The sequence below is a fragment of the Leuciscus leuciscus genome, assembly GCF_965113295.1.
Source record: "Leuciscus leuciscus genome assembly, contig: HAP1_SCAFFOLD_155, whole genome shotgun sequence".
Lineage (NCBI taxonomy): Eukaryota > Metazoa > Chordata > Actinopteri > Cypriniformes > Leuciscidae > Leuciscus > Leuciscus leuciscus.
The window spans coordinates 111,493-183,581 of record NW_028118513.1 but is presented as its reverse complement, the minus strand read 5'-3'; positions in this window follow the sequence as shown (position 1 = coordinate 183,581).

Here is a 72,089-nt window from a genome sequence, read left to right as displayed (position 1 = left end):
ATCTATCCATCTATCCATCTATCCATCTATCCATCTATCTATCCATCCATCCATCCATCACTCCATCACTCCATCACTCCATCCATCCATGTATAACACAGGCCTAAAAACATTCACTTTTTCAAACAAAAACTTTTTTTTTTTTAACAAAAAGTTGTTTAAACTCATGTATCTATATATTCATCTATTCATCTATCTATCTATTTATCTATCTATCCATCCATCCATCCATCCATCCATCACTCCATCCATCCATGTATAACACAGGCCTAAAAACATTCACTTTTTCAAACAAAAACATATTTTTTTTAACAAAAAGTGGTTTAAACTCATGTATCTATATATTCATCTATTCATCTATCTATCCATCCATCCATCCATCCATCCATCACTCCATCACTCCATCCATCAATGTAACACAGGCCTAAAAAACATTCACTTTTTCAAACAAAAACATTTTTTTTAACAAAAACATTTTTTTTAACAAAAAGTTGTTTCAACTCATGTACCTATCTATCCATCCATCCATCCATCCATCCATCCATCCATCCATCCATCCATCCATCCATCCATCACTCCATCCATCAATCTATCTATAGAAATAGACACTTACCTGTCAGCATTGGTGCTGTTTCAGCACTCGTGCTGATATGCACGGCAAATGCAACCATTTTGCATTGACAGGTGAACAGCTGGGGGAAAACTCAAGTTCAGTTTGCGTCAGGGCGTCTGCATGGATGCAGGGTCAAAGGCCAAAGGCCTGGCACGCTACCTCACCTAACCAGCTAAACCTACCCACCACCTGCACAAAAAAACAGAAAACAAAACCAAAAAACACTGACCACTGGCGGGACCTACACAGACCCTACCCAAAATATACCAGGATAGACCACCCCTATATAAAATAACCCTAGATACAACAGCAATTTATAAAATAGACCCCTGTTAAAAAAAAACAAATCTAAAAAATAAAGTGCAGTACCGTGTCTACACACCTGGTGGCGCTAGAGGCGCACCAAACCACCACCAGTCGACTAGCCATACATCAATTACTATATAAACCAAGTTTCGTACAGATAAAACACACCGTTGCAGATATATGGACAGTTAAGATTCGGCCAATCAGATGCCCTTTATGCAAATGAGGGTGGTTACTAATGAGGGTGAAAGTCGTTTTTACCTCCCTACCTATATGCCATTTTAACCCTAACCTAACCATAGCCTCAAACTAACCCTAAACCCAAACTAACCATTAGTCCAAAGACTACTTTCAATATTTAACACAAAACAATAAAAAAATATGAACAAACAGTCGATCAAACTCATCTATCCATCTATCCATCTATCCATCTATCCATCTATCTATCCATCCATCCATCCATCACTCCATCACTCCATCACTCCATCCATCCATGTATAACACAGGCCTAAAAACATTCACTTTTTCAAACAAAAACTTTTTTTTTTTAACAAAAAGTTGTTTAAACTCATGTATCTATATATTCATCTATTCATCTATCTATCTATTTATCTATCTATCCATCCATCCATCCATCCATCCATCACTCCATCCATCCATGTATAACACAGGCCTAAAAACATTCACTTTTTCAAACAAAAACATATTTTTTTTAACAAAAAGTGGTTTAAACTCATGTATCTATATATTCATCTATTCATCTATCTATCCATCCATCCATCCATCCATCCATCACTCCATCACTCCATCCATCAATGTAACACAGGCCTAAAAAACATTCACTTTTTCAAACAAAAACATTTTTTTTAACAAAAACATTTTTTTTAACAAAAAGTTGTTTCAACTCATGTACCTATCTATCCATCCATCCATCCATCCATCCATCCATCCATCCATCCATCCATCCATCCATCCATCACTCCATCCATCAATCTATCTATAGAAATAGACACTTACCTGTCAGCATTGGTGCTGTTTCAGCACTCGTGCTGATATGCACGGCAAATGCAACCATTTTGCATTGACAGGTGAACAGCTGGGGGAAAACTCAAGTTCAGTTTGCGTCAGGGCGTCTGCATGGATGCAGGGTCAAAGGCCAAAGGCCTGGCACGCTACCTCACCTAACCAGCTAAACCTACCCACCACCTGCACAAAAAAACAGAAAACAAAACCAAAAAACACTGACCACTGGCGGGACCTACACAGACCCTACCCAAAATATACCAGGATAGACCACCCCTATATAAAATAACCCTAGATACAACAGCAATTTATAAAATAGACCCCTGTTAAAAAAAAACAAATCTAAAAAATAAAGTGCAGTACCGTGTCTACACACCTGGTGGCGCTAGAGGCGCACCAAACCACCACCAGTCGACTAGCCATACATCAATTACTATATAAACCAAGTTTCGTACAGATAAAACACACCGTTGCAGATATATGGACAGTTAAGATTCGGCCAATCAGATGCCCTTTATGCAAATGAGGGTGGTTACTAATGAGGGTGAAAGTCGTTTTTACCTCCCTACCTATATGCCATTTTAACCCTAACCTAACCATAGCCTCAAACTAACCCTAAACCCAAACTAACCATTAGTCCAAAGACTACTTTCAATATTTAACACAAAACAATAAAAAAATATGAACAAACAGTCGATCAAACTCATCTATCCATCTATCCATCTATCCATCTATCCATCTATCTATCCATCCATCCATCCATCACTCCATCACTCCATCACTCCATCCATCCATGTATAACACAGGCCTAAAAACATTCACTTTTTCAAACAAAAACTTTTTTTTTTTAACAAAAAGTTGTTTAAACTCATGTATCTATATATTCATCTATTCATCTATCTATCTATTTATCTATCTATCCATCCATCCATCCATCCATCCATCACTCCATCCATCCATGTATAACACAGGCCTAAAAACATTCACTTTTTCAAACAAAAACATATTTTTTTTAACAAAAAGTGGTTTAAACTCATGTATCTATATATTCATCTATTCATCTATCTATCCATCCATCCATCCATCCATCCATCACTCCATCACTCCATCCATCAATGTAACACAGGCCTAAAAAACATTCACTTTTTCAAACAAAAACATTTTTTTTAACAAAAACATTTTTTTTAACAAAAAGTTGTTTCAACTCATGTACCTATCTATCCATCCATCCATCCATCCATCCATCCATCCATCCATCCATCCATCCATCACTCCATCCATCAATCTATCTATAGAAATAGACACTTACCTGTCAGCATTGGTGCTGTTTCAGCACTCGTGCTGATATGCACGGCAAATGCAACCATTTTGCATTGACAGGTGAACAGCTGGGGGAAAACTCAAGTTCAGTTTGCGTCAGGGCGTCTGCATGGATGCAGGGTCAAAGGCCAAAGGCCTGGCACGCTACCTCACCTAACCAGCTAAACCTACCCACCACCTGCACAAAAAAACAGAAAACAAAACCAAAAAACACTGACCACTGGCGGGACCTACACAGACCCTACCCAAAATATACCAGGATAGACCACCCCTATATAAAATAACCCTAGATACAACAGCAATTTATAAAATAGACCCCTGTTAAAAAAAAACAAATCTAAAAAATAAAGTGCAGTACCGTGTCTACACACCTGGTGGCGCTAGAGGCGCACCAAACCACCACCAGTCGACTAGCCATACATCAATTACTATATAAACCAAGTTTCGTACAGATAAAACACACCGTTGCAGATATATGGACAGTTAAGATTCGGCCAATCAGATGCCCTTTATGCAAATGAGGGTGGTTACTAATGAGGGTGAAAGTCGTTTTTACCTCCCTACCTATATGCCATTTTAACCCTAACCTAACCATAGCCTCAAACTAACCCTAAACCCAAACTAACCATTAGTCCAAAGACTACTTTCAATATTTAACACAAAACAATAAAAAAATATGAACAAACAGTCGATCAAACTCATCTATCCATCTATCCATCTATCCATCTATCCATCTATCTATCCATCCATCCATCCATCACTCCATCACTCCATCACTCCATCCATCCATGTATAACACAGGCCTAAAAACATTCACTTTTTCAAACAAAAACTTTTTTTTTTTAACAAAAAGTTGTTTAAACTCATGTATCTATATATTCATCTATTCATCTATCTATCTATTTATCTATCTATCCATCCATCCATCCATCCATCCATCACTCCATCCATCCATGTATAACACAGGCCTAAAAACATTCACTTTTTCAAACAAAAACATATTTTTTTTAACAAAAAGTGGTTTAAACTCATGTATCTATATATTCATCTATTCATCTATCTATCCATCCATCCATCCATCCATCCATCACTCCATCACTCCATCCATCAATGTAACACAGGCCTAAAAAACATTCACTTTTTCAAACAAAAACATTTTTTTTAACAAAAACATTTTTTTTAACAAAAAGTTGTTTCAACTCATGTACCTATCTATCCATCCATCCATCCATCCATCCATCCATCCATCCATCCATCCATCCATCCATCCATCACTCCATCCATCAATCTATCTATAGAAATAGACACTTACCTGTCAGCATTGGTGCTGTTTCAGCACTCGTGCTGATATGCACGGCAAATGCAACCATTTTGCATTGACAGGTGAACAGCTGGGGGAAAACTCAAGTTCAGTTTGCGTCAGGGCGTCTGCATGGATGCAGGGTCAAAGGCCAAAGGCCTGGCACGCTACCTCACCTAACCAGCTAAACCTACCCACCACCTGCACAAAAAAACAGAAAACAAAACCAAAAAACACTGACCACTGGCGGGACCTACACAGACCCTACCCAAAATATACCAGGATAGACCACCCCTATATAAAATAACCCTAGATACAACAGCAATTTATAAAATAGACCCCTGTTAAAAAAAAACAAATCTAAAAAATAAAGTGCAGTACCGTGTCTACACACCTGGTGGCGCTAGAGGCGCACCAAACCACCACCAGTCGACTAGCCATACATCAATTACTATATAAACCAAGTTTCGTACAGATAAAACACACCGTTGCAGATATATGGACAGTTAAGATTCGGCCAATCAGATGCCCTTTATGCAAATGAGGGTGGTTACTAATGAGGGTGAAAGTCGTTTTTACCTCCCTACCTAACCCTAACCCTAACCCTAACCCTAACCCTAACCCTAACCCTAACCCTAACCCTAACCCTATCTATCCATCCATCCATCCATCCATCCATCCATCCATCCATCCATCCATCCATCCATCCATCACTCCATCCATCAATCTATCTATAGAAATAGACACTTACCTGTCAGCATTGGTGCTGTTTCAGCACTCGTGCTGATATGCACGGCAAATGCAACCATTTTGCATTGACAGGTGAACAGCTGGGGGAAAACTCAAGTTCAGTTTGCGTCAGGGCGTCTGCATGGATGCAGGGTCAAAGGCCAAAGGCCTGGCACGCTACCTCACCTAACCAGCTAAACCTACCCACCACCTGCACAAAAAAACAGAAAACAAAACCAAAAAACACTGACCACTGGCGGGACCTACACAGACCCTACCCAAAATATACCAGGATAGACCACCCCTATATAAAATAACCCTAGATACAACAGCAATTTATAAAATAGACCCCTGTTAAAAAAAAACAAATCTAAAAAATAAAGTGCAGTACCGTGTCTACACACCTGGTGGCGCTAGAGGCGCACCAAACCACCACCAGTCGACTAGCCATACATCAATTACTATATAAACCAAGTTTCGTACAGATAAAACACACCGTTGCAGATATATGGACAGTTAAGATTCGGCCAATCAGATGCCCTTTATGCAAATGAGGGTGGTTACTAATGAGGGTGAAAGTCGTTTTTACCTCCCTACCTATATGCCATTTTAACCCTAACCTAACCATAGCCTCAAACTAACCCTAAACCCAAACTAACCATTAGTCCAAAGACTACTTTCAATATTTAACACAAAACAATAAAAAAATATGAACAAACAGTCGATCAAACTCATCTATCCATCTATCCATCTATCCATCTATCCATCTATCTATCCATCCATCCATCCATCACTCCATCACTCCATCACTCCATCCATCCATGTATAACACAGGCCTAAAAACATTCACTTTTTCAAACAAAAACTTTTTTTTTTTTAACAAAAAGTTGTTTAAACTCATGTATCTATATATTCATCTATTCATCTATCTATCTATTTATCTATCTATCCATCCATCCATCCATCCATCCATCACTCCATCCATCCATGTATAACACAGGCCTAAAAACATTCACTTTTTCAAACAAAAACATATTTTTTTTAACAAAAAGTGGTTTAAACTCATGTATCTATATATTCATCTATTCATCTATCTATCCATCCATCCATCCATCCATCCATCACTCCATCACTCCATCCATCAATGTAACACAGGCCTAAAAAACATTCACTTTTTCAAACAAAAACATTTTTTTTAACAAAAACATTTTTTTTAACAAAAAGTTGTTTCAACTCATGTACCTATCTATCCATCCATCCATCCATCCATCCATCCATCCATCCATCCATCCATCCATCCATCCATCCATCACTCCATCCATCAATCTATCTATAGAAATAGACACTTACCTGTCAGCATTGGTGCTGTTTCAGCACTCGTGCTGATATGCACGGCAAATGCAACCATTTTGCATTGACAGGTGAACAGCTGGGGGAAAACTCAAGTTCAGTTTGCGTCAGGGCGTCTGCATGGATGCAGGGTCAAAGGCCAAAGGCCTGGCACGCTACCTCACCTAACCAGCTAAACCTACCCACCACCTGCACAAAAAAACAGAAAACAAAACCAAAAAACACTGACCACTGGCGGGACCTACACAGACCCTACCCAAAATATACCAGGATAGACCACCCCTATATAAAATAACCCTAGATACAACAGCAATTTATAAAATAGACCCCTGTTAAAAAAAAACAAATCTAAAAAATAAAGTGCAGTACCGTGTCTACACACCTGGTGGCGCTAGAGGCGCACCAAACCACCACCAGTCGACTAGCCATACATCAATTACTATATAAACCAAGTTTCGTACAGATAAAACACACCGTTGCAGATATATGGACAGTTAAGATTCGGCCAATCAGATGCCCTTTATGCAAATGAGGGTGGTTACTAATGAGGGTGAAAGTCGTTTTTACCTCCCTACCTATATGCCATTTTAACCCTAACCTAACCATAGCCTCAAACTAACCCTAAACCCAAACTAACCATTAGTCCAAAGACTACTTTCAATATTTAACACAAAACAATAAAAAAATATGAACAAACAGTCGATCAAACTCATCTATCCATCTATCCATCTATCCATCTATCCATCTATCTATCCATCCATCCATCCATCACTCCATCACTCCATCACTCCATCCATCCATGTATAACACAGGCCTAAAAACATTCACTTTTTCAAACAAAAACTTTTTTTTTTTTAACAAAAAGTTGTTTAAACTCATGTATCTATATATTCATCTATTCATCTATCTATCTATTTATCTATCTATCCATCCATCCATCCATCCATCCATCACTCCATCCATCCATGTATAACACAGGCCTAAAAACATTCACTTTTTCAAACAAAAACATATTTTTTTTAACAAAAAGTGGTTTAAACTCATGTATCTATATATTCATCTATTCATCTATCTATCCATCCATCCATCCATCCATCCATCACTCCATCACTCCATCCATCAATGTAACACAGGCCTAAAAAACATTCACTTTTTCAAACAAAAACATTTTTTTTAACAAAAACATTTTTTTTAACAAAAAGTTGTTTCAACTCATGTACCTATCTATCCATCCATCCATCCATCCATCCATCCATCCATCCATCCATCCATCCATCCATCCATCCATCCTCATCACTCATCCATCAATCTATCTATAGAAATAGACACTTACCTGTCAGCATTGGTGCTGTTTCAGCACTCGTGCTGATATGCACGGCAAATGCAACCATTTTGCATTGACAGGTGAACAGCTGGGGGAAAACTCAAGTTCAGTTTGCGTCAGGGCGTCTGCATGGATGCAGGGTCAAAGGCCAAAGGCCTGGCACGCTACCTCACCTAACCAGCTAAACCTACCCACCACCTGCACAAAAAAACAGAAAACAAAACCAAAAAACACTGACCACTGGCGGGACCTACACAGACCCTACCCAAAATATACCAGGATAGACCACCCCTATATAAAATAACCCTAGATACGCAATTTATAAAATAGACCCCTGTTAAAAAAAAACAAATCTAAAAAATAAAGTGCAGTACCGTGTCTACACACCTGGTGGCGCTAGAGGCGCACCAAACCACCACCAGTCGACTAGCCATACATCAATTACTATATAAACCAAGTTTCGTACAGATAAAACACACCGTTGCAGATATATGGACAGTTAAGATTCGGCCAATCAGATGCCCTTTATGCAAATGAGGGTGGTTACTAATGAGGGTGAAAGTCGTTTTTACCTCCCTACCTATATGCCATTTTAACCCTAACCTAACCATAGCCTCAAACTAACCCTAAACCCAAACTAACCATTAGTCCAAAGACTACTTTCAATATTTAACACAAAACAATAAAAAAATATGAACAAACAGTCGATCAAACTCATCTATCCATCTATCCATCTATCCATCTATCCATCTATCTATCCATCCATCCATCCATCACTCCATCACTCCATCACTCCATCCATCCATGTATAACACAGGCCTAAAAACATTCACTTTTTCAAACAAAAACTTTTTTTTTTTTAACAAAAAGTTGTTTAAACTCATGTATCTATATATTCATCTATTCATCTATCTATCTATTTATCTATCTATCCATCCATCCATCCATCCATCCATCACTCCATCCATCCATGTATAACACAGGCCTAAAAACATTCACTTTTTCAAACAAAAACATATTTTTTTTAACAAAAAGTGGTTTAAACTCATGTATCTATATATTCATCTATTCATCTATCTATCCATCCATCCATCCATCCATCCATCACTCCATCACTCCATCCATCAATGTAACACAGGCCTAAAAAACATTCACTTTTTCAAACAAAAACATTTTTTTTAACAAAAACATTTTTTTTAACAAAAAAAAGTTGTTTCAACTCATGTACCTATCTATCCATCCATCCATCCATCCATCCATCCATCCATCCATCCATCCATCCATCCATCCATCCATCCATCACTCCATCCATCAATCTATCTATAGAAATAGACACTTACCTGTCAGCATTGGTGCTGTTTCAGCACTCGTGCTGATATGCACGGCAAATGCAACCATTTTGCATTGACAGGTGAACAGCTGGGGGAAAACTCAAGTTCAGTTTGCGTCAGGGCGTCTGCATGGATGCAGGGTCAAAGGCCAAAGGCCTGGCACGCTACCTCACCTAACCAGCTAAACCTACCCACCACCTGCACAAAAAAACAGAAAACAAAACCAAAAAACACTGACCACTGGCGGGACCTACACAGACCCTACCCAAAATATACCAGGATAGACCACCCCTATATAAAATAACCCTAGATACAACAGCAATTTATAAAATAGACCCCTGTTAAAAAAAAACAAATCTAAAAAATAAAGTGCAGTACCGTGTCTACACACCTGGTGGCGCTAGAGGCGCACCAAACCACCACCAGTCGACTAGCCATACATCAATTACTATATAAACCAAGTTTCGTACAGATAAAACACACCGTTGCAGATATATGGACAGTTAAGATTCGGCCAATCAGATGCCCTTTATGCAAATGAGGGTGGTTACTAATGAGGGTGAAAGTCGTTTTTACCTCCCTACCTATATGCCATTTTAACCCTAACCTAACCATAGCCTCAAACTAACCCTAAACCCAAACTAACCATTAGTCCAAAGACTACTTTCAATATTTAACACAAAACAATAAAAAAATATGAACAAACAGTCGATCAAACTCATCTATCCATCTATCCATCTATCCATCTATCCATCTATCTATCCATCCATCCATCCATCACTCCATCACTCCATCACTCCATCCATCCATGTATAACACAGGCCTAAAAACATTCACTTTTTCAAACAAAAACTTTTTTTTTTTTAACAAAAAGTTGTTTAAACTCATGTATCTATATATTCATCTATTCATCTATCTATCTATTTATCTATCTATCCATCCATCCATCCATCCATCCATCACTCCATCCATCCATGTATAACACAGGCCTAAAAACATTCACTTTTTCAAACAAAAACATATTTTTTTTAACAAAAAGTGGTTTAAACTCATGTATCTATATATTCATCTATTCATCTATCTATCCATCCATCCATCCATCCATCCATCACTCCATCACTCCATCCATCAATGTAACACAGGCCTAAAAAACATTCACTTTTTCAAACAAAAACATTTTTTTTAACAAAAACATTTTTTTTAACAAAAAGTTGTTTCAACTCATGTACCTATCTCCATCCATCCATCCATCCATCCATCCATCCATCCATCCATCCATCCATCCATCCATCCATCCATCCATCACTCCATCCATCAATCTATCTATAGAAATAGACACTTACCTGTCAGCATTGGTGCTGTTTCAGCACTCGTGCTGATATGCACGGCAAATGCAACCATTTTGCATTGACAGGTGAACAGCTGGGGGAAAACTCAAGTTCAGTTTGCGTCAGGGCGTCTGCATGGATGCAGGGTCAAAGGCCAAAGGCCTGGCACGCTACCTCACCTAACCAGCTAAACCTACCCACCACCTGCACAAAAAAACAGAAAACAAAACCAAAAAACACTGACCACTGGCGGGACCTACACAGACCCTACCCAAAATATACCAGGATAGACCACCCCTATATAAAATAACCCTAGATACAACAGCAATTTATAAAATAGACCCCTGTTAAAAAAAAACAAATCTAAAAAATAAAGTGCAGTACCGTGTCTACACACCTGGTGGCGCTAGAGGCGCACCAAACCACCACCAGTCGACTAGCCATACATCAATTACTATATAAACCAAGTTTCGTACAGATAAAACACACCGTTGCAGATATATGGACAGTTAAGATTCGGCCAATCAGATGCCCTTTATGCAAATGAGGGTGGTTACTAATGAGGGTGAAAGTCGTTTTTACCTCCCTACCTATATGCCATTTTAACCCTAACCTAACCATAGCCTCAAACTAACCCTAAACCCAAACTAACCATTAGTCCAAAGACTACTTTCAATATTTAACACAAAACAATAAAAAAATATGAACAAACAGTCGATCAAACTCATCTATCCATCTATCCATCTATCCATCTATCCATCTATCTATCCATCCATCCATCCATCACTCCATCACTCCATCACTCCATCCATCCATGTATAACACAGGCCTAAAAACATTCACTTTTTCAAACAAAAACTTTTTTTTTTTTAACAAAAAGTTGTTTAAACTCATGTATCTATATATTCATCTATTCATCTATCTATCTATTTATCTATCTATCCATCCATCCATCCATCCATCCATCACTCCATCCATCCATGTATAACACAGGCCTAAAAACATTCACTTTTTCAAACAAAAACATATTTTTTTTAACAAAAAGTGGTTTAAACTCATGTATCTATATATTCATCTATTCATCTATCTATCCATCCATCCATCCATCCATCCATCACTCCATCACTCCATCCATCAATGTAACACAGGCCTAAAAAACATTCACTTTTTCAAACAAAAACATTTTTTTTAACAAAAACATTTTTTTTAACAAAAAGTTGTTTCAACTCATGTACCTATCTATCCATCCATCCATCCATCCATCCATCCATCCATCCATCCATCCATCCATCCATCCATCCATCCATCCATCACTCCATCCATCAATCTATCTATAGAAATAGACACTTACCTGTCAGCATTGGTGCTGTTTCAGCACTCGTGCTGATATGCACGGCAAATGCAACCATTTTGCATTGACAGGTGAACAGCTGGGGGAAAACTCAAGTTCAGTTTGCGTCAGGGCGTCTGCATGGATGCAGGGTCAAAGGCCAAAGGCCTGGCACGCTACCTCACCTAACCAGCTAAACCTACCCACCACCTGCACAAAAAAACAGAAAACAAAACCAAAAAACACTGACCACTGGCGGGACCTACACAGACCCTACCCAAAATATACCAGGATAGACCACCCCTATATAAAATAACCCTAGATACAACAGCAATTTATAAAATAGACCCCTGTTAAAAAAAAACAAATCTAAAAAATAAAGTGCAGTACCGTGTCTACACACCTGGTGGCGCTAGAGGCGCACCAAACCACCACCAGTCGACTAGCCATACATCAATTACTATATAAACCAAGTTTCGTACAGATAAAACACACCGTTGCAGATATATGGACAGTTAAGATTCGGCCAATCAGATGCCCTTTATGCAAATGAGGGTGGTTACTAATGAGGGTGAAAGTCGTTTTTACCTCCCTACCTATATGCCATTTTAACCCTAACCTAACCATAGCCTCAAACTAACCCTAAACCCAAACTAACCATTAGTCCAAAGACTACTTTCAATATTTAACACAAAACAATAAAAAAATATGAACAAACAGTCGATCAAACTCATCTATCCATCTATCCATCTATCCATCTATCCATCTATCTATCCATCCATCCATCCATCACTCCATCACTCCATCACTCCATCCATCCATGTATAACACAGGCCTAAAAACATTCACTTTTTCAAACAAAAACTTTTTTTTTTTTAACAAAAAGTTGTTTAAACTCATGTATCTATATATTCATCTATTCATCTATCTATCTATTTATCTATCTATCCATCCATCCATCCATCCATCCATCACTCCATCCATCCATGTATAACACAGGCCTAAAAACATTCACTTTTTCAAACAAAAACATATTTTTTTTAACAAAAAGTGGTTTAAACTCATGTATCTATATATTCATCTATTCATCTATCTATCCATCCATCCATCCATCCATCCATCACTCCATCACTCCATCCATCAATGTAACACAGGCCTAAAAAACATTCACTTTTTCAAACAAAAACATTTTTTTTAACAAAAACATTTTTTTTAACAAAAAGTTGTTTCAACTCATGTACCTATCTATCCATCCATCCATCCATCCATCCATCCATCCATCCATCCATCCATCCATCCATCCATCCATCCATCACTCCATCCATCAATCTATCTATAGAAATAGACACTTACCTGTCAGCATTGGTGCTGTTTCAGCACTCGTGCTGATATGCACGGCAAATGCAACCATTTTGCATTGACAGGTGAACAGCTGGGGGAAAACTCAAGTTCAGTTTGCGTCAGGGCGTCTGCATGGATGCAGGGTCAAAGGCCAAAGGCCTGGCACGCTACCTCACCTAACCAGCTAAACCTACCCACCACCTGCACAAAAAAACAGAAAACAAAACCAAAAAACACTGACCACTGGCGGGACCTACACAGACCCTACCCAAAATATACCAGGATAGACCACCCCTATATAAAATAACCCTAGATACAACAGCAATTTATAAAATAGACCCCTGTTAAAAAAAAACAAATCTAAAAAATAAAGTGCAGTACCGTGTCTACACACCTGGTGGCGCTAGAGGCGCACCAAACCACCACCAGTCGACTAGCCATACATCAATTACTATATAAACCAAGTTTCGTACAGATAAAACACACCGTTGCAGATATATGGACAGTTAAGATTCGGCCAATCAGATGCCCTTTATGCAAATGAGGGTGGTTACTAATGAGGGTGAAAGTCGTTTTTACCTCCCTACCTATATGCCATTTTAACCCTAACCTAACCATAGCCTCAAACTAACCCTAAACCCAAACTAACCATTAGTCCAAAGACTACTTTCAATATTTAACACAAAACAATAAAAAAATATGAACAAACAGTCGATCAAACTCATCTATCCATCTATCCATCTATCCATCTATCCATCTATCTATCCATCCATCCATCCATCACTCCATCACTCCATCACTCCATCCATCCATGTATAACACAGGCCTAAAAACATTCACTTTTTCAAACAAAAACTTTTTTTTTTTTAACAAAAAGTTGTTTAAACTCATGTATCTATATATTCATCTATTCATCTATCTATCTATTTATCTATCTATCCATCCATCCATCCATCCATCCATCACTCCATCCATCCATGTATAACACAGGCCTAAAAACATTCACTTTTTCAAACAAAAACATATTTTTTTTAACAAAAAGTGGTTTAAACTCATGTATCTATATATTCATCTATTCATCTATCTATCCATCCATCCATCCATCCATCCATCACTCCATCACTCCATCCATCAATGTAACACAGGCCTAAAAAACATTCACTTTTTCAAACAAAAACATTTTTTTTAACAAAAACATTTTTTTTAACAAAAAGTTGTTTCAACTCATGTACCTATCTATCCATCCATCCATCCATCCATCCATCCATCCATCCATCCATCCATCCATCCATCCATCCATCCATCACTCCATCCATCAATCTATCTATAGAAATAGACACTTACCTGTCAGCATTGGTGCTGTTTCAGCACTCGTGCTGATATGCACGGCAAATGCAACCATTTTGCATTGACAGGTGAACAGCTGGGGGAAAACTCAAGTTCAGTTTGCGTCAGGGCGTCTGCATGGATGCAGGGTCAAAGGCCAAAGGCCTGGCACGCTACCTCACCTAACCAGCTAAACCTACCCACCACCTGCACAAAAAAACAGAAAACAAAACCAAAAAACACTGACCACTGGCGGGACCTACACAGACCCTACCCAAAATATACCAGGATAGACCACCCCTATATAAAATAACCCTAGATACAACAGCAATTTATAAAATAGACCCCTGTTAAAAAAAAACAAATCTAAAAAATAAAGTGCAGTACCGTGTCTACACACCTGGTGGCGCTAGAGGCGCACCAAACCACCACCAGTCGACTAGCCATACATCAATTACTATATAAACCAAGTTTCGTACAGATAAAACACACCGTTGCAGATATATGGACAGTTAAGATTCGGCCAATCAGATGCCCTTTATGCAAATGAGGGTGGTTACTAATGAGGGTGAAAGTCGTTTTTACCTCCCTACCTATATGCCATTTTAACCCTAACCTAACCATAGCCTCAAACTAACCCTAAACCCAAACTAACCATTAGTCCAAAGACTACTTTCAATATTTAACACAAAACAATAAAAAAATATGAACAAACAGTCGATCAAACTCATCTATCCATCTATCCATCTATCCATCTATCCATCTATCTATCCATCCATCCATCCATCACTCCATCACTCCATCACTCCATCCATCCATGTATAACACAGGCCTAAAAACATTCACTTTTTCAAACAAAAACTTTTTTTTTTTTAACAAAAAGTTGTTTAAACTCATGTATCTATATATTCATCTATTCATCTATCTATCTATTTATCTATCTATCCATCCATCCATCCATCCATCCATCACTCCATCCATCCATGTATAACACAGGCCTAAAAACATTCACTTTTTCAAACAAAAACATTTTTTTTTAAGCAAAAAGTGGTTTAAACTCATGTATCTATATATTCATCTATTCATCTATCTATCCATCCATCCATCCATCCATCCATCACTCCATCACTCCATCCATCAATGTAACACAGGCCTAAAAAACATTCACTTTTTCAAACAAAAACATTTTTTTTAACAAAAACATTTTTTTTAACAAAAAGTTGTTTCAACTCATGTACCTATCTATCCATCCATCCATCCATCCATCCATCCATCCATCCATCCATCCATCCATCCATCCATCACTCCATCCATCAATCTATCTATAGAAATAGACACTTACCTGTCAGCATTGGTGCTGTTTCAGCACTCGTGCTGATATGCACGGCAAATGCAACCATTTTGCATTGACAGGTGAACAGCTGGGGGAAAACTCAAGTTCAGTTTGCGTCAGGGCGTCTGCATGGATGCAGGGTCAAAGGCCAAAGGCCTGGCACGCTACCTCACCTAACCAGCTAAACCTACCCACCACCTGCACAAAAAAACAGAAAACAAAACCAAAAAACACTGACCACTGGCGGGACCTACACAGACCCTACCCAAAATATACCAGGATAGACCACCCCTATATAAAATAACCCTAGATACAACAGCAATTTATAAAATAGACCCCTGTTAAAAAAAAACAAATCTAAAAAATAAAGTGCAGTACCGTGTCTACACACCTGGTGGCGCTAGAGGCGCACCAAACCACCACCAGTCGACTAGCCATACATCAATTACTATATAAACCAAGTTTCGTACAGATAAAACACACCGTTGCAGATATATGGACAGTTAAGATTCGGCCAATCAGATGCCCTTTATGCAAATGAGGGTGGTTACTAATGAGGGTGAAAGTCGTTTTTACCTCCCTACCTATATGCCATTTTAACCCTAACCTAACCATAGCCTCAAACTAACCCTAAACCCAAACTAACCATTAGTCCAAAGACTACTTTCAATATTTAACACAAAACAATAAAAAAATATGAACAAACAGTCGATCAAACTCATCTATCCATCTATCCATCTATCCATCTATCCATCTATCTATCCATCCATCCATCCATCACTCCATCACTCCATCACTCCATCCATCCATGTATAACACAGGCCTAAAAACATTCACTTTTTCAAACAAAAACTTTTTTTTTTTTAACAAAAAGTTGTTTAAACTCATGTATCTATATATTCATCTATTCATCTATCTATCTATTTATCTATCTATCCATCCATCCATCCATCCATCCATCACTCCATCCATCCATGTATAACACAGGCCTAAAAACATTCACTTTTTCAAACAAAAACATATTTTTTTTAACAAAAAGTGGTTTAAACTCATGTATCTATATATTCATCTATTCATCTATCTATCCATCCATCCATCCATCCATCCATCACTCCATCACTCCATCCATCAATGTAACACAGGCCTAAAAAACATTCACTTTTTCAAACAAAAACATTTTTTTTAACAAAAACATTTTTTTTAACAAAAAGTTGTTTCAACTCATGTACCTATCTATCCATCCATCCATCCATCCATCCATCCATCCATCCATCCATCCATCCATCCATCACTCCATCCATCAATCTATCTATAGAAATAGACACTTACCTGTCAGCATTGGTGCTGTTTCAGCACTCGTGCTGATATGCACGGCAAATGCAACCATTTTGCATTGACAGGTGAACAGCTGGGGGAAAACTCAAGTTCAGTTTGCGTCAGGGCGTCTGCATGGATGCAGGGTCAAAGGCCAAAGGCCTGGCACGCTACCTCACCTAACCAGCTAAACCTACCCACCACCTGCACAAAAAAACAGAAAACAAAACCAAAAAACACTGACCACTGGCGGGACCTACACAGACCCTACCCAAAATATACCAGGATAGACCACCCCTATATAAAATAACCCTAGATACAACAGCAATTTATAAAATAGACCCCTGTTAAAAAAAAACAAATCTAAAAAATAAAGTGCAGTACCGTGTCTACACACCTGGTGGCGCTAGAGGCGCACCAAACCACCACCAGTCGACTAGCCATACATCAATTACTATATAAACCAAGTTTCGTACAGATAAAACACACCGTTGCAGATATATGGACAGTTAAGATTCGGCCAATCAGATGCCCTTTATGCAAATGAGGGTGGTTACTAATGAGGGTGAAAGTCGTTTTTACCTCCCTACCTATATGCCATTTTAACCCTAACCTAACCATAGCCTCAAACTAACCCTAAACCCAAACTAACCATTAGTCCAAAGACTACTTTCAATATTTAACACAAAACAATAAAAAAATATGAACAAACAGTCGATCAAACTCATCTATCCATCTATCCATCTATCCATCTATCCATCTATCTATCCATCCATCCATCCATCACTCCATCACTCCATCACTCCATCCATCCATGTATAACACAGGCCTAAAAACATTCACTTTTTCAAACAAAAACTTTTTTTTTTTTAACAAAAAGTTGTTTAAACTCATGTATCTATATATTCATCTATTCATCTATCTATCTATTTATCTATCTATCCATCCATCCATCCATCCATCCATCACTCCATCCATCCATGTATAACACAGGCCTAAAAACATTCACTTTTTCAAACAAAAACATATTTTTTTTAACAAAAAGTGGTTTAAACTCATGTATCTATATATTCATCTATTCATCTATCTATCCATCCATCCATCCATCCATCCATCACTCCATCACTCCATCCATCAATGTAACACAGGCCTAAAAAACATTCACTTTTTCAAACAAAAACATTTTTTTTAACAAAAACATTTTTTTTAACAAAAAGTTGTTTCAACTCATGTACCTATCTATCCATCCATCCATCCATCCATCCATCCATCCATCCATCCATCCATCCATCCATCCATCCATCCATCACTCCATCCATCAATCTATCTATAGAAATAGACACTTACCTGTCAGCATTGGTGCTGTTTCAGCACTCGTGCTGATATGCACGGCAAATGCAACCATTTTGCATTGACAGGTGAACAGCTGGGGGAAAACTCAAGTTCAGTTTGCGTCAGGGCGTCTGCATGGATGCAGGGTCAAAGGCCAAAGGCCTGGCACGCTACCTCACCTAACCAGCTAAACCTACCCACCACCTGCACAAAAAAACAGAAAACAAAACCAAAAAACACTGACCACTGGCGGGACCTACACAGACCCTACCCAAAATATACCAGGATAGACCACCCCTATATAAAATAACCCTAGATACAACAGCAATTTATAAAATAGACCCCTGTTAAAAAAAAACAAATCTAAAAAATAAAGTGCAGTACCGTGTCTACACACCTGGTGGCGCTAGAGGCGCACCAAACCACCACCAGTCGACTAGCCATACATCAATTACTATATAAACCAAGTTTCGTACAGATAAAACACACCGTTGCAGATATATGGACAGTTAAGATTCGGCCAATCAGATGCCCTTTATGCAAATGAGGGTGGTTACTAATGAGGGTGAAAGTCGTTTTTACCTCCCTACCTATATGCCATTTTAACCCTAACCTAACCATAGCCTCAAACTAACCCTAAACCCAAACTAACCATTAGTCCAAAGACTACTTTCAATATTTAACACAAAACAATAAAAAAATATGAACAAACAGTCGATCAAACTCATCTATCCATCTATCCATCTATCCATCTATCCATCTATCTATCCATCCATCCATCCATCACTCCATCACTCCATCACTCCATCCATCCATGTATAACACAGGCCTAAAAACATTCACTTTTTCAAACAAAAACTTTTTTTTTTTTAACAAAAAGTTGTTTAAACTCATGTATCTATATATTCATCTATTCATCTATCTATCTATTTATCTATCTATCCATCCATCCATCCATCCATCCATCACTCCATCCATCCATGTATAACACAGGCCTAAAAACATTCACTTTTTCAAACAAAAACATATTTTTTTTAACAAAAAGTGGTTTAAACTCATGTATCTATATATTCATCTATTCATCTATCTATCCATCCATCCATCCATCCATCCATCACTCCATCACTCCATCCATCAATGTAACACAGGCCTAAAAAACATTCACTTTTTCAAACAAAAACATTTTTTTTAACAAAAACATTTTTTTTAACAAAAAGTTGTTTCAACTCATGTACCTATCTATCCATCCATCCATCCATCCATCCATCCATCCATCCATCCATCCATCCATCCATCCATCCATCCATCACTCCATCCATCAATCTATCTATAGAAATAGACACTTACCTGTCAGCATTGGTGCTGTTTCAGCACTCGTGCTGATATGCACGGCAAATGCAACCATTTTGCATTGACAGGTGAACAGCTGGGGGAAAACTCAAGTTCAGTTTGCGTCAGGGCGTCTGCATGGATGCAGGGTCAAAGGCCAAAGGCCTGGCACGCTACCTCACCTAACCAGCTAAACCTACCCACCACCTGCACAAAAAAACAGAAAACAAAACCAAAAAACACTGACCACTGGCGGGACCTACACAGACCCTACCCAAAATATACCAGGATAGACCACCCCTATATAAAATAACCCTAGATACAACAGCAATTTATAAAATAGACCCCTGTTAAAAAAAAACAAATCTAAAAAATAAAGTGCAGTACCGTGTCTACACACCTGGTGGCGCTAGAGGCGCACCAAACCACCACCAGTCGACTAGCCATACATCAATTACTATATAAACCAAGTTTCGTACAGATAAAACACACCGTTGCAGATATATGGACAGTTAAGATTCGGCCAATCAGATGCCCTTTATGCAAATGAGGGTGGTTACTAATGAGGGTGAAAGTCGTTTTTACCTCCCTACCTATATGCCATTTTAACCCTAACCTAACCATAGCCTAACCTAACCATAGCCCCAAACTAACCCTAAACCCAAACTAACCATTAGTCCAAAGACTACTTTCAATATTTAACACAAAACAATAAAAAAATATGAACAAACAGTCGATCAAACTCATCTATCCATCTATCCATCTATCCATCTATCCATCTATCTATCCATCCATCCATCCATCCATCCATCACTCCATCACTCCATCCATCCATGTATAACACAGGCCTAAAAACATTCACTTTTTCAAACAAAAACTTTTTTTTTTTTAACAAAAAGTTGTTTAAACTCATGTATCTATATATTCATCTATTCATCTATCTATCTATTTATCTATCTATCCATCCATCCATCCATCCATCCATCACTCCATCCATCCATGTATAACACAGGCCTAAAAACATTCACTTTTTCAAACAAAAACATATTTTTTTTAACAAAAAGTGGTTTAAACTCATGTATCTATATATTCATCTATTCATCTATCTATCCATCCATCCATCCATCCATCCATCACTCCATCACTCCATCCATCAATGTAACACAGGCCTAAAAAACATTCACTTTTTCAAACAAAAACATTTTTTTTAACAAAAACATTTTTTTTAACAAAAAGTTGTTTCAACTCATGTACCTATCTATCCATCCATCCATCCATCCATCCATCCATCCATCCATCCATCCATCCATCCATCACTCCATCCATCAATCTATCTATAGAAATAGACACTTACCTGTCAGCATTGGTGCTGTTTCAGCACTCGTGCTGATATGCACGGCAAATGCAACCATTTTGCATTGACAGGTGAACAGCTGGGGGAAAACTCAAGTTCAGTTTGCGTCAGGGCGTCTGCATGGATGCAGGGTCAAAGGCCAAAGGCCTGGCACGCTACCTCACCTAACCAGCTAAACCTACCCACCACCTGCACAAAAAAACAGAAAACAAAACCAAAAAACACTGACCACTGGCGGGACCTACACAGACCCTACCCAAAATATACCAGGATAGACCACCCCTATATAAAATAACCCTAGATACAACAGCAATTTATAAAATAGACCCCTGTTAAAAAAAAACAAATCTAAAAAATAAAGTGCAGTACCGTGTCTACACACCTGGTGGCGCTAGAGGCGCACCAAACCACCACCAGTCGACTAGCCATACATCAATTACTATATAAACCAAGTTTCGTACAGATAAAACACACCGTTGCAGATATATGGACAGTTAAGATTCGGCCAATCAGATGCCCTTTATGCAAATGAGGGTGGTTACTAATGAGGGTGAAAGTCGTTTTTACCTCCCTACCTATATGCCATTTTAACCCTAACCTAACCATAGCCTCAAACTAACCCTAAACCCAAACTAACCATTAGTCCAAAGACTACTTTCAATATTTAACACAAAACAATAAAAAAATATGAACAAACAGTCGATCAAACTCATCTATCCATCTATCCATCTATCCATCTATCCATCTATCTATCCATCCATCCATCCATCACTCCATCACTCCATCACTCCATCCATCCATGTATAACACAGGCCTAAAAACATTCACTTTTTCAAACAAAAACTTTTTTTTTTTTAACAAAAAGTTGTTTAAACTCATGTATCTATATATTCATCTATTCATCTATCTATCTATTTATCTATCTATCCATCCATCCATCCATCCATCCATCCATCACTCCATCCATCCATGTATAACACAGGCCTAAAAACATTCACTTTTTCAAACAAAAACATATTTTTTTTAACAAAAAGTGGTTTAAACTCATGTATCTATATATTCATCTATTCATCTATCTATCCATCCATCCATCCATCCATCCATCACTCCATCACTCCATCCATCAATGTAACACAGGCCTAAAAAACATTCACTTTTTCAAACAAAAACATTTTTTTTAACAAAAACATTTTTTTTAACAAAAAGTTGTTTCAACTCATGTACCTATCTATCCATCCATCCATCCATCCATCCATCCATCCATCCATCCATCCATCCATCCATCCATCCATCCATCCATCACTCCATCCATCAATCTATCTATAGAAATAGACACTTACCTGTCAGCATTGGTGCTGTTTCAGCACTCGTGCTGATATGCACGGCAAATGCAACCATTTTGCATTGACAGGTGAACAGCTGGGGGAAAACTCAAGTTCAGTTTGCGTCAGGGCGTCTGCATGGATGCAGGGTCAAAGGCCAAAGGCCTGGCACGCTACCTCACCTAACCAGCTAAACCTACCCACCACCTGCACAAAAAAAACAGAAAACAAAACCAAAAAACACTGACCACTGGCGGGACCTACACAGACCCTACCCAAAATATACCAGGATAGACCACCCCTATATAAAATAACCCTAGATACAACAGCAATTTATAAAATAGACCCCTGTTAAAAAAAAACAAATCTAAAAAATAAAGTGCAGTACCGTGTCTACACACCTGGTGGCGCTAGAGGCGCACCAAACCACCACCAGTCGACTAGCCATACATCAATTACTATATAAACCAAGTTTCGTACAGATAAAACACACCGTTGCAGATATATGGACAGTTAAGATTCGGCCAATCAGATGCCCTTTATGCAAATGAGGGTGGTTACTAATGAGGGTGAAAGTCGTTTTTACCTCCCTACCTATATGCCATTTTAACCCTAACCTAACCATAGCCTCAAACTAACCCTAAACCCAAACTAACCATTAGTCCAAAGACTACTTTCAATATTTAACACAAAACAATAAAAAAATATGAACAAACAGTCGATCAAACTCATCTATCCATCTATCCATCTATCCATCTATCCATCTATCTATCCATCCATCCATCCATCACTCCATCACTCCATCACTCCATCCATCCATGTATAACACAGGCCTAAAAACATTCACTTTTTCAAACAAAAACTTTTTTTTTTTTAACAAAAAGTTGTTTAAACTCATGTATCTATATATTCATCTATTCATCTATCTATCTATTTATCTATCTATCCATCCATCCATCCATCCATCCATCACTCCATCCATCCATGTATAACACAGGCCTAAAAACATTCACTTTTTCAAACAAAAACATATTTTTTTTAACAAAAAGTGGTTTAAACTCATGTATCTATATATTCATCTATTCATCTATCTATCCATCCATCCATCCATCCATCCATCACTCCATCACTCCATCCATCAATGTAACACAGGCCTAAAAAACATTCACTTTTTCAAACAAAAACATTTTTTTTAACAAAAACATTTTTTTTAACAAAAAGTTGTTTCAACTCATGTACCTATCTATCCATCCATCCATCCATCCATCCATCCATCCATCCATCCATCCATCCATCCATCCATCCATCCATCACTCCATCCATCAATCTATCTATAGAAATAGACACTTACCTGTCAGCATTGGTGCTGTTTCAGCACTCGTGCTGATATGCACGGCAAATGCAACCATTTTGCATTGACAGGTGAACAGCTGGGGGAAAACTCAAGTTCAGTTTGCGTCAGGGCGTCTGCATGGATGCAGGGTCAAAGGCCAAAGGCCTGGCACGCTACCTCACCTAACCAGCTAAACCTACCCACCACCTGCACAAAAAAACAGAAAACAAAACCAAAAAACACTGACCACTGGCGGGACCTACACAGACCCTACCCAAAATATACCAGGATAGACCACCCCTATATAAAATAACCCTAGATACAACAGCAATTTATAAAATAGACCCCTGTTAAAAAAAAACAAATCTAAAAAATAAAGTGCAGTACCGTGTCTACACACCTGGTGGCGCTAGAGGCGCACCAAACCACCACCAGTCGACTAGCCATACATCAATTACTATATAAACCAAGTTTCGTACAGATAAAACACACCGTTGCAGATATATGGACAGTTAAGATTCGGCCAATCAGATGCCCTTTATGCAAATGAGGGTGGTTACTAATGAGGGTGAAAGTCGTTTTTACCTCCCTACCTATATGCCATTTTAACCCTAACCTAACCATAGCCTAACCTAACCATAGCCCCAAACTAACCCTAAACCCAAACTAACCATTAGTCCAAAGACTACTTTCAATATTTAACACAAAACAATAAAAAAATATGAACAAACAGTCGATCAAACTCATCTATCCATCTATCCATCTATCCATCTATCCATCTATCTATCCATCCATCCATCCATCCATCCATCACTCCATCACTCCATCCATCCATGTATAACACAGGCCTAAAAACATTCACTTTTTCAAACAAAAACTTTTTTTTTTTTAACAAAAAGTTGTTTAAACTCATGTATCTATATATTCATCTATTCATCTATCTATCTATTTATCTATCTATCCATCCATCCATCCATCCATCCATCACTCCATCCATCCATGTATAACACAGGCCTAAAAACATTCACTTTTTCAAACAAAAACATATTTTTTTTAACAAAAAGTGGTTTAAACTCATGTATCTATATATTCATCTATTCATCTATCTATCCATCCATCCATCCATCCATCCATCACTCCATCACTCCATCCATCAATGTAACACAGGCCTAAAAAACATTCACTTTTTCAAACAAAAACATTTTTTTTAACAAAAACATTTTTTTTAACAAAAAGTTGTTTCAACTCATGTACCTATCTATCCATCCATCCATCCATCCATCCATCCATCCATCCATCCATCCATCCATCCATCACTCCATCCATCAATCTATCTATAGAAATAGACACTTACCTGTCAGCATTGGTGCTGTTTCAGCACTCGTGCTGATATGCACGGCAAATGCAACCATTTTGCATTGACAGGTGAACAGCTGGGGGAAAACTCAAGTTCAGTTTGCGTCAGGGCGTCTGCATGGATGCAGGGTCAAAGGCCAAAGGCCTGGCACGCTACCTCACCTAACCAGCTAAACCTACCCACCACCTGCACAAAAAAACAGAAAACAAAACCAAAAAACACTGACCACTGGCGGGACCTACACAGACCCTACCCAAAATATACCAGGATAGACCACCCCTATATAAAATAACCCTAGATACAACAGCAATTTATAAAATAGACCCCTGTTAAAAAAAAACAAATCTAAAAAATAAAGTGCAGTACCGTGTCTACACACCTGGTGGCGCTAGAGGCGCACCAAACCACCACCAGTCGACTAGCCATACATCAATTACTATATAAACCAAGTTTCGTACAGATAAAACACACCGTTGCAGATATATGGACAGTTAAGATTCGGCCAATCAGATGCCCTTTATGCAAATGAGGGTGGTTACTAATGAGGGTGAAAGTCGTTTTTACCTCCCTACCTATATGCCATTTTAACCCTAACCTAACCATAGCCTCAAACTAACCCTAAACCCAAACTAACCATTAGTCCAAAGACTACTTTCAATATTTAACACAAAACAATAAAAAAATATGAACAAACAGTCGATCAAACTCATCTATCCATCTATCCATCTATCCATCTATCCATCTATCTATCCATCCATCCATCCATCACTCCATCACTCCATCACTCCATCCATCCATGTATAACACAGGCCTAAAAACATTCACTTTTTCAAACAAAAACTTTTTTTTTTTTAACAAAAAGTTGTTTAAACTCATGTATCTATATATTCATCTATTCATCTATCTATCTATTTATCTATCTATCCATCCATCCATCCATCCATCCATCCATCACTCCATCCATCCATGTATAACACAGGCCTAAAAACATTCACTTTTTCAAACAAAAACATATTTTTTTTAACAAAAAGTGGTTTAAACTCATGTATCTATATATTCATCTATTCATCTATCTATCCATCCATCCATCCATCCATCCATCACTCCATCACTCCATCCATCAATGTAACACAGGCCTAAAAAACATTCACTTTTTCAAACAAAAACATTTTTTTTAACAAAAACATTTTTTTTAACAAAAAGTTGTTTCAACTCATGTACCTATCTATCCATCCATCCATCCATCCATCCATCCATCCATCCATCCATCCATCCATCCATCCATCCATCCATCCATCACTCCATCCATCAATCTATCTATAGAAATAGACACTTACCTGTCAGCATTGGTGCTGTTTCAGCACTCGTGCTGATATGCACGGCAAATGCAACCATTTTGCATTGACAGGTGAACAGCTGGGGGAAAACTCAAGTTCAGTTTGCGTCAGGGCGTCTGCATGGATGCAGGGTCAAAGGCCAAAGGCCTGGCACGCTACCTCACCTAACCAGCTAAACCTACCCACCACCTGCACAAAAAAAACAGAAAACAAAACCAAAAAACACTGACCACTGGCGGGACCTACACAGACCCTACCCAAAATATACCAGGATAGACCACCCCTATATAAAATAACCCTAGATACAACAGCAATTTATAAAATAGACCCCTGTTAAAAAAAAACAAATCTAAAAAATAAAGTGCAGTACCGTGTCTACACACCTGGTGGCGCTAGAGGCGCACCAAACCACCACCAGTCGACTAGCCATACATCAATTACTATATAAACCAAGTTTCGTACAGATAAAACACACCGTTGCAGATATATGGACAGTTAAGATTCGGCCAATCAGATGCCCTTTATGCAAATGAGGGTGGTTACTAATGAGGGTGAAAGTCGTTTTTACCTCCCTACCTATATGCCATTTTAACCCTAACCTAACCATAGCCTCAAACTAACCCTAAACCCAAACTAACCATTAGTCCAAAGACTACTTTCAATATTTAACACAAAACAATAAAAAAATATGAACAAACAGTCGATCAAACTCATCTATCCATCTATCCATCTATCCATCTATCCATCTATCTATCCATCCATCCATCCATCACTCCATCACTCCATCACTCCATCCATCCATGTATAACACAGGCCTAAAAACATTCACTTTTTCAAACAAAAACTTTTTTTTTTTTAACAAAAAGTTGTTTAAACTCATGTATCTATATATTCATCTATTCATCTATCTATCTATTTATCTATCTATCCATCCATCCATCCATCCATCCATCACTCCATCCATCCATGTATAACACAGGCCTAAAAACATTCACTTTTTCAAACAAAAACATATTTTTTTTAACAAAAAGTGGTTTAAACTCATGTATCTATATATTCATCTATTCATCTATCTATCCATCCATCCATCCATCCATCCATCACTCCATCACTCCATCCATCAATGTAACACAGGCCTAAAAAACATTCACTTTTTCAAACAAAAACATTTTTTTTAACAAAAACATTTTTTTTAACAAAAAGTTGTTTCAACTCATGTACCTATCTATCCATCCATCCATCCATCCATCCATCCATCCATCCATCCATCCATCCATCCATCCATCCATCCATCCATCCATCCATCCATCCATCACTCCATCCATCAATCTATCTATAGAAATAGACACTTACCTGTCAGCATTGGTGCTGTTTCAGCACTCGTGCTGATATGCACGGCAAATGCAACCATTTTGCATTGACAGGTGAACAGCTGGGGGAAAACTCAAGTTCAGTTTGCGTCAGGGCGTCTGCATGGATGCAGGGTCAAAGGCCAAAGGCCTGGCACGCTACCTCACCTAACCAGCTAAACCTACCCACCACCTGCACAAAAAAACAGAAAACAAAACCAAAAAACACTGACCACTGGCGGGACCTACACAGACCCTACCCAAAATATACCAGGATAGACCACCCCTATATAAAATAACCCTAGATACAACAGCAATTTATAAAATAGACCCCTGTTAAAAAAAAACAAATCTAAAAAATAAAGTGCAGTACCGTGTCTACACACCTGGTGGCGCTAGAGGCGCACCAAACCACCACCAGTCGACTAGCCATACATCAATTACTATATAAACCAAGTTTCGTACAGATAAAACACACCGTTGCAGATATATGGACAGTTAAGATTCGGCCAATCAGATGCCCTTTATGCAAATGAGGGTGGTTACTAATGAGGGTGAAAGTCGTTTTTACCTCCCTACCTATATGCCATTTTAACCCTAACCTAACCATAGCCCCAAACTAACCCTAAACCCAAACTAACCATTAGTCCAAAGACTACTTTCAATATTTAACACAAAACAATAAAAAAATATGAACAAACAGTCGATCAAACTCATCTATCCATCTATCCATCTATCCATCTATCCATCTATCTATCCATCCATCCATCCATCACTCCATCACTCCATCACTCCATCCATCCATGTATAACACAGGCCTAAAAACATTCACTTTTTCAAACAAAAACTTTTTTTTTTTTAACAAAAAGTTGTTTAAACTCATGTATCTATATATTCATCTATTCATCTATCTATCTATTTATCTATCTATCCATCCATCCATCCATCCATCCATCACTCCATCCATCCATGTATAACACAGGCCTAAAAACATTCACTTTTTCAAACAAAAACATATTTTTTTTAACAAAAAGTGGTTTAAACTCATGTATCTATATATTCATCTATTCATCTATCTATCCATCCACCCATCCATCCATCCATCACTCCATCACTCCATCCATCAATGTAACACAGGCCTAAAAAACATTCACTTTTTCAAACAAAAACATTTTTTTTAACAAAAACATTTTTTTTAACAAAAAGTTGTTTCAACTCATGTACCTATCTATCCATCCATCCATCCATCCATCCATCCATCCATCCATCCATCCATCCATCCATCCATCACTCCATCCATCAATCTATCTATAGAAATAGACACTTACCTGTCAGCATTGGTGCTGTTTCAGCACTCGTGCTGATATGCACGGCAAATGCAACCATTTTGCATTGACAGGTGAACAGCTGGGGGAAAACTCAAGTTCAGTTTGCGTCAGGGCGTCTGCATGGATGCAGGGTCAAAGGCCAAAGGCCTGGCACGCTACCTCACCTAACCAGCTAAACCTACCCACCACCTGCACAAAAAAACAGAAAACAAAACCAAAAAACACTGACCACTGGCGGGACCTACACAGACCCTACCCAAAATATACCAGGATAGACCACCCCTATATAAAATAACCCTAGATACAACAGCAATTTATAAAATAGACCCCTGTTAAAAAAAAACAAATCTAAAAAATAAAGTGCAGTACCGTGTCTACACACCTGGTGGCGCTAGAGGCGCACCAAACCACCACCAGTCGACTAGCCATACATCAATTACTATATAAACCAAGTTTCGTACAGATAAAACACACCGTTGCAGATATATGGACAGTTAAGATTCGGCCAATCAGATGCCCTTTATGCAAATGAGGGTGGTTACTAATGAGGGTGAAAGTCGTTTTTACCTCCCTACCTAACCCTAACCCTAACCCTACTCTAACCCTAACCCTAACCCCATCCATCCATCCATCCATCACTCCATCACTCCATCCATCAATGTAACACAGGCCTAAAAAACATTCACTTTTTCAAACAAAAACATTTTTTTTAACAAAAACATTTTTTTTAACAAAAAGTTGTTTCAACTCATGTACCTATCTATCCATCCATCCATCCATCCATCCATCCATCCATCCATCCATCCATCCATCCATCACTCCATCCATCAATCTATCTATAGAAATAGACACTTACCTGTCAGCATTGGTGCTGTTTCAGCACTCGTGCTGATATGCACGGCAAATGCAACCATTTTGCATTGACAGGTGAACAGCTGGGGGAAAACTCAAGTTCAGTTTGCGTCAGGGCGTCTGCATGGATGCAGGGTCAAAGGCCAAAGGCCTGGCACGCTACCTCACCTAACCAGCTAAACCTACCCACCACCTGCACAAAAAAACAGAAAACAAAACCAAAAAACACTGACCACTGGCGGGACCTACACAGACCCTACCCAAAATATACCAGGATAGACCACCCCTATATAAAATAACCCTAGATACAACAGCAATTTATAAAATAGACCCCTGTTAAAAAAAAACAAATCTAAAAAATAAAGTGCAGTACCGTGTCTACACACCTGGTGGCGCTAGAGGCGCACCAAACCACCACCAGTCGACTAGCCATACATCAATTACTATATAAACCAAGTTTCGTACAGATAAAACACACCGTTGCAGATATATGGACAGTTAAGATTCGGCCAATCAGATGCCCTTTATGCAAATGAGGGTGGTTACTAATGAGGGTGAAAGTCGTTTTTACCTCCCTACCTATATGCCATTTTAACCCTAACCTAACCATAGCCTAACCTAACCATAGCCCCAAACTAACCCTAAACCCAAACTAACCATTAGTCCAAAGACTACTTTCAATATTTAACACAAAACAATAAAAAAATATGAACAAACAGTCGATCAAACTCATCTATCCATCTATCCATCTATCCATCTATCCATCTATCTATCCATCCATCCATCCATCCATCCATCACTCCATCACTCCATCCATCCATGTATAACACAGGCCTAAAAACATTCACTTTTTCAAACAAAAACTTTTTTTTTTTTAACAAAAAGTTGTTTAAACTCATGTATCTATATATTCATCTATTCATCTATCTATCTATTTATCTATCTATCCATCCATCCATCCATCCATCCATCACTCCATCCATCCATGTATAACACAGGCCTAAAAACATTCACTTTTTCAAACAAAAACATATTTTTTTTAACAAAAAGTGGTTTAAACTCATGTATCTATATATTCATCTATTCATCTATCTATCCATCCATCCATCCATCCATCCATCACTCCATCACTCCATCCATCAATGTAACACAGGCCTAAAAAACATTCACTTTTTCAAACAAAAACATTTTTTTTAACAAAAACATTTTTTTTAACAAAAAGTTGTTTCAACTCATGTACCTATCTATCCATCCATCCATCCATCCATCCATCCATCCATCCATCCATCCATCCATCACTCCATCCATCAATCTATCTATAGAAATAGACACTTACCTGTCAGCATTGGTGCTGTTTCAGCACTCGTGCTGATATGCACGGCAAATGCAACCATTTTGCATTGACAGGTGAACAGCTGGGGGAAAACTCAAGTTCAGTTTGCGTCAGGGCGTCTGCATGGATGCAGGGTCAAAGGCCAAAGGCCTGGCACGCTACCTCACCTAACCAGCTAAACCTACCCACCACCTGCACAAAAAAACAGAAAACAAAACCAAAAAACACTGACCACTGGCGGGACCTACACAGACCCTACCCAAAATATACCAGGATAGACCACCCCTATATAAAATAACCCTAGATACAACAGCAATTTATAAAATAGACCCCTGTTAAAAAAAAACAAATCTAAAAAATAAAGTGCAGTACCGTGTCTACACACCTGGTGGCGCTAGAGGCGCACCAAACCACCACCAGTCGACTAGCCATACATCAATTACTATATAAACCAAGTTTCGTACAGATAAAACACACCGTTGCAGATATATGGACAGTTAAGATTCGGCCAATCAGATGCCCTTTATGCAAATGAGGGTGGTTACTAATGAGGGTGAAAGTCGTTTTTACCTCCCTACCTATATGCCATTTTAACCCTAACCTAACCATAGCCTCAAACTAACCCTAAACCCAAACTAACCATTAGTCCAAAGACTACTTTCAATATTTAACACAAAACAATAAAAAAATATGAACAAACAGTCGATCAAACTCATCTATCCATCTATCCATCTATCCATCTATCCATCTATCTATCCATCCATCCATCCATCACTCCATCACTCCATCACTCCATCCATCCATGTATAACACAGGCCTAAAAACATTCACTTTTTCAAACAAAAACTTTTTTTTTTTTAACAAAAAGTTGTTTAAACTCATGTATCTATATATTCATCTATTCATCTATCTATCTATTTATCTATCTATCCATCCATCCATCCATCCATCCATCACTCCATCCATCCATGTATAACACAGGCCTAAAAACATTCACTTTTTCAAACAAAAACATATTTTTTTTAACAAAAAGTGGTTTAAACTCATGTATCTATATATTCATCTATTCATCTATCTATCCATCCATCCATCCATCCATCCATCACTCCATCACTCCATCCATCAATGTAACACAGGCCTAAAAAACATTCACTTTTTCAAACAAAAACATTTTTTTTAACAAAAACATTTTTTTTAACAAAAAGTTGTTTCAACTCATGTACCTATCCATCCATCCATCCATCCATCCATCCATCCATCCATCCATCCATCCATCCATCCATCCATCCATCCATCCATCCATCCATCCATCACTCCATCCATCAATCTATCTATAGAAATAGACACTTACCTGTCAGCATTGGTGCTGTTTCAGCACTCGTGCTGATATGCACGGCAAATGCAACCATTTTGCATTGACAGGTGAACAGCTGGGGGAAAACTCAAGTTCAGTTTGCGTCAGGGCGTCTGCATGGATGCAGGGTCAAAGGCCAAAGGCCTGGCACGCTACCTCACCTAACCAGCTAAACCTACCCACCACCTGCACAAAAAAACAGAAAACAAAACCAAAAAACACTGACCACTGGCGGGACCTACACAGACCCTACCCAAAATATACCAGGATAGACCACCCCTATATAAAATAACCCTAGATACAACAGCAATTTATAAAATAGACCCCTGTTAAAAAAAAACAAATCTAAAAAATAAAGTGCAGTACCGTGTCTACACACCTGGTGGCGCTAGAGGCGCACCAAACCACCACCAGTCGACTAGCCATACATCAATTACTATATAAACCAAGTTTCGTACAGATAAAACACACCGTTGCAGATATATGGACAGTTAAGATTCGGCCAATCAGATGCCCTTTATGCAAATGAGGGTGGTTACTAATGAGGGTGAAAGTCGTTTTTACCTCCCTACCTATATGCCATTTTAACCCTAACCTAACCATAGCCTCAAACTAACCCTAAACCCAAACTAACCATTAGTCCAAAGACTACTTTCAATATTTAACACAAAACAATAAAAAAATATGAACAAACAGTCGATCAAACTCATCTATCCATCTATCCATCTATCCATCTATCCATCTATCTATCCATCCATCCATCCATCACTCCATCACTCCATCACTCCATCCATCCATGTATAACACAGGCCTAAAAACATTCACTTTTTCAAACAAAAACTTTTTTTTTTTTAACAAAAAGTTGTTTAAACTCATGTATCTATATATTCATCTATTCATCTATCTATCTATTTATCTATCTATCCATCCATCCATCCATCCATCCATCACTCCATCCATCCATGTATAACACAGGCCTAAAAACATTCACTTTTTCAAACAAAAACATATTTTTTTTAACAAAAAGTGGTTTAAACTCATGTATCTATATATTCATCTATTCATCTATCTATCCATCCATCCATCCATCCATCCATCACTCCATCACTCCATCCATCAATGTAACACAGGCCTAAAAAACATTCACTTTTTCAAACAAAAACATTTTTTTTAACAAAAACATTTTTTTTAACAAAAAGTTGTTTCAACTCATGTACCTATCTATCCATCCATCCATCCATCCATCCATCCATCCATCCATCCATCCATCCATCCATCCATCCATCCATCATCACTCCATCCATCAATCTATCTATAGAAATAGACACTTACCTGTCAGCATTGGTGCTGTTTCAGCACTCGTGCTGATATGCACGGCAAATGCAACCATTTTGCATTGACAGGTGAACAGCTGGGGGAAAACTCAAGTTCAGTTTGCGTCAGGGCGTCTGCATGGATGCAGGGTCAAAGGCCAAAGGCCTGGCACGCTACCTCACCTAACCAGCTAAACCTACCCACCACCTGCACAAAAAAACAGAAAACAAAACCAAAAAACACTGACCACTGGCGGGACCTACACAGACCCTACCCAAAATATACCAGGATAGACCACCCCTATATAAAATAACCCTAGATACAACAGCAATTTATAAAATAGACCCCTGTTAAAAAAAAACAAATCTAAAAAATAAAGTGCAGTACCGTGTCTACACACCTGGTGGCGCTAGAGGCGCACCAAACCACCACCAGTCGACTAGCCATACATCAATTACTATATAAACCAAGTTTCGTACAGATAAAACACACCGTTGCAGATATATGGACAGTTAAGATTCGGCCAATCAGATGCCCTTTAATGCAAATGAGGGTGGTTACTAATGAGGGTGAAAGTCGTTTTTACCTCCCTACCTATATGCCATTTTAACCCTAACCTAACCATAGCCTCAAACTAACCCTAAACCCAAACTAACCATTAGTCCAAAGACTACTTTCAATATTTAACACAAAACAATAAAAAAATATGAACAAACAGTCGATCAAACTCATCTATCCATCTATCCATCTATCCATCTATCCATCTATCTATCCATCCATCCATCCATCACTCCATCACTCCATCACTCCATCCATCCATGTATAACACAGGCCTAAAAACATTCACTTTTTCAAACAAAAACTTTTTTTTTTTTAACAAAAAGTTGTTTAAACTCATGTATCTATATATTCATCTATTCATCTATCTATCTATTTATCTATCTATCCATCCATCCATCCATCCATCCATCACTCCATCCATCCATGTATAACACAGGCCTAAAAACATTCACTTTTTCAAACAAAAACATATTTTTTTTAACAAAAAGTGGTTTAAACTCATGTATCTATATATTCATCTATTCATCTATCTATCCATCCATCCATCCATCCATCCATCACTCCATCACTCCATCCATCAATGTAACACAGGCCTAAAAAACATTCACTTTTTCAAACAAAAACATTTTTTTTAACAAAAACATTTTTTTTAACAAAAAGTTGTTTCAACTCATGTACCTATCTATCCATCCATCCATCCATCCATCCATCCATCCATCCATCCATCCATCCATCCATCCATCCATCCATCCATCCACATCCATCAATCTATCTATAGAAATAGACACTTACCTGTCAGCATTGGTGCTGTTTCAGCACTCGTGCTGATATGCACGGCAAATGCAACCATTTTGCATTGACAGGTGAACAGCTGGGGGAAAACTCAAGTTCAGTTTGCGTCAGGGCGTCTGCATGGATGCAGGGTCAAAGGCCAAAGGCCTGGCACGCTACCTCACCTAACCAGCTAAACCTACCCACCACCTGCACAAAAAAACAGAAAACAAAACCAAAAAACACTGACCACTGGCGGGACCTACACAGACCCTACCCAAAATATACCAGGATAGACCACCCCTATATAAAATAACCCTAGATACAACAGCAATTTATAAAATAGACCCCTGTTAAAAAAAAACAAATCTAAAAAATAAAGTGCAGTACCGTGTCTACACACCTGGTGGCGCTAGAGGCGCACCAAACCACCACCAGTCGACTAGCCATACATCAATTACTATATAAACCAAGTTTCGTACAGATAAAACACACCGTTGCAGATATATGGACAGTTAAGATTCGGCCAATCAGATGCCCTTTATGCAAATGAGGGTGGTTACTAATGAGGGTGAAAGTCGTTTTTACCTCCCTACCTATATGCCATTTTAACCCTAACCTAACCATAGAACTAACCCTAAACCCAAACTAACCATTAGTCCAAAGACTACTTTCAATATTTAACACAAAACAATAAAAAAATATGAACAAACAGTCGATCAAACTCATCTATCCATCTATCCATCTATCCATCTATCCATCTATCATCCATCCATCCATCCATCCATCCACTCCATCACTCCATCACTCCATCCATCCATGTATAACACAGGCCTAAAAACATTCACTTTTTCAAACAAAAACTTTTTTTTTTTTAACAAAAAGTTGTTTAAACTCATGTATCTATATATTCATCTATTCATCTATCTATCTATTTATCTATCTATCCATCCATCCATCCATCCATCCATCACTCCATCCATCCATGTATAACACAGGCCTAAAAACATTCACTTTTTCAAACAAAAACATATTTTTTTTAACAAAAAGTGGTTTAAACTCATGTATCTATATATTCATCTATTCATCTATCTATCCATCCATCCATCCATCCATCCATCACTCCATCACTCCATCCATCAATGTAACACAGGCCTAAAAAACATTCACTTTTTCAAACAAAAACATTTTTTTTAACAAAAACATTTTTTTTAACAAAAAGTTGTTTCAACTCATGTACCTATCATCCATCCATCCATCCATCCATCCATCCATCCATCCATCCATCCATCCATCCATCCATCCATCCATCCATCACTCCATCCATCAATCTATCTATAGAAATAGACACTTACCTGTCAGCATTGGTGCTGTTTCAGCACTCGTGCTGATATGCACGGCAAATGCAACCATTTTGCATTGACAGGTGAACAGCTGGGGGAAAACTCAAGTTCAGTTTGCGTCAGGGCGTCTGCATGGATGCAGGGTCAAAGGCCAAAGGCCTGGCACGCTACCTCACCTAACCAGCTAAACCTACCCACCACCTGCACAAAAAAACAGAAAACAAAACCAAAAAACACTGACCACTGGCGGGACCTACACAGACCCTACCCAAAATATACCAGGATAGACCACCCCTATATAAAATAACCCTAGATACAACAGCAATTTATAAAATAGACCCCTGTTAAAAAAAAACAAATCTAAAAAATAAAGTGCAGTACCGTGTCTACACACCTGGTGGCGCTAGAGGCGCACCAAACCACCACCAGTCGACTAGCCATACATCAATTACTATATAAACCAAGTTTCGTACAGATAAAACACACCGTTGCAGATATATGGACAGTTAAGATTCGGCCAATCAGATGCCCTTTATGCAAATGAGGGTGGTTACTAATGAGGGTGAAAGTCGTTTTTACCTCCCTACCTATATGCCATTTTAACCCTAACCTAACCATAGCCTCAAACTAACCCTAAACCCAAACTAACCATTAGTCCAAAGACTACTTTCAATATTTAACACAAAACAATAAAAAAATATGAACAAACAGTCGATCAAACTCATCTATCCATCTATCCATCTATCCATCTATCCATCTATCTATCCATCCATCCATCCATCACTCCATCACTCCATCACTCCATCCATCCATGTATAACACAGGCCTAAAAACATTCACTTTTTCAAACAAAAACTTTTTTTTTTTTAACAAAAAGTTGTTTAAACTCATGTATCTATATATTCATCTATTCATCTATCTATCTATTTATCTATCTATCCATCCATCCATCCATCCATCCATCACTCCATCCATCCATGTATAACACAGGCCTAAAAACATTCACTTTTTCAAACAAAAACATATTTTTTTTAACAAAAAGTGGTTTAAACTCATGTATCTATATATTCATCTATTCATCTATCTATCCATCCATCCATCCATCCATCCATCACTCCATCACTCCATCCATCAATGTAACACAGGCCTAAAAAACATTCACTTTTTCAAACAAAAACATTTTTTTTAACAAAAACATTTTTTTTAACAAAAAGTTGTTTCAACTCATGTACCTATCTATCCATCCATCCATCCATCCATCCATCCATCCATCCATCCATCCATCCATCCATCCATCCATCCATCCATCACTCCATCCATCAATCTATCTATAGAAATAGACACTTACCTGTCAGCATTGGTGCTGTTTCAGCACTCGTGCTGATATGCACGGCAAATGCAACCATTTTGCATTGACAGGTGAACAGCTGGGGGAAAACTCAAGTTCAGTTTGCGTCAGGGCGTCTGCATGGATGCAGGGTCAAAGGCCAAAGGCCTGGCACGCTACCTCACCTAACCAGCTAAACCTACCCACCACCTGCACAAAAAAACAGAAAACAAAACCAAAAAACACTGACCACTGGCGGGACCTACACAGACCCTACCCAAAATATACCAGGATAGACCACCCCTATATAAAATAACCCTAGATACAACAGCAATTTATAAAATAGACCCCTGTTAAAAAAAAACAAATCTAAAAAATAAAGTGCAGTACCGTGTCTACACACCTGGTGGCGCTAGAGGCGCACCAAACCACCACCAGTCGACTAGCCATACATCAATTACTATATAAACCAAGTTTCGTACAGATAAAACACACCGTTGCAGATATATGGACAGTTAAGATTCGGCCAATCAGATGCCCTTTATGCAAATGAGGGTGGTTACTAATGAGGGTGAAAGTCGTTTTTACCTCCCTACCTATATGCCATTTTAACCCTAACCTAACCATAGCCTCAAACTAACCCTAAACCCAAACTAACCATTAGTCCAAAGACTACTTTCAATATTTAACACAAAACAATAAAAAAATATGAACAAACAGTCGATCAAACTCATCTATCCATCTATCCATCTATCCATCTATCCATCTATCTATCCATCCATCCATCCATCACTCCATCACTCCATCACTCCATCCATCCATGTATAACACAGGCCTAAAAACATTCACTTTTTCAAACAAAAACTTTTTTTTTTTTAACAAAAAGTTGTTTAAACTCATGTATCTATATATTCATCTATTCATCTATCTATCTATTTATCTATCTATCCATCCATCCATCCATCCATCCATCACTCCATCCATCCATGTATAACACAGGCCTAAAAACATTCACTTTTTCAAACAAAAACATATTTTTTTTAACAAAAAGTGGTTTAAACTCATGTATCTATATATTCATCTATTCATCTATCTATCCATCCATCCATCCATCCATCCATCACTCCATCACTCCATCCATCAATGTAACACAGGCCTAAAAAACATTCACTTTTTCAAACAAAAACATTTTTTTTAACAAAAACATTTTTTTTAACAAAAAGTTGTTTCAACTCATGTACCTATCTATCCATCCATCCATCCATCCATCCATCCATCCATCCATCCATCCATCCATCCATCCATCCATCCATCACTCCATCCATCAATCTATCTATAGAAATAGACACTTACCTGTCAGCATTGGTGCTGTTTCAGCACTCGTGCTGATATGCACGGCAAATGCAACCATTTTGCATTGACAGGTGAACAGCTGGGGGAAAACTCAAGTTCAGTTTGCGTCAGGGCGTCTGCATGGATGCAGGGTCAAAGGCCAAAGGCCTGGCACGCTACCTCACCTAACCAGCTAAACCTACCCACCACCTGCACAAAAAAACAGAAAACAAAACCAAAAAACACTGACCACTGGCGGGACCTACACAGACCCTACCCAAAATATACCAGGATAGACCACCCCTATATAAAATAACCCTAGATACAACAGCAATTTATAAAATAGACCCCTGTTAAAAAAAAACAAATCTAAAAAATAAAGTGCAGTACCGTGTCTACACACCTGGTGGCGCTAGAGGCGCACCAAACCACCACCAGTCGACTAGCCATACATCAATTACTATATAAACCAAGTTTCGTACAGATAAAACACACCGTTGCAGATATATGGACAGTTAAGATTCGGCCAATCAGATGCCCTTTATGCAAATGAGGGTGGTTACTAATGAGGGTGAAAGTCGTTTTTACCTCCCTACCTATATGCCATTTTAACCCTAACCTAACCATAGCCTCAAACTAACCCTAAACCCAAACTAACCATTAGTCCAAAGACTACTTTCAATATTTAACACAAAACAATAAAAAAATATGAACAAACAGTCGATCAAACTCATCTATCCATCTATCCATCTATCCATCTATCCATCTATCTATCCATCCATCCATCCATCACTCCATCACTCCATCACTCCATCCATCCATGTATAACACAGGCCTAAAAACATTCACTTTTTCAAACAAAAACTTTTTTTTTTTTAACAAAAAGTTGTTTAAACTCATGTATCTATATATTCATCTATTCATCTATCTATCTATTTATCTATCTATCCATCCATCCATCCATCCATCCATCACTCCATCCATCCATGTATAACACAGGCCTAAAAACATTCACTTTTTCAAACAAAAACATATTTTTTTTAACAAAAAGTGGTTTAAACTCATGTATCTATATATTCATCTATTCATCTATCTATCCATCCATCCATCCATCCATCCATCACTCCATCACTCCATCCATCAATGTAACACAGGCCTAAAAAACATTCACTTTTTCAAACAAAAACATTTTTTTTAACAAAAACATTTTTTTTAACAAAAAGTTGTTTCAACTCATGTACCTATCTATCCATCCATCCATCCATCCATCCATCCATCCATCCATCCATCCATCCATCCATCCATCCATCCATCCATCACTCCATCCATCAATCTATCTATAGAAATAGACACTTACCTGTCAGCATTGGTGCTGTTTCAGCACTCGTGCTGATATGCACGGCAAATGCAACCATTTTGCATTGACAGGTGAACAGCTGGGGGAAAACTCAAGTTCAGTTTGCGTCAGGGCGTCTGCATGGATGCAGGGTCAAAGGCCAAAGGCCTGGCACGCTACCTCACCTAACCAGCTAAACCTACCCACCACCTGCACAAAAAAACAGAAAACAAAACCAAAAAACACTGACCACTGGCGGGACCTACACAGACCCTACCCAAAATATACCAGGATAGACCACCCCTATATAAAATAACCCTAGATACAACAGCAATTTATAAAATAGACCCCTGTTAAAAAAAAACAAATCTAAAAAATAAAGTGCAGTACCGTGTCTACACACCTGGTGGCGCTAGAGGCGCACCAAACCACCACCAGTCGACTAGCCATACATCAATTACTATATAAACCAAGTTTCGTACAGATAAAACACACCGTTGCAGATATATGGACAGTTAAGATTCGGCCAATCAGATGCCCTTTATGCAAATGAGGGTGGTTACTAATGAGGGTGAAAGTCGTTTTTACCTCCCTACCTATATGCCATTTTAACCCTAACCTAACCATAGCCTCAAACTAACCCTAAACCCAAACTAACCATTAGTCCAAAGACTACTTTCAATATTTAACACAAAACAATAAAAAAATATGAACAAACAGTCGATCAAACTCATCTATCCATCTATCCATCTATCCATCTATCCATCTATCTATCCATCCATCCATCCATCACTCCATCACTCCATCACTCCATCCATCCATGTATAACACAGGCCTAAAAACATTCACTTTTTCAAACAAAAACTTTTTTTTTTTTAACAAAAAGTTGTTTAAACTCATGTATCTATATATTCATCTATTCATCTATCTATCTATTTATCTATCTATCCATCCATCCATCCATCCATCCATCACTCCATCCATCCATGTATAACACAGGCCTAAAAACATTCACTTTTTCAAACAAAAACATATTTTTTTTAACAAAAAGTGGTTTAAACTCATGTATCTATATATTCATCTATTCATCTATCTATCCATCCATCCATCCATCCATCCATCACTCCATCACTCCATCCATCAATGTAACACAGGCCTAAAAAACATTCACTTTTTCAAACAAAAACATTTTTTTTAACAAAAACATTTTTTTTAACAAAAAGTTGTTTCAACTCATGTACCTATCATCATCCATCCATCCATCCATCCATCCATCCATCCATCCATCCATCCATCCATCCATCCATCCATCCATCATCCATCCATCAATCTATCTATAGAAATAGACACTTACCTGTCAGCATTGGTGCTGTTTCAGCACTCGTGCTGATATGCACGGCAAATGCAACCATTTTGCATTGACAGGTGAACAGCTGGGGGAAAACTCAAGTTCAGTTTGCGTCAGGGCGTCTGCATGGATGCAGGGTCAAAGGCCAAAGGCCTGGCACGCTACCTCACCTAACCAGCTAAACCTACCCACCACCTGCACAAAAAAACAGAAAACAAAACCAAAAAACACTGACCACTGGCGGGACCTACACAGACCCTACCCAAAATATACCAGGATAGACCACCCCTATATAAAATAACCCTAGATACAACAGCAATTTATAAAATAGACCCCTGTTAAAAAAAAACAAATCTAAAAAATAAAGTGCAGTACCGTGTCTACACACCTGGTGGCGCTAGAGGCGCACCAAACCACCACCAGTCGACTAGCCATACATCAATTACTATATAAACCAAGTTTCGTACAGATAAAACACACCGTTGCAGATATATGGACAGTTAAGATTCGGCCAATCAGATGCCCTTTATGCAAATGAGGGTGGTTACTAATGAGGGTGAAAGTCGTTTTTACCTCCCTACCTATATGCCATTTTAACCCTAACCTAACCATAGCCTCAAACTAACCCTAAACCCAAACTAACCATTAGTCCAAAGACTACTTTCAATATTTAACACAAAACAATAAAAAAATATGAACAAACAGTCGATCAAACTCATCTATCCATCTATCCATCTATCCATCTATCCATCTATCTATCCATCCATCCATCCATCACTCCATCACTCCATCACTCCATCCATCCATGTATAACACAGGCCTAAAAACATTCACTTTTTCAAACAAAAACTTTTTTTTTTTTAACAAAAAGTTGTTTAAACTCATGTATCTATATATTCATCTATTCATCTATCTATCTATTTATCTATCTATCCATCCATCCATCCATCCATCCATCACTCCATCCATCCATGTATAACACAGGCCTAAAAACATTCACTTTTTCAAACAAAAACATATTTTTTTTAACAAAAAGTGGTTTAAACTCATGTATCTATATATTCATCTATTCATCTATCTATCCATCCATCCATCCATCCATCCATCACTCCATCACTCCATCCATCAATGTAACACAGGCCTAAAAAACATTCACTTTTTCAAACAAAAACATTTTTTTTAACAAAAACATTTTTTTTAACAAAAAGTTGTTTCAACTCATGTACCTATCTATCCATCCATCCATCCATCCATCCATCCATCCATCCATCCATCCATCCATCCATCCATCCATCCATCACTCCATCCATCAATCTATCTATAGAAATAGACACTTACCTGTCAGCATTGGTGCTGTTTCAGCACTCGTGCTGATATGCACGGCAAATGCAACCATTTTGCATTGACAATTTTGCATTGACAGGTGAACAGCTGGGGGAAAACTCAAGTTCAGTTTGCGTCAGGGCGTCTGCATGGATGCAGGGTCAAAGGCCAAAGGCCTGGCACGCTACCTCACCTAACCAGCTAAACCTACCCACCACCTGCACAAAAAAACAGAAAACAAAACCAAAAAACACTGACCACTGGCGGGACCTACACAGACCCTACCCAAAATATACCAGGATAGACCACCCCTATATAAAATAACCCTAGATACAACAGCAATTTATAAAATAGACCCCTGTTAAAAAAAAACAAATCTAAAAAATAAAGTGCAGTACCGTGTCTACACACCTGGTGGCGCTAGAGGCGCACCAAACCACCACCAGTCGACTAGCCATACATCAATTACTATATAAACCAAGTTTCGTACAGATAAAACACACCGTTGCAGATATATGGACAGTTAAGATTCGGCCAATCAGATGCCCTTTATGCAAATGAGGGTGGTTACTAATGAGGGTGAAAGTCGTTTTTACCTCCCTACCTATATGCCATTTTAACCCTAACCTAACCATAGCCTCAAACTAACCCTAAACCCAAACTAACCATTAGTCCAAAGACTACTTTCAATATTTAACACAAAACAATAAAAAAATATGAACAAACAGTCGATCAAACTCATCTATCCATCTATCCATCTATCCATCTATCCATCTATCTATCCATCCATCCATCCATCACTCCATCACTCCATCACTCCATCCATCCATGTATAACACAGGCCTAAAAACATTCACTTTTTCAAACAAAAACTTTTTTTTTTTTAACAAAAAGTTGTTTAAACTCATGTATCTATATATTCATCTATTCATCTATCTATCTATTTATCTATCTATCCATCCATCCATCCATCCATCCATCACTCCATCCATCCATGTATAACACAGGCCTAAAAACATTCACTTTTTCAAACAAAAACATATTTTTTTTAACAAAAAGTGGTTTAAACTCATGTATCTATATATTCATCTATTCATCTATCTATCCATCCATCCATCCATCCATCCATCACTCCATCACTCCATCCATCAATGTAACACAGGCCTAAAAAACATTCACTTTTTCAAACAAAAACATTTTTTTTAACAAAAACATTTTTTTTAACAAAAAGTTGTTTCAACTCATGTACCTATCTATCCATCCATCCATCCATCCATCCATCCATCCATCCATCCATCCATCCATCCATCCATCCATCCATCACTCCATCCATCAATCTATCTATAGAAATAGACACTTACCTGTCAGCATTGGTGCTGTTTCAGCACTCGTGCTGATATGCACGGCAAATGCAACCATTTTGCATTGACAGGTGAACAGCTGGGGGAAAACTCAAGTTCAGTTTGCGTCAGGGCGTCTGCATGGATGCAGGGTCAAAGGCCAAAGGCCTGGCACGCTACCTCACCTAACCAGCTAAACCTACCCACCACCTGCACAAAAAAACAGAAAACAAAACCAAAAAACACTGACCACTGGCGGGACCTACACAGACCCTACCCAAAATATACCAGGATAGACCACCCCTATATAAAATAACCCTAGATACAACAGCAATTTATAAAATAGACCCCTGTTAAAAAAAAACAAATCTAAAAAATAAAGTGCAGTACCGTGTCTACACACCTGGTGGCGCTAGAGGCGCACCAAACCACCACCAGTCGACTAGCCATACATCAATTACTATATAAACCAAGTTTCGTACAGATAAAACACACACACCGTTGCAGATATATGGACAGTTAAGATTCGGCCAATCAGATGCCCTTTATGCAAATGAGGGTGGTTACTAATGAGGGTGAAAGTCGTTTTTACCTCCCTACCTATATGCCATTTTAACCCTAACCTAACCATAGCCTCAAACTAACCCTAAACCCAAACTAACCATTAGTCCAAAGACTACTTTCAATATTTAACACAAAACAATAAAAAAATATGAACAAACAGTCGATCAAACTCATCTATCCATCTATCCATCTATCCATCTATCCATCTATCTATCCATCCATCCATCCATCACTCCATCACTCCATCACTCCATCCATCCATGTATAACACAGGCCTAAAAACATTCACTTTTTCAAACAAAAACTTTTTTTTTTTTAACAAAAAGTTGTTTAAACTCATGTATCTATATATTCATCTATTCATCTATCTATCTATTTATCTATCTATCCATCCATCCATCCATCCATCCATCACTCCATCCATCCATGTATAACACAGGCCTAAAAACATTCACTTTTTCAAACAAAAACATATTTTTTTTAACAAAAAGTGGTTTAAACTCATGTATCTATATATTCATCTATTCATCTATCTATCCATCCATCCATCCATCCATCCATCACTCCATCACTCCATCCATCAATGTAACACAGGCCTAAAAAACATTCACTTTTTCAAACAAAAACATTTTTTTTAACAAAAACATTTTTTTTAACAAAAAGTTGTTTCAACTCATGTACCTATCTATCCATCCATCCATCCATCCATCCATCCATCCATCCATCCATCCATCCATCCATCCATCACTCCATCCATCAATCTATCTATAGAAATAGACACTTACCTGTCAGCATTGGTGCTGTTTCAGCACTCGTGCTGATATGCACGGCAAATGCAACCATTTTGCATTGACAGGTGAACAGCTGGGGGAAAACTCAAGTTCAGTTTGCGTCAGGGCGTCTGCATGGATGCAGGGTCAAAGGCCAAAGGCCTGGCACGCTACCTCACCTAACCAGCTAAACCTACCCACCACCTGCACAAAAAAACAGAAAACAAAACCAAAAAACACTGACCACTGGCGGGACCTACACAGACCCTACCCAAAATATACCAGGATAGACCACCCCTATATAAAATAACCCTAGATACAACAGCAATTTATAAAATAGACCCCTGTTAAAAAAAAACAAATCTAAAAAATAAAGTGCAGTACCGTGTCTACACACCTGGTGGCGCTAGAGGCGCACCAAACCACCACCAGTCGACTAGCCATACATCAATTACTATATAAACCAAGTTTCGTACAGATAAAACACACCGTTGCAGATATATGGACAGTTAAGATTCGGCCAATCAGATGCCCTTTATGCAAATGAGGGTGGTTACTAATGAGGGTGAAAGTCGTTTTTACCTCCCTACCTATATGCCATTTTAACCCTAACCTAACCATAGCCTCAAACTAACCCTAAACCCAAACTAACCATTAGTCCAAAGACTACTTTCAATATTTAACACAAAACAATAAAAAAATATGAACAAACAGTCGATCAAACTCATCTATCCATCTATCCATCTATCCATCTATCCATCTATCTATCCATCCATCCATCCATCACTCCATCACTCCATCACTCCATCCATCCATGTATAACACAGGCCTAAAAACATTCACTTTTTCAAACAAAAACTTTTTTTTTTTTAACAAAAAGTTGTTTAAACTCATGTATCTATATATTCATCTATTCATCTATCTATCTATTTATCTATCTATCCATCCATCCATCCATCCATCCATCACTCCATCCATCCATGTATAACACAGGCCTAAAAACATTCACTTTTTCAAACAAAAACATATTTTTTTTAACAAAAAGTGGTTTAAACTCATGTATCTATATATTCATCTATTCATCTATCTATCCATCCATCCATCCATCCATCCATCACTCCATCACTCCATCCATCAATGTAACACAGGCCTAAAAAACATTCACTTTTTCAAACAAAAACATTTTTTTTAACAAAAACATTTTTTTTAACAAAAAGTTGTTTCAACTCATGTACCTATCTATCCATCCATCCATCCATCCATCCATCCATCCATCCATCCATCCATCCATCCATCCATCCATCATCACCATCCATCAATCTATCTATAGAAATAGACACTTACCTGTCAGCATTGGTGCTGTTTCAGCACTCGTGCTGATATGCACGGCAAATGCAACCATTTTGCATTGACAGGTGAACAGCTGGGGGAAAACTCAAGTTCAGTTTGCGTCAGGGCGTCTGCATGGATGCAGGGTCAAAGGCCAAAGGCCTGGCACGCTACCTCACCTAACCAGCTAAACCTACCCACCACCTGCACAAAAAAACAGAAAACAAAACCAAAAAACACTGACCACTGGCGGGACCTACACAGACCCTACCCAAAATATACCAGGATAGACCACCCCTATATAAAATAACCCTAGATACAACAGCAATTTATAAAATAGACCCCTGTTAAAAAAAAACAAATCTAAAAAATAAAGTGCAGTACCGTGTCTACACACCTGGTGGCGCTAGAGGCGCACCAAACCACCACCAGTCGACTAGCCATACATCAATTACTATATAAACCAAGTTTCGTACAGATAAAACACACCGTTGCAGATATATGGACAGTTAAGATTCGGCCAATCAGATGCCCTTTATGCAAATGAGGGTGGTTACTAATGAGGGTGAAAGTCGTTTTTACCTCCCTACCTATATGCCATTTTAACCCTAACCTAACCATAGCCTCAAACTAACCCTAAACCCAAACTAACCATTAGTCCAAAGACTACTTTCAATATTTAACACAAAACAATAAAAAAATATGAACAAACAGTCGATCAAACTCATCTATCCATCTATCCATCTATCCATCTATCCATCTATCTATCCATCCATCCATCCATCACTCCATCACTCCATCACTCCATCCATCCATGTATAACACAGGCCTAAAAACATTCACTTTTTCAAACAAAAACTTTTTTTTTTTTAACAAAAAGTTGTTTAAACTCATGTATCTATATATTCATCTATTCATCTATCTATCTATTTATCTATCTATCCATCCATCCATCCATCCATCCATCACTCCATCCATCCATGTATAACACAGGCCTAAAAACATTCACTTTTTCAAACAAAAACATATTTTTTTTAACAAAAAGTGGTTTAAACTCATGTATCTATATATTCATCTATTCATCTATCTATCCATCCATCCATCCATCCATCCATCACTCCATCACTCCATCCATCAATGTAACACAGGCCTAAAAAACATTCACTTTTTCAAACAAAAACATTTTTTTTAACAAAAACATTTTTTTTAACAAAAAGTTGTTTCAACTCATGTACCTATCTATCCATCCATCCATCCATCCATCCATCCATCCATCCATCCATCCATCCATCCATCCATCACTCCATCCATCAATCTATCTATAGAAATAGACACTTACCTGTCAGCATTGGTGCTGTTTCAGCACTCGTGCTGATATGCACGGCAAATGCAACCATTTTGCATTGACAGGTGAACAGCTGGGGGAAAACTCAAGTTCAGTTTGCGTCAGGGCGTCTGCATGGATGCAGGGTCAAAGGCCAAAGGCCTGGCACGCTACCTCACCTAACCAGCTAAACCTACCCACCACCTGCACAAAAAAACAGAAAACAAAACCAAAAAACACTGACCACTGGCGGGACCTACACAGACCCTACCCAAAATATACCAGGATAGACCACCCCTATATAAAATAACCCTAGATACAACAGCAATTTATAAAATAGACCCCTGTTAAAAAAAAACAAATCTAAAAAATAAAGTGCAGTACCGTGTCTACACACCTGGTGGCGCTAGAGGCGCACCAAACCACCACCAGTCGACTAGCCATACATCAATTACTATATAAACCAAGTTTCGTACAGATAAAACACACCGTTGCAGATATATGGACAGTTAAGATTCGGCCAATCAGATGCCCTTTATGCAAATGAGGGTGGTTACTAATGAGGGTGAAAGTCGTTTTTACCTCCCTACCTATATGCCATTTTAACCCTAACCTAACCATAGCCTCAAACTAACCCTAAACCCAAACTAACCATTAGTCCAAAGACTACTTTCAATATTTAACACAAAACAATAAAAAAATATGAACAAACAGTCGATCAAACTCATCTATCCATCTATCCATCTATCCATCTATCCATCTATCTATCCATCCATCCATCCATCACTCCATCACTCCATCACTCCATCCATCCATGTATAACACAGGCCTAAAAACATTCACTTTTTCAAACAAAAACTTTTTTTTTTTTAACAAAAAGTTGTTTAAACTCATGTATCTATATATTCATCTATTCATCTATCTATCTATTTATCTATCTATCCATCCATCCATCCATCCATCCATCACTCCATCCATCCATGTATAACACAGGCCTAAAAACATTCACTTTTTCAAACAAAAACATATTTTTTTTAACAAAAAGTGGTTTAAACTCATGTATCTATATATTCATCTATTCATCTATCTATCCATCCATCCATCCATCCATCCATCACTCCATCACTCCATCCATCAATGTAACACAGGCCTAAAAAACATTCACTTTTTCAAACAAAAACATTTTTTTTAACAAAAACATTTTTTTTAACAAAAAGTTGTTTCAACTCATGTACCTATCTATCCATCCATCCATCCATCCATCCATCCATCCATCCATCCATCCATCCATCCATCCATCACTCCATCCATCAATCTATCTATAGAAATAGACACTTACCTGTCAGCATTGGTGCTGTTTCAGCACTCGTGCTGATATGCACGGCAAATGCAACCATTTTGCATTGACAGGTGAACAGCTGGGGGAAAACTCAAGTTCAGTTTGCGTCAGGGCGTCTGCATGGATGCAGGGTCAAAGGCCAAAGGCCTGGCACGCTACCTCACCTAACCAGCTAAACCTACCCACCACCTGCACAAAAAAACAGAAAACAAAACCAAAAAACACTGACCACTGGCGGGACCTACACAGACCCTACCCAAAATATACCAGGATAGACCACCCCTATATAAAATAACCCTAGATACAACAGCAATTTATAAAATAGACCCCTGTTAAAAAAAAACAAATCTAAAAAATAAAGTGCAGTACCGTGTCTACACACCTGGTGGCGCTAGAGGCGCACCAAACCACCACCAGTCGACTAGCCATACATCAATTACTATATAAACCAAGTTTCGTACAGATAAAACACACCGTTGCAGATATATGGACAGTTAAGATTCGGCCAATCAGATGCCCTTTATGCAAATGAGGGTGGTTACTAATGAGGGTGAAAGTCGTTTTTACCTCCCTACCTATATGCCATTTTAACCCTAACCTAACCATAGCCTCAAACTAACCCTAAACCCAAACTAACCATTAGTCCAAAGACTACTTTCAATATTTAACACAAAACAATAAAAAAATATGAACAAACAGTCGATCAAACTCATCTATCCATCTATCCATCTATCCATCTATCCATCTATCTATCCATCCATCCATCCATCACTCCATCACTCCATCACTCCATCCATCCATGTATAACACAGGCCTAAAAACATTCACTTTTTCAAACAAAAACTTTTTTTTTTTTAACAAAAAGTTGTTTAAACTCATGTATCTATATATTCATCTATTCATCTATCTATCTATTTATCTATCTATCCATCCATCCATCCATCCATCCATCACTCCATCCATCCATGTATAACACAGGCCTAAAAACATTCACTTTTTCAAACAAAAACATATTTTTTTTAACAAAAAGTGGTTTAAACTCATGTATCTATATATTCATCTATTCATCTATCTATCCATCCATCCATCCATCCATCCATCACTCCATCACTCCATCCATCAATGTAACACAGGCCTAAAAAACATTCACTTTTTCAAACAAAAACATTTTTTTTAACAAAAACATTTTTTTTAACAAAAAGTTGTTTCAACTCATGTACCTATCTATCCATCCATCCATCCATCCATCCATCCATCCATCCATCCATCCATCCATCCATCCATCACTCCATCCATCAATCTATCTATAGAAATAGACACTTACCTGTCAGCATTGGTGCTGTTTCAGCACTCGTGCTGATATGCACGGCAAATGCAACCATTTTGCATTGACAGGTGAACAGCTGGGGGAAAACTCAAGTTCAGTTTGCGTCAGGGCGTCTGCATGGATGCAGGGTCAAAGGCCAAAGGCCTGGCACGCTACCTCACCTAACCAGCTAAACCTACCCACCACCTGCACAAAAAAACAGAAAACAAAACCAAAAAACACTGACCACTGGCGGGACCTACACAGACCCTACCCAAAATATACCAGGATAGACCACCCCTATATAAAATAACCCTAGATACAACAGCAATTTATAAAATAGACCCCTGTTAAAAAAAAACAAATCTAAAAAATAAAGTGCAGTACCGTGTCTACACACCTGGTGGCGCTAGAGGCGCACCAAACCACCACCAGTCGACTAGCCATACATCAATTACTATATAAACCAAGTTTCGTACAGATAAAACACACCGTTGCAGATATATGGACAGTTAAGATTCGGCCAATCAGATGCCCTTTATGCAAATGAGGGTGGTTACTAATGAGGGTGAAAGTCGTTTTTACCTCCCTACCTATATGCCATTTTAACCCTAACCTAACCATAGCCTCAAACTAACCCTAAACCCAAACTAACCATTAGTCCAAAGACTACTTTCAATATTTAACACAAAACAATAAAAAAATATGAACAAACAGTCGATCAAACTCATCTATCCATCTATCCATCTATCCATCTATCCATCTATCTATCCATCCATCCATCCATCACTCCATCACTCCATCACTCCATCCATCCATGTATAACACAGGCCTAAAAACATTCACTTTTTCAAACAAAAACTTTTTTTTTTTTAACAAAAAGTTGTTTAAACTCATGTATCTATATATTCATCTATTCATCTATCTATCTATTTATCTATCTATCCATCCATCCATCCATCCATCCATCACTCCATCCATCCATGTATAACACAGGCCTAAAAACATTCACTTTTTCAAACAAAAACATATTTTTTTTAACAAAAAGTGGTTTAAACTCATGTATCTATATATTCATCTATTCATCTATCTATCCATCCATCCATCCATCCATCCATCACTCCATCACTCCATCCATCAATGTAACACAGGCCTAAAAAACATTCACTTTTTCAAACAAAAACATTTTTTTTAACAAAAACATTTTTTTTAACAAAAAGTTGTTTCAACTCATGTACCTATCTATCCATCCATCCATCCATCCATCCATCCATCCATCCATCCATCCATCCATCCATCCATCCATCCATCCATCACTCCATCCATCAATCTATCTATAGAAATAGACACTTACCTGTCAGCATTGGTGCTGTTTCAGCACTCGTGCTGATATGCACGGCAAATGCAACCATTTTGCATTGACAGGTGAACAGCTGGGGGAAAACTCAAGTTCAGTTTGCGTCAGGGCGTCTGCATGGATGCAGGGTCAAAGGCCAAAGGCCTGGCACGCTACCTCACCTAACCAGCTAAACCTACCCACCACCTGCACAAAAAAACAGAAAACAAAACCAAAAAACACTGACCACTGGCGGGACCTACACAGACCCTACCCAAAATATACCAGGATAGACCACCCCTATATAAAATAACCCTAGATACAACAGCAATTTATAAAATAGACCCCTGTTAAAAAAAAACAAATCTAAAAAATAAAGTGCAGTACCGTGTCTACACACCTGGTGGCGCTAGAGGCGCACCAAACCACCACCAGTCGACTAGCCATACATCAATTACTATATAAACCAAGTTTCGTACAGATAAAACACACCGTTGCAGATATATGGACAGTTAAGATTCGGCCAATCAGATGCCCTTTATGCAAATGAGGGTGGTTACTAATGAGGGTGAAAGTCGTTTTTACCTCCCTACCTATATGCCATTTTAACCCTAACCTAACCATAGCCTAACCTAACCATAGCCCCAAACTAACCCTAAACCCAAACTAACCATTAGTCCAAAGACTACTTTCAATATTTAACACAAAACAATAAAAAAATATGAACAAACAGTCGATCAAACTCATCTATCCATCTATCCATCTATCCATCTATCCATCTATCTATCCATCCATCCATCCATCCATCCATCCATCACTCCATCACTCCATCCATCCATGTATAACACAGGCCTAAAAACATTCACTTTTTCAAACAAAAACTTTTTTTTTTTTAACAAAAAGTTGTTTAAACTCATGTATCTATATATTCATCTATTCATCTATCTATCTATTTATCTATCTATCCATCCATCCATCCATCCATCCATCCATCACTCCATCACTCCATCCATCCATGTATAACACAGGCCTAAAAACATTCACTTTTTCAAACAAAAACATATTTTTTTTAACAAAAAGTGGTTTAAACTCATGTATCTATATATTCATCTATTCATCTATCTATCCATCCATCCATCCATCCATCCATCACTCCATCACTCCATCCATCAATGTAACACAGGCCTAAAAAACATTCACTTTTTCAAACAAAAACATTTTTTTTAACAAAAACATTTTTTTTAACAAAAAGTTGTTTCAACTCATGTACCTATCTATCCATCCATCCATCCATCCATCCATCCATCCATCCATCCATCCATCCATCCATCACTCCATCCATCAATCTATCTATAGAAATAGACACTTACCTGTCAGCATTGGTGCTGTTTCAGCACTCGTGCTGATATGCACGGCAAATGCAACCATTTTGCATTGACAGGTGAACAGCTGGGGGAAAACTCAAGTTCAGTTTGCGTCAGGGCGTCTGCATGGATGCAGGGTCAAAGGCCAAAGGCCTGGCACGCTACCTCACCTAACCAGCTAAACCTACCCACCACCTGCACAAAAAAACAGAAAACAAAACCAAAAAACACTGACCACTGGCGGGACCTACACAGACCCTACCCAAAATATACCAGGATAGACCACCCCTATATAAAATAACCCTAGATACAACAGCAATTTATAAAATAGACCCCTGTTAAAAAAAAACAAATCTAAAAAATAAAGTGCAGTACCGTGTCTACACACCTGGTGGCGCTAGAGGCGCACCAAACCACCACCAGTCGACTAGCCATACATCAATTACTATATAAACCAAGTTTCGTACAGATAAAACACACCGTTGCAGATATATGGACAGTTAAGATTCGGCCAATCAGATGCCCTTTATGCAAATGAGGGTGGTTACTAATGAGGGTGAAAGTCGTTTTTACCTCCCTACCTATATGCCATTTTAACCCTAACCTAACCATAGCCTCAAACTAACCCTAAACCCAAACTAACCATTAGTCCAAAGACTACTTTCAATATTTAACACAAAACAATAAAAAAATATGAACAAACAGTCGATCAAACTCATCTATCCATCTATCCATCTATCCATCTATCCATCTATCTATCCATCCATCCATCCATCACTCCATCACTCCATCACTCCATCCATCCATGTATAACACAGGCCTAAAAACATTCACTTTTTCAAACAAAAACTTTTTTTTTTTTAACAAAAAGTTGTTTAAACTCATGTATCTATATATTCATCTATTCATCTATCTATCTATTTATCTATCTATCCATCCATCCATCCATCCATCCATCACTCCATCCATCCATGTATAACACAGGCCTAAAAACATTCACTTTTTCAAACAAAAACATATTTTTTTTAACAAAAAGTGGTTTAAACTCATGTATCTATATATTCATCTATTCATCTATCTATCCATCCATCCATCCATCCATCCATCACTCCATCACTCCATCCATCAATGTAACACAGGCCTAAAAAACATTCACTTTTTCAAACAAAAACATTTTTTTTAACAAAAACATTTTTTTTAACAAAAAGTTGTTTCAACTCATGTACCTATCTATCCATCCATCCATCCATCCATCCATCCATCCATCCATCCATCCATCCATCCATCCATCCATCCATCCATCACTCCATCCATCAATCTATCTATAGAAATAGACACTTACCTGTCAGCATTGGTGCTGTTTCAGCACTCGTGCTGATATGCACGGCAAATGCAACCATTTTGCATTGACAGGTGAACAGCTGGGGGAAAACTCAAGTTCAGTTTGCGTCAGGGCGTCTGCATGGATGCAGGGTCAAAGGCCAAAGGCCTGGCACGCTACCTCACCTAACCAGCTAAACCTACCCACCACCTGCACAAAAAAACAGAAAACAAAACCAAAAAACACTGACCACTGGCGGGACCTACACAGACCCTACCCAAAATATACCAGGATAGACCACCCCTATATAAAATAACCCTAGATACAACAGCAATTTATAAAATAGACCCCTGTTAAAAAAAAACAAATCTAAAAAATAAAGTGCAGTACCGTGTCTACACACCTGGTGGCGCTAGAGGCGCACCAAACCACCACCAGTCGACTAGCCATACATCAATTACTATATAAACCAAGTTTCGTACAGATAAAACACACCGTTGCAGATATATGGACAGTTAAGATTCGGCCAATCAGATGCCCTTTATGCAAATGAGGGTGGTTACTAATGAGGGTGAAAGTCGTTTTTACCTCCCTACCTATATGCCATTTTAACCCTAACCTAACCATAGCCTCAAACTAACCCTAAACCCAAACTAACCATTAGTCCAAAGACTACTTTCAATATTTAACACAAAACAATAAAAAAATATGAACAAACAGTCGATCAAACTCATCTATCCATCTATCCATCTATCCATCTATCCATCTATCTATCCATCCATCCATCCATCACTCCATCACTCCATCACTCCATCCATCCATGTATAACACAGGCCTAAAAACATTCACTTTTTCAAACAAAAACTTTTTTTTTTTTAACAAAAAGTTGTTTAAACTCATGTATCTATATATTCATCTATTCATCTATCTATCTATTTATCTATCTATCCATCCATCCATCCATCCATCCATCACTCCATCCATCCATGTATAACACAGGCCTAAAAACATTCACTTTTTCAAACAAAAACATATTTTTTTTAACAAAAAGTGGTTTAAACTCATGTATCTATATATTCATCTATTCATCTATCTATCCATCCATCCATCCATCCATCCATCACTCCATCACTCCATCCATCAATGTAACACAGGCCTAAAAAACATTCACTTTTTCAAACAAAAACATTTTTTTTAACAAAAACATTTTTTTTAACAAAAAGTTGTTTCAACTCATGTACCTATCTATCCATCCATCCATCCATCCATCCATCCATCCATCCATCCATCCATCCATCCATCCATCCATCCATCCATCCATCACTCCATCCATCAATCTATCTATAGAAATAGACACTTACCTGTCAGCATTGGTGCTGTTTCAGCACTCGTGCTGATATGCACGGCAAATGCAACCATTTTGCATTGACAGGTGAACAGCTGGGGGAAAACTCAAGTTCAGTTTGCGTCAGGGCGTCTGCATGGATGCAGGGTCAAAGGCCAAAGGCCTGGCACGCTACCTCACCTAACCAGCTAAACCTACCCACCACCTGCACAAAAAAACAGAAAACAAAACCAAAAAACACTGACCACTGGCGGGACCTACACAGACCCTACCCAAAATATACCAGGATAGACCACCCCTATATAAAATAACCCTAGATACAACAGCAATTTATAAAATAGACCCCTGTTAAAAAAAAACAAATCTAAAAAATAAAGTGCAGTACCGTGTCTACACACCTGGTGGCGCTAGAGGCGCACCAAACCACCACCAGTCGACTAGCCATACATCAATTACTATATAAACCAAGTTTCGTACAGATAAAACACACCGTTGCAGATATATGGACAGTTAAGATTCGGCCAATCAGATGCCCTTTATGCAAATGAGGGTGGTTACTAATGAGGGTGAAAGTCGTTTTTACCTCCCTACCTAACCCTAACCCTAACCTAACCATAGCCTCAAACTAACCCTAAACCCAAACTAACCATTAGTCCAAAGACTACTTTCAATATTTAACACAAAACAATAAAAAAATATGAACAAACAGTCGATCAAACTCATCTATCCATCTATCCATCTATCCATCTATCCATCTATCTATCCATCCATCCATCCATCACTCCATCACTCCATCACTCCATCCATCCATGTATAACACAGGCCTAAAAACATTCACTTTTTCAAACAAAAACTTTTTTTTTTTTAACAAAAAGTTGTTTAAACTCATGTATCTATATATTCATCTATTCATCTATCTATCTATTTATCTATCTATCCATCCATCCATCCATCCATCCATCACTCCATCCATCCATGTATAACACAGGCCTAAAAACATTCACTTTTTCAAACAAAAACATATTTTTTTTAACAAAAAGTGGTTTAAACTCATGTATCTATATATTCATCTATTCATCTATCTATCCATCCATCCATCCATCCATCCATCACTCCATCACTCCATCCATCAATGTAACACAGGCCTAAAAAACATTCACTTTTTCAAACAAAAACATTTTTTTTAACAAAAACATTTTTTTTAACAAAAAGTTGTTTCAACTCATGTACCTATCTATCCATCCATCCATCCATCCATCCATCCATCCATCCATCCATCCATCCATCCATCCATCACTCCATCCATCAATCTATCTATAGAAATAGACACTTACCTGTCAGCATTGGTGCTGTTTCAGCACTCGTGCTGATATGCACGGCAAATGCAACCATTTTGCATTGACAGGTGAACAGCTGGGGGAAAACTCAAGTTCAGTTTGCGTCAGGGCGTCTGCATGGATGCAGGGTCAAAGGCCAAAGGCCTGGCACGCTACCTCACCTAACCAGCTAAACCTACCCACCACCTGCACAAAAAAACAGAAAACAAAACCAAAAAACACTGACCACTGGCGGGACCTACACAGACCCTACCCAAAATATACCAGGATAGACCACCCCTATATAAAATAACCCTAGATACAACAGCAATTTATAAAATAGACCCCTGTTAAAAAAAAACAAATCTAAAAAATAAAGTGCAGTACCGTGTCTACACACCTGGTGGCGCTAGAGGCGCACCAAACCACCACCAGTCGACTAGCCATACATCAATTACTATATAAACCAAGTTTCGTACAGATAAAACACACCGTTGCAGATATATGGACAGTTAAGATTCGGCCAATCAGATGCCCTTTATGCAAATGAGGGTGGTTACTAATGAGGGTGAAAGTCGTTTTTACCTCCCTACCTATATGCCATTTTAACCCTAACCTAACCATAGCCTCAAACTAACCCTAAACCCAAACTAACCATTAGTCCAAAGACTACTTTCAATATTTAACACAAAACAATAAAAAAATATGAACAAACAGTCGATCAAACTCATCTATCCATCTATCCATCTATCCATCTATCCATCTATCTATCCATCCATCCATCCATCACTCCATCACTCCATCACTCCATCCATCCATGTATAACACAGGCCTAAAAACATTCACTTTTTCAAACAAAAACTTTTTTTTTTTTAACAAAAAGTTGTTTAAACTCATGTATCTATATATTCATCTATTCATCTATCTATCTATTTATCTATCTATCCATCCATCCATCCATCCATCCATCACTCCATCCATCCATGTATAACACAGGCCTAAAAACATTCACTTTTTCAAACAAAAACATATTTTTTTTAACAAAAAGTGGTTTAAACTCATGTATCTATATATTCATCTATTCATCTATCTATCCATCCATCCATCCATCCATCCATCACTCCATCACTCCATCCATCAATGTAACACAGGCCTAAAAAACATTCACTTTTTCAAACAAAAACATTTTTTTTAACAAAAACATTTTTTTTAACAAAAAGTTGTTTCAACTCATGTACCTATCTATCCATCCATCCATCCATCCATCCATCCATCCATCCATCCATCCATCCATCCATCCATCCATCCATCACTCCATCCATCAATCTATCTATAGAAATAGACACTTACCTGTCAGCATTGGTGCTGTTTCAGCACTCGTGCTGATATGCACGGCAAATGCAACCATTTTGCATTGACAGGTGAACAGCTGGGGGAAAACTCAAGTTCAGTTTGCGTCAGGGCGTCTGCATGGATGCAGGGTCAAAGGCCAAAGGCCTGGCACGCTACCTCACCTAACCAGCTAAACCTACCCACCACCTGCACAAAAAAACAGAAAACAAAACCAAAAAACACTGACCACTGGCGGGACCTACACAGACCCTACCCAAAATATACCAGGATAGACCACCCCTATATAAAATAACCCTAGATACAACAGCAATTTATAAAATAGACCCCTGTTAAAAAAAAACAAATCTAAAAAATAAAGTGCAGTACCGTGTCTACACACCTGGTGGCGCTAGAGGCGCACCAAACCACCACCAGTCGACTAGCCATACATCAATTACTATATAAACCAAGTTTCGTACAGATAAAACACACCGTTGCAGATATATGGACAGTTAAGATTCGGCCAATCAGATGCCCTTTATGCAAATGAGGGTGGTTACTAATGAGGGTGAAAGTCGTTTTTACCTCCCTACCTATATGCCATTTTAACCCTAACCTAACCATAGCCTCAAACTAACCCTAAACCCAAACTAACCATTAGTCCAAAGACTACTTTCAATATTTAACACAAAACAATAAAAAAATATGAACAAACAGTCGATCAAACTCATCTATCCATCTATCCATCTATCCATCTATCCATCTATCTATCCATCCATCCATCCATCACTCCATCACTCCATCACTCCATCCATCCATGTATAACACAGGCCTAAAAACATTCACTTTTTCAAACAAAAACTTTTTTTTTTTTAACAAAAAGTTGTTTAAACTCATGTATCTATATATTCATCTATTCATCTATCTATCTATTTATCTATCTATCCATCCATCCATCCATCCATCCATCACTCCATCCATCCATGTATAACACAGGCCTAAAAACATTCACTTTTTCAAACAAAAACATATTTTTTTTAACAAAAAGTGGTTTAAACTCATGTATCTATATATTCATCTATTCATCTATCTATCCATCCATCCATCCATCCATCCATCACTCCATCACTCCATCCATCAATGTAACACAGGCCTAAAAAACATTCACTTTTTCAAACAAAAACATTTTTTTTAACAAAAACATTTTTTTTAACAAAAAGTTGTTTCAACTCATGTACCTATCTATCCATCCATCCATCCATCCATCCATCCATCCATCCATCCATCCATCCATCCATCCATCCATCCATCCATCCATCCATCCATCCATCACTCCATCCATCAATCTATCTATAGAAATAGACACTTACCTGTCAGCATTGGTGCTGTTTCAGCACTCGTGCTGATATGCACGGCAAATGCAACCATTTTGCATTGACAGGTGAACAGCTGGGGGAAAACTCAAGTTCAGTTTGCGTCAGGGCGTCTGCATGGATGCAGGGTCAAAGGCCAAAGGCCTGGCACGCTACCTCACCTAACCAGCTAAACCTACCCACCACCTGCACAAAAAAACAGAAAACAAAACCAAAAAACACTGACCACTGGCGGGACCTACACAGACCCTACCCAAAATATACCAGGATAGACCACCCCTATATAAAATAACCCTAGATACAACAGCAATTTATAAAATAGACCCCTGTTAAAAAAAAACAAATCTAAAAAATAAAGTGCAGTACCGTGTCTACACACCTGGTGGCGCTAGAGGCGCACCAAACCACCACCAGTCGACTAGCCATACATCAATTACTATATAAACCAAGTTTCGTACAGATAAAACACACCGTTGCAGATATATGGACAGTTAAGATTCGGCCAATCAGATGCCCTTTATGCAAATGAGGGTGGTTACTAATGAGGGTGAAAGTCGTTTTTACCTCCCTACCTATATGCCATTTTAACCCTAACCTAACCATAGCCTCAAACTAACCCTAAACCCAAACTAACCATTAGTCCAAAGACTACTTTCAATATTTAACACAAAACAATAAAAAAATATGAACAAACAGTCGATCAAACTCATCTATCCATCTATCCATCTATCCATCTATCCATCTATCTATCCATCCATCCATCCATCACTCCATCACTCCATCACTCCATCCATCCATGTATAACACAGGCCTAAAAACATTCACTTTTTCAAACAAAAACTTTTTTTTTTTTAACAAAAAGTTGTTTAAACTCATGTATCTATATATTCATCTATTCATCTATCTATCTATTTATCTATCTATCCATCCATCCATCCATCCATCCATCACTCCATCCATCCATGTATAACACAGGCCTAAAAACATTCACTTTTTCAAACAAAAACATATTTTTTTTAACAAAAAGTGGTTTAAACTCATGTATCTATATATTCATCTATCTATCCATCCATCCATCCATCCATCCATCACTCCATCACTCCATCCATCAATGTAACACAGGCCTAAAAAACATTCACTTTTTCAAACAAAAACATTTTTTTTAACAAAAACATTTTTTTTAACAAAAAGTTGTTTCAACTCATGTACCTATCTATCCATCCATCCATCCATCCATCCATCCATCCATCCATCCATCCATCCATCCATCCATCACTCCATCCATCAATCTATCTATAGAAATAGACACTTACCTGTCAGCATTGGTGCTGTTTCAGCACTCGTGCTGATATGCACGGCAAATGCAACCATTTTGCATTGACAGGTGAACAGCTGGGGGAAAACTCAAGTTCAGTTTGCGTCAGGGCGTCTGCATGGATGCAGGGTCAAAGGCCAAAGGCCTGGCACGCTACCTCACCTAACCAGCTAAACCTACCCACCACCTGCACAAAAAAACAGAAAACAAAACCAAAAAACACTGACCACTGGCGGGACCTACACAGACCCTACCCAAAATATACCAGGATAGACCACCCCTATATAAAATAACCCTAGATACAACAGCAATTTATAAAATAGACCCCTGTTAAAAAAAAACAAATCTAAAAAATAAAGTGCAGTACCGTGTCTACACACCTGGTGGCGCTAGAGGCGCACCAAACCACCACCAGTCGACTAGCCATACATCAATTACTATATAAACCAAGTTTCGTACAGATAAAACACACCGTTGCAGATATATGGACAGTTAAGATTCGGCCAATCAGATGCCCTTTATGCAAATGAGGGTGGTTACTAATGAGGGTGAAAGTCGTTTTTACCTCCCTACCTATATGCCATTTTAACCCTAACCTAACCATAGCCTCAAACTAACCCTAAACCCAAACTAACCATTAGTCCAAAGACTACTTTCAATATTTAACACAAAACAATAAAAAAATATGAACAAACAGTCGATCAAACTCATCTATCCATCTATCCATCTATCCATCTATCCATCTATCTATCCATCCATCCATCCATCCATCACTCCATCACTCCATCACTCCATCCATCCATGTATAACACAGGCCTAAAAACATTCACTTTTTCAAACAAAAACTTTTTTTTTTTTAACAAAAAGTTGTTTAAACTCATGTATCTATATATTCATCTATTCATCTATCTATCTATTTATCTATCTATCCATCCATCCATCCATCCATCCATCACTCCATCCATCCATGTATAACACAGGCCTAAAAACATTCACTTTTTCAAACAAAAACATATTTTTTTTAACAAAAAGTGGTTTAAACTCATGTATCTATATATTCATCTATTCATCTATCTATCCATCCATCCATCCATCCATCCATCACTCCATCACTCCATCCATCAATGTAACACAGGCCTAAAAAACATTCACTTTTTCAAACAAAAACATTTTTTTTAACAAAAACATTTTTTTTAACAAAAAGTTGTTTCAACTCATGTACCTATCTATCCATCCATCCATCCATCCATCCATCCATCCATCCATCCATCCATCCATCCATCCATCCATCCATCACTCCATCCATCAATCTATCTATAGAAATAGACACTTACCTGTCAGCATTGGTGCTGTTTCAGCACTCGTGCTGATATGCACGGCAAATGCAACCATTTTGCATTGACAGGTGAACAGCTGGGGGAAAACTCAAGTTCAGTTTGCGTCAGGGCGTCTGCATGGATGCAGGGTCAAAGGCCAAAGGCCTGGCACGCTACCTCACCTAACCAGCTAAACCTACCCACCACCTGCACAAAAAAACAGAAAACAAAACCAAAAAACACTGACCACTGGCGGGACCTACACAGACCCTACCCAAAATATACCAGGATAGACCACCCCTATATAAAATAACCCTAGATACAACAGCAATTTATAAAATAGACCCCTGTTAAAAAAAAACAAATCTAAAAAATAAAGTGCAGTACCGTGTCTACACACCTGGTGGCGCTAGAGGCGCACCAAACCACCACCAGTCGACTAGCCATACATCAATTACTATATAAACCAAGTTTCGTACAGATAAAACACACCGTTGCAGATATATGGACAGTTAAGATTCGGCCAATCAGATGCCCTTTATGCAAATGAGGGTGGTTACTAATGAGGGTGAAAGTCGTTTTTACCTCCCTACCTATATGCCATTTTAACCCTAACCTAACCATAGCCTCAAACTAACCCTAAACCCAAACTAACCATTAGTCCAAAGACTACTTTCAATATTTAACACAAAACAATAAAAAAATATGAACAAACAGTCGATCAAACTCATCTATCCATCTATCCATCTATCCATCTATCCATCTATCTATCCATCCATCCATCCATCACTCCATCACTCCATCACTCCATCCATCCATGTATAACACAGGCCTAAAAACATTCACTTTTTCAAACAAAAACTTTTTTTTTTTTAACAAAAAGTTGTTTAAACTCATGTATCTATATATTCATCTATTCATCTATCTATCTATTTATCTATCTATCCATCCATCCATCCATCCATCCATCCATCACTCCATCCATCCATGTATAACACAGGCCTAAAAACATTCACTTTTTCAAACAAAAACATATTTTTTTTAACAAAAAGTGGTTTAAACTCATGTATCTATATATTCATCTATTCATCTATCTATCCATCCATCCATCCATCCATCCATCACTCCATCACTCCATCCATCAATGTAACACAGGCCTAAAAAACATTCACTTTTTCAAACAAAAACATTTTTTTTAACAAAAACATTTTTTTTAACAAAAAGTTGTTTCAACTCATGTACCTATCTATCCATCCATCCATCCATCCATCCATCCATCCATCCATCCATCCATCCATCCATCCATCCATCCATCCATCACTCCATCCATCAATCTATCTATAGAAATAGACACTTACCTGTCAGCATTGGTGCTGTTTCAGCACTCGTGCTGATATGCACGGCAAATGCAACCATTTTGCATTGACAGGTGAACAGCTGGGGGAAAACTCAAGTTCAGTTTGCGTCAGGGCGTCTGCATGGATGCAGGGTCAAAGGCCAAAGGCCTGGCACGCTACCTCACCTAACCAGCTAAACCTACCCACCACCTGCACAAAAAAACAGAAAACAAAACCAAAAAACACTGACCACTGGCGGGACCTACACAGACCCTACCCAAAATATACCAGGATAGACCACCCCTATATAAAATAACCCTAGATACAACAGCAATTTATAAAATAGACCCCTGTTAAAAAAAAACAAATCTAAAAAATAAAGTGCAGTACCGTGTCTACACACCTGGTGGCGCTAGAGGCGCACCAAACCACCACCAGTCGACTAGCCATACATCAATTACTATATAAACCAAGTTTCGTACAGATAAAACACACCGTTGCAGATATATGGACAGTTAAGATTCGGCCAATCAGATGCCCTTTATGCAAATGAGGGTGGTTACTAATGAGGGTGAAAGTCGTTTTTACCTCCCTACCTATATGCCATTTTAACCCTAACCTAACCATAGCCTCAAACTAACCCTAAACCCAAACTAACCATTAGTCCAAAGACTACTTTCAATATTTAACACAAAACAATAAAAAAATATGAACAAACAGTCGATCAAACTCATCTATCCATCTATCCATCTATCCATCTATCCATCTATCTATCCATCCATCCATCCATCCATCACTCCATCACTCCATCACTCCATCCATCCATGTATAACACAGGCCTAAAAACATTCACTTTTTCAAACAAAAACTTTTTTTTTTTTAACAAAAAGTTGTTTAAACTCATGTATCTATATATTCATCTATTCATCTATCTATCTATCTATCCATCTATCCATCCATCCATCCATCCATCCATCACTCCATCCATCCATGTATAACACAGGCCTAAAAACATTCACTTTTTCAAACAAAAACATATTTTTTTTAACAAAAAGTGGTTTAAACTCATGTATCTATATATTCATCTATTCATCTATCTATCCATCCATCCATCCATCCATCCATCACTCCATCACTCCATCCATCAATGTAACACAGGCCTAAAAAACATTCACTTTTTCAAACAAAAACATTTTTTTTAACAAAAACATTTTTTTTAACAAAAAGTTGTTTCAACTCATGTACCTATCTATCCATCCATCCATCCATCCATCCATCCATCCATCCATCCATCCATCCATCCATCCATCCATCCATCCATCCATCACTCCATCCATCAATCTATCTATAGAAATAGACACTTACCTGTCAGCATTGGTGCTGTTTCAGCACTCGTGCTGATATGCACGGCAAATGCAACCATTTTGCATTGACAGGTGAACAGCTGGGGGAAAACTCAAGTTCAGTTTGCGTCAGGGCGTCTGCATGGATGCAGGGTCAAAGGCCAAAGGCCTGGCACGCTACCTCACCTAACCAGCTAAACCTACCCACCACCTGCACAAAAAAACAGAAAACAAAACCAAAAAACACTGACCACTGGCGGGACCTACACAGACCCTACCCAAAATATACCAGGATAGACCACCCCTATATAAAATAACCCTAGATACAACAGCAATTTATAAAATAGACCCCTGTTAAAAAAAAACAAATCTAAAAAATAAAGTGCAGTACCGTGTCTACACACCTGGTGGCGCTAGAGGCGCACCAAACCACCACCAGTCGACTAGCCATACATCAATTACTATATAAACCAAGTTTCGTACAGATAAAACACACCGTTGCAGATATATGGACAGTTAAGATTCGGCCAATCAGATGCCCTTTATGCAAATGAGGGTGGTTACTAATGAGGGTGAAAGTCGTTTTTACCTCCCTACCTATATGCCATTTTAACCCTAACCTAACCATAGCCCCAAACTAACCCTAAACCCAAACTAACCATTAGTCCAAAGACTACTTTCAATATTTAACACAAAACAATAAAAAAATATGAACAAACAGTCGATCAAACTCATCTATCCATCTATCCATCTATCCATCTATCCATCTATCTATCCATCCATCCATCCATCACTCCATCACTCCATCACTCCATCCATCCATGTATAACACAGGCCTAAAAACATTCACTTTTTCAAACAAAAACTTTTTTTTTTTTAACAAAAAGTTGTTTAAACTCATGTATCTATATATTCATCTATTCATCTATCTATCTATTTATCTATCTATCCATCCATCCATCCATCCATCCATCACTCCATCCATCCATGTATAACACAGGCCTAAAAACATTCACTTTTTCAAACAAAAACATATTTTTTTTAACAAAAAGTGGTTTAAACTCATGTATCTATATATTCATCTATTCATCTATCTATCCATCCATCCATCCATCCATCCATCACTCCATCACTCCATCCATCAATGTAACACAGGCCTAAAAAACATTCACTTTTTCAAACAAAAACATTTTTTTTAACAAAAACATTTTTTTTAACAAAAAGTTGTTTCAACTCATGTACCTATCTATCCATCCATCCATCCATCCATCCATCCATCCATCCATCCATCCATCCATCCATCCATCCATCCATCACTCCATCCATCAATCTATCTATAGAAATAGACACTTACCTGTCAGCATTGGTGCTGTTTCAGCACTCGTGCTGATATGCACGGCAAATGCAACCATTTTGCATTGACAGGTGAACAGCTGGGGGAAAACTCAAGTTCAGTTTGCGTCAGGGCGTCTGCATGGATGCAGGGTCAAAGGCCAAAGGCCTGGCACGCTACCTCACCTAACCAGCTAAACCTACCCACCACCTGCACAAAAAAACAGAAAACAAAACCAAAAAACACTGACCACTGGCGGGACCTACACAGACCCTACCCAAAATATACCAGGATAGACCACCCCTATATAAAATAACCCTAGATACAACAGCAATTTATAAAATAGACCCCTGTTAAAAAAAAACAAATCTAAAAAATAAAGTGCAGTACCGTGTCTACACACCTGGTGGCGCTAGAGGCGCACCAAACCACCACCAGTCGACTAGCCATACATCAATTACTATATAAACCAAGTTTCGTACAGATAAAACACACCGTTGCAGATATATGGACAGTTAAGATTCGGCCAATCAGATGCCCTTTATGCAAATGAGGGTGGTTACTAATGAGGGTGAAAGTCGTTTTTACCTCCCTACCTATATGCCATTTTAACCCTAACCTAACCATAGCCTCAAACTAACCCTAAACCCAAACTAACCATTAGTCCAAAGACTACTTTCAATATTTAACACAAAACAATAAAAAAATATGAACAAACAGTCGATCAAACTCATCTATCCATCTATCCATCTATCCATCTATCCATCTATCTATCCATCCATCCATCCATCACTCCATCACTCCATCACTCCATCCATCCATGTATAACACAGGCCTAAAAACATTCACTTTTTCAAACAAAAACTTTTTTTTTTTTAACAAAAAGTTGTTTAAACTCATGTATCTATATATTCATCTATTCATCTATCTATCTATTTATCTATCTATCCATCCATCCATCCATCCATCCATCACTCCATCCATCCATGTATAACACAGGCCTAAAAACATTCACTTTTTCAAACAAAAACATATTTTTTTTAACAAAAAGTGGTTTAAACTCATGTATCTATATATTCATCTATTCATCTATCTATCCATCCATCCATCCATCCATCCACTCCATCCATCAATGTAACACAGGCCTAAAAAACATTCACTTTTTCAAACAAAAACATTTTTTTTAACAAAAACATTTTTTTTAACAAAAAGTTGTTTCAACTCATGTACCTATCTATCCATCCATCCATCCATCCATCCATCCATCCATCCATCCATCCATCCATCCATCCATCCATCCATCCATCACTCCATCCATCAATCTATCTATAGAAATAGACACTTACCTGTCAGCATTGGTGCTGTTTCAGCACTCGTGCTGATATGCACGGCAAATGCAACCATTTTGCATTGACAGGTGAACAGCTGGGGGAAAACTCAAGTTCAGTTTGCGTCAGGGCGTCTGCATGGATGCAGGGTCAAAGGCCAAAGGCCTGGCACGCTACCTCACCTAACCAGCTAAACCTACCCACCACCTGCACAAAAAAACAGAAAACAAAACCAAAAAACACTGACCACTGGCGGGACCTACACAGACCCTACCCAAAATATACCAGGATAGACCACCCCTATATAAAATAACCCTAGATACAACAGCAATTTATAAAATAGACCCCTGTTAAAAAAAAACAAATCTAAAAAATAAAGTGCAGTACCGTGTCTACACACCTGGTGGCGCTAGAGGCGCACCAAACCACCACCAGTCGACTAGCCATACATCAATTACTATATAAACCAAGTTTCGTACAGATAAAACACACCGTTGCAGATATATGGACAGTTAAGATTCGGCCAATCAGATGCCCTTTATGCAAATGAGGGTGGTTACTAATGAGGGTGAAAGTCGTTTTTACCTCCCTACCTATATGCCATTTTAACCCTAACCTAACCATAGCCTCAAACTAACCCTAAACCCAAACTAACCATTAGTCCAAAGACTACTTTCAATATTTAACACAAAACAATAAAAAAATATGAACAAACAGTCGATCAAACTCATCTATCCATCTATCCATCTATCCATCTATCCATCTATCTATCCATCCATCCATCCATCACTCCATCACTCCATCACTCCATCCATCCATGTATAACACAGGCCTAAAAACATTCACTTTTTCAAACAAAAACTTTTTTTTTTTTAACAAAAAGTTGTTTAAACTCATGTATCTATATATTCATCTATTCATCTATCTATCTATTTATCTATCTATCCATCCATCCATCCATCCATCCATCACTCCATCCATCCATGTATAACACAGGCCTAAAAACATTCACTTTTTCAAACAAAAACATATTTTTTTTAACAAAAAGTGGTTTAAACTCATGTATCTATATATTCATCTATTCATCTATCTATCCATCCATCCATCCATCCATCCATCACTCCATCACTCCATCCATCAATGTAACACAGGCCTAAAAAACATTCACTTTTTCAAACAAAAACATTTTTTTTAACAAAAACATTTTTTTTAACAAAAAGTTGTTTCAACTCATGTACCTATCTATCCATCCATCCATCCATCCATCCATCCATCCATCCATCCATCCATCCATCCATCCATCCATCCATCCATCCATCACTCCATCCATCAATCTATCTATAGAAATAGACACTTACCTGTCAGCATTGGTGCTGTTTCAGCACTCGTGCTGATATGCACGGCAAATGCAACCATTTTGCATTGACAGGTGAACAGCTGGGGGAAAACTCAAGTTCAGTTTGCGTCAGGGCGTCTGCATGGATGCAGGGTCAAAGGCCAAAGGCCTGGCACGCTACCTCACCTAACCAGCTAAACCTACCCACCACCTGCACAAAAAAACAGAAAACAAAACCAAAAAACACTGACCACTGGCGGGACCTACACAGACCCTACCCAAAATATACCAGGATAGACCACCCCTATATAAAATAACCCTAGATACAACAGCAATTTATAAAATAGACCCCTGTTAAAAAAAAACAAATCTAAAAAATAAAGTGCAGTACCGTGTCTACACACCTGGTGGCGCTAGAGGCGCACCAAACCACCACCAGTCGACTAGCCATACATCAATTACTATATAAACCAAGTTTCGTACAGATAAAACACACCGTTGCAGATATATGGACAGTTAAGATTCGGCCAATCAGATGCCCTTTATGCAAATGAGGGTGGTTACTAATGAGGGTGAAAGTCGTTTTTACCTCCCTACCTATATGCCATTTTAACCCTAACCTAACCATAGCCTCAAACTAACCCTAAACCCAAACTAACCATTAGTCCAAAGACTACTTTCAATATTTAACACAAAACAATAAAAAAATATGAACAAACAGTCGATCAAACTCATCTATCCATCTATCCATCTATCCATCTATCCATCTATCTATCCATCCATCCATCCATCACTCCATCACTCCATCACTCCATCCATCCATGTATAACACAGGCCTAAAAACATTCACTTTTTCAAACAAAAACTTTTTTTTTTTTAACAAAAAGTTGTTTAAACTCATGTATCTATATATTCATCTATTCATCTATCTATCTATTTATCTATCTATCCATCCATCCATCCATCCATCCATCACTCCATCCATCCATGTATAACACAGGCCTAAAAACATTCACTTTTTCAAACAAAAACATATTTTTTTTAACAAAAAGTGGTTTAAACTCATGTATCTATATATTCATCTATTCATCTATCTATCCATCCATCCATCCATCCATCCATCACTCCATCACTCCATCCATCAATGTAACACAGGCCTAAAAAACATTCACTTTTTCAAACAAAAACATTTTTTTTAACAAAAACATTTTTTTTAACAAAAAGTTGTTTCAACTCATGTACCTATCTATCCATCCATCCATCCATCCATCCATCCATCCATCCATCCATCCATCACTCCATCCATCAATCTATCTATAGAAATAGACACTTACCTGTCAGCATTGGTGCTGTTTCAGCACTCGTGCTGATATGCACGGCAAATGCAACCATTTTGCATTGACAGGTGAACAGCTGGGGGAAAACTCAAGTTCAGTTTGCGTCAGGGCGTCTGCATGGATGCAGGGTCAAAGGCCAAAGGCCTGGCACGCTACCTCACCTAACCAGCTAAACCTACCCACCACCTGCACAAAAAAACAGAAAACAAAACCAAAAAACACTGACCACTGGCGGGACCTACACAGACCCTACCCAAAATATACCAGGATAGACCACCCCTATATAAAATAACCCTAGATACAACAGCAATTTATAAAATAGACCCCTGTTAAAAAAAAACAAATCTAAAAAATAAAGTGCAGTACCGTGTCTACACACCTGGTGGCGCTAGAGGCGCACCAAACCACCACCAGTCGACTAGCCATACATCAATTACTATATAAACCAAGTTTCGTACAGATAAAACACACCGTTGCAGATATATGGACAGTTAAGATTCGGCCAATCAGATGCCCTTTATGCAAATGAGGGTGGTTACTAATGAGGGTGAAAGTCGTTTTTACCTCCCTACCTATATGCCA